The following is a 51,872-nucleotide window of genomic DNA, read 5'->3' as shown; positions in this document are numbered from 1 at the left end:
ATTATTCCTGCAACCGTGGTACATGAATACAATGCACATTTTCAACTCTGTAATTCAAAATTATTATCAAATTATAATTATGAACGATCTAGAATAAGCTTTTCAAACATCTGTCTTAAAATGTTGGTTAAAACTTTAACGATATCGTTAAAAATAATGGATTTTAAAAAACGACACTACCAAAAATCAATCTACTAAGAATATGCTAAGAATTGGAATAGAAATAGTATTACATAGCCTGAGAACTTATTTAATACACCAAGAAAGTCCTCTTCCCATTCCTTATATTGTACAGATTGAAATGTGTTTGCTTCATCGTATGCAAAGAAGTCGTATACCATGTTTGAGGTACCAAAACAAACAGGAAATTTAAATCGCTTTTTTTTGGATTCTTTAGCATACATTATATCCATTTTCTGCCAGTTTTTTTAATTTGTAAGGTATTATTATTTAAATTTTCAAACATTGGGTGGTATTTCTGGTAAGTAACATCATGCTGTGGCTGAAGAACTACTGAGAAGTAGGGAAGATTCATCTCGCACCGCATGTAATGGCTGTAATTCTGCAGCAATTATATTTTGTCGATGGTAAAAATACTGACTTTTTGGGTCTTCATTGTGTCTCAAATCAATATGTCGTATAATTCCGAAGGTATGGTGCTGGGGGTAAATGATTGACACTGTTATCATAGTGAAATCACTCCCGTAGGTCTACATTTCCTTCAAAATCGTCATCTCAACTCAACGCCAGACTCTTCAGCTTCCGCCAGAGGTAGGGAGGGAATTTTTTATTGATTGCCAAGTCATGCTCCTCTAAAACATATTAAAAATAGAGAAAAATATATCAAAATGATGACGTTGAAAATGGAGGGCCTTATTGGCAACGTCCGTTACATAGGACATGTGAAGAATACCCTAGTATATGTCAACGTCCGTTTTATGGGACATCGTATATAAACTAAGATTTGTATTCCAAATATTGTAAAATATGTAAAAATTATGTCAAAATACTATACTTACAATCGTATTTTAACTAATAATATAACATTATAAGCAAAATAGCCAAAATACTTACAGTTATTATCAATTTTATCGGGAGAGTCAAGAGATCCGTTTTTTGCAATTTTCAAATGGTCACCATTCGCGACTGTACTTCGCTTTGGTAAAAAAACCTACATGTACGCGAAGGACATAGCTAGTACCTTCCCAATATACCGATTAGCAAAGCTTAGGTCTGCTATAACAGCGCCAGCATGTGTGTAAATACTATGTCCTTTAAAACTGACGAAATCAATTTAAGGGTTAAAAAAATATATTTATTTTTTCACTTCAAACATGAGATTATGACCTCGTTTCAACGTTTAAAAACTTATTAAAAACTTATTTCAGGTCGACAAAGATGGTTTTCCAAAAGGCTGGTTTTTCGGCAAGTGCGATGGCTGCAGAGTGACAAACATAGGAAATGGACGAGAAAACACTAACACGGTGTATATTAAAACATAACAAATAATATTTAAGTAAAATCTTTTAAGTATTAATATTTATTTTTTTAAATATTCATTAAATACATACTAAATATTTCAATGTTTCATTTGTAAAAAACCTTAATGTTAGTAGATAATTGTTAAATTAATGTTATGTAAAGCTCTACGTCACATAAAATAAAATTTTACAGTTCCACTTTCTTTTATTGTATCATCGCTATCTATAGCTTTGTTTTCAATATATTTTATAAAATGTGTTCAATAATAATTATATTGATTTGCCCTGTCTTGAAATTGGAATGATGAAAACTTATCGTTTTATACTTTAATAACAATAGTCTAGTAATAGCAAGTAATATATAGTAATTTAGATGTAAGCTGCCTATTACTTAAGAAATTAATTAAATTTTAACGTATTACCAATATTAAAAACGGGGAATAATAAAATTAAAAACTGAACTAGGTGCATGCTTTATTCGAGAGTATAAATTATTTTAGTTAAATACGCAGAGTACATGTAGGTACCTAGGAATTTATGAGATACTAAATGTAACAAGTAGAATAATATTGTATGTTATAAAAAATGTAACATTTTAACATAAACTAAAACGTATATACGGTGTTTATGAAAACGGATAAATACAGAATATTTTTATACTACTACCTACCCCTATGGCGCTGAAACCCCGAAGTGGGTCTTGGCCTCTGAGACGTGAATCTCCATCTTCCCCGGTCCTGAGCGGTCTCTTGCTAATTATTATTTGCTCGTAGCACGGGCAGGCGCAGAATATCTTTATAATTATTGTTAAAGCCTAGCCTTTGTTTATACAAATGATTATAACATTTAATCTTTTCTGATTCTAATATAAATCAAGCATGAAGATACATTGCTCATAAATATCGACGGATTGGAAAGCTACATAAATATAATATCCTTTGCATATCAATATATTGTGTAGTGCCCAGATTAGCTAATACGATTCGAACACAAAATGTAGCCGTGTAGTTCAATGTGAATTTAGTTTCCTTGCCGACGACGACGAGCCGCTATTTGATCAAGCCACGTTCACACTGACCGAGCTGCTACGCGCGGAAAATGATTCACGAGACTACTCGATCTGTGTGGACTCGCCTATGATCTTCGCAATTACTTTTCGATGCGGCTCACTCTGTATGAAACCACCTATTGAATTATCATAATTACATACTATGATATCCAAGACGTATACAAAACGCAAGAGCTGCTATTCTTTATATTATAAGTATTTATAAGTATGTACTTCTTAAGAATATGTGACCAAGAAAAATGAGAAAAGGGTTCAAGGATACTTAAAATATAGTTTTTTTGAAATTAAAGACTGGACAGATTTGTTAGAAATTTTTAAAATGAATGAAATGGAATCATCACTACGGGACATTTTTACATTTTATAAGTATGTATGTATAATTCTTCACATCTGTGAATAACCAACGAACAACCAAACAACATCGAATTAATTCGATATACAATAATACAGTCGTAAGGTAAAAGCACCTAATACGGAGGTATTTCACAATATTTGAAAGTAAGTAACAAAAATAAGCATTTGCAAGTCTTTCTGAAGGTGCCAAACCACTTGATCGTTAAAAGTGGAACTTAAATTTTGTATTTCTGTTGAGTCTATGTTTATTTTCATGATATTTCTTATTTTAAAAAAATATTTAAATAGTCAGGTCGATTTTCCCTAATACGGAGGTATGATCTTGGTCAGAGCCTATTACTGCGGTAGACGGCTCCTAAGTCCTAATACGGAGGGTCAGAAATTGTATTAATTGAAGTTCCGTACAAATAATATAAATGTGTTAGTAAAGTAAATTGTAAGTTTTTCTTTGGTTGACCATTGGTTTGATTACTTTGATTCACTTTTATTGTGTTTCAGTTATGCTTTTGGTTTTATCAAAAAAAAAATCACGCATATCAAATAAGAATCTACAAAAAAAAGACACAAAACTTCTTATTTATTTACGCAACCCTAAATCTGGTAATTTTATGTTCTATGAATAGGGCCGTAATAGGAGATCATTTAACCTAATACAGAGTTACCTGGAAATAACTACCACCGTAATAGGAAAACTACTCGTGTTTTTAATAATCCTAATTCTGACCAATCAAAAATTCAATAAACAAGAGAATGTAAATGCTTAATCAAACGATAACAGTTTTTTGGCTCAGATGTGTAAAACTTAAATCAACAGTTATACAAAATAAATGATTTGTGATAAATTAAAATACACCTTCCTATTTTTACCCCTTCTAAGAAACAAACATTTTGTACTCAACCATTTTCATATTTAACTGGATTTCTAATTAATAACACATACCGCAGAATATGGTTTTTAATTTATCAGATTAATAATTATTTCAACTAATCTTGGAACTAATTCAATAAGTAAATAAATTGAAAGTTATAACCGTCGAGCCGCTTTAATGATGGGGCCGCGGGTATTTGTTAGAATTCTTCCGCGACCCCCTCGGCGGCAGCCCATCTTCAGGCCAGGCGCAAGCCAAGAACAGGAAAGGTGGTTTGCCTGCTCTTCCCTCCCGTTGGCGGCATGAGCGGAACACGTCTCAAGTCGCCTCACCGCACCGGACGATGGATTACATTCCCCGTTCCACCGCCCGGCGCCCTTCGTCAAGGAGGCACGTTGCGACCGTGTAAAGCGGCCGCAACACGGCGACGACGCCCAATAAGACGTCTGCGCCGGGTCCGCGTGAGGATCCCTCTCGCGCACCCGCTCTGCCTCCTCTTTCTGCCCTGTATTTTTCCTATTTCGGAGTTATACAACCGTATTAGGATTAATCTATTAAATTCGTATCGTATTACGGCGGTATTTTATTTCTTATTTTTTGGGTTAAAAATGACTTACAAATATGAAACAAGGTATTTAAATAGTGAGTGTAATAGTAGGAAAATGCTATAAACAATACATATACAAACCTGAACGGCTTATTAATACGAAAAACTTAGTTTATAAATACATATTAGTGTACTTACTTTTGTTGTTCCGCGCTTGTATGGAAACACCTCTCACGTCGATGCCGTTACATAGCTTGATTGATATTGTTGTGTTGTCTATGTGCTATACTTGCAAACGTTTTTTTTTAAGTCATGAAGTAATAAATTTGGAATAAATAGTTTACGTTTTGGTGTACTTAGAATTAATAAAACAGGAATAAAACTCGAAAATAGAAATACCACCGTAATAGGAAGCGATTTGGACTAACGCCGTATTAGGAGCTTTTACCTTAGTCGTAATAGTTGAAATTATTATTTTACCCGTCGTTATGGTACGGGAGCTATTAACGTTAAAAAAAAAGTCATTTTAGTATAGTTGGTTTTTTGATATACTGTTCCTCTTGCTATTTCGGTTAGAGTCCGGGCTGTCTGGCTGGTCGCAGTGGTTGCGTTTTTTAGTGCGCATCTTATCTGCACAGGATAATTTCCTTAATTTTAAGTTATTTTTTAACGCGTAATGTTTAATATTTTGCCTTTAGATAAATCCATCAGACATAATTTTTTTATTGCAAGACGTTTTTTTCGTTGTTAAATAGACGCCAGACGCAATGTTTTATTTCGTTTTTATAAAAAATTCAAATTATTTTAGAATGTCTGTAAATTTCATATTATGTTCTTCAAACATAATATAATCTAAAATTAATTAGCCAGACGCTAATTCAATTGTTAAGTATTAAATATGTACAAATAAAAACGTAGTGAAAGTAGGTAAGTATAACAATTTGATGATTGTGTATATGGAGAGATAGTTTAAAGTGCAAGAGAGATAGAAAGGGTCGGCCGCGAAAATTAAATAACAATAAAAAATAACTTTTTTTTTTCGAAAATATACGATGCATAGAAATTGAATTGTTCCTACTCTAGGATTCCCTGTGTTGTGGGAACAAGTACCTTCCATTGGTACATTTTATTCCTTAGGCTAAAAAATAAACTATTAGGGTACATCAACAATCTTCTATACAAAACAATTTTTTTTATAACTAACTAGCGCCCCGCCTGGCCCTGGCTTCGCACGGGTGCAATGCTGATACTAAATACACTACAGAAAAACTGTGAACGTTGAATATAAATATTAAATACATAGCGAAAAAATATATAGCCGGGCGGCCGGCCGGTACCGCCGCAAACGCTACGTCCCGCAATTTTTAAATCTGTAATATCTTCGAAAATATTCACTTAAATCATACGGTGTAAAGGGCCATATAGATCTATATTAAATGAACAATGTATTCAAGGTCTTTAATTGGTTAAGGATTAATGCTGTACCTATTGGTTAAAATCGCTTCGAAAATTAGCCATTATTATTTGTCGTAAAAAGTAAATGTCAAAAAAAAGTTATTGCGGGTTATCCATAAGAGATAGGCATATACTATCACGGACTTTTCTGTAGACCTTTTCAATGTGTACTATTATAGTTAGTACATTATTTTGATAAAACTCGTAGGGTTCAGCCTGCGTTTGCACTGTATGTGGAAAAAATGTAATTATTTACGACATCACATTAGAAACCTCAAAAATAACAGTACTTTTCCACTATTTAATGGGTGTTATTATACATATAAACCTTCCTCTTGAATCACTCTATCTATTAAAAAAACCGCATCAAAATCCGTTGCATAGTTTCAAAGATTTAAAGGGACATAGGGACAGAGAAAGCGACTTTGTTTTATACCATGTAGTGATGATGATAACAATATTAATTCATTAATCTTAATATATATACATAAATCTCGTGTCATAATGTTTGTCCTCAATGGACTCCTAAACCACTTAACCGATTATAATAAGATTCGCACACCATGTGCAGTTCGATCCAACTTGAGAGATAGGATAGTTTAAACATGTAGGTACCACGGGCGAAGCCTGGGCGGACCGCTAGTATACTAGCCAAATAAATTCATGCTAACTACTTTAGTTAAATTCAATACAAACTTAAACATGCGAGTGTATGTGTGTTCACGTGTGTGTGTCGTGTGTGGTGTGGTGTGTGATGATGATGATGATTATGAAGATGGCTTTTTAAGTTTAACAATGTAATTGTTTAACCTTCATTGATATAGATTTTATTCTATTTTCAATGTATGGTAACTTTAATATTTTATTTTTCACTTTTATGGTTTTTTTTTTCATTTTAGCTTTTATTTATAAGAACAAGTGTAAATAATATTGTATTCTTGCAATTATTTCCTGTCGCATAATTAAAATACACTAGCTGATGAACTGCATGCTTCATTACTTTTTTTTATTTATACACATTATTTAATACTTAACAATCGAATTAGCGTCTGGCTAATTAATTTTAGATTATATTATGTTTGAAGAACATAATATGAAATTTACAGACATTCTAAAATAATTTGAATTTTTTATAAAAACGAAATAAAAAATTGCGTCTGGCACCTATTTAACAACGAAAAAAACGTCTTGCAATAAAAAAACTATGTCTGATGGATCTATCTAAAGGCAAAATATTAAAAATTACGCGTTAAAAAATGACTTTAAGTCATTTTTTAACGCGTAATTAAGGAAGGAAATTATCCTGTACAGATAAGATGCGCACTACTAAACGCAACCACTGCGACCAGCCAGACAGCCCGGACTCTAACCGAAATAGCAAGAGGAACAGCATATCAAAGAACCAACTATACTAAAATTCTCACTTGTCAACGTCGGTAGCTCCTATACGATTAGGTGGGATTCTCAAAAACTGAACGTGAACTCCAAACTGTAAATTTCATTTAAACCCCTTCATTAACGTCGCTTTCAGTGTTATCTTCTGTCATGTTTCAGAGATACAGTTAGAAAGACATACAGTAAATGTGGGCCCTTTTCAATTATTTTCTGGTATGCTAGAGGAGGCAACAGAGCAGTCTCACCCACAGTGCCAGAGACAGTATGTTGCCGGCCTTTCAAGTAGGATTATACTCTCTTCTTGAAGGTCCCCAGTTCATAGTCGTTTGGAAATGAGAAAGTTTGTTCCAGATATCTGTTGTACGCGGGAAGAAACATCTTTTAAAGATCGCAGTTGTAGATCGCCAACAGTCAAGGTGAGGGTGGTATTGACTATTGTTGTCGATGTCGTGCTGTCTGATGGTGGAATTTTCTGCTACTTGAGAACTCTCAATAGTTCTCTTAGAACGCAGACTTATGATGTAAAAAATGGGTTTACCCTGTGTGGTTAAAAATATCTCCAAACATATTTAAACGCGAACATTATTAAATTATATTTACGTAATAACAACCAAATATCTAATTGTATTCGGCTATCACAGGAAGAAATTAGTTTTCCTGTAGTGTATATAATAAACTGTACGGGAATTGGTCCTTCATTATGTGCGGCAGACTCGCCTAATTTACTATTAAATTAAAATTATTTTATAAACAAAATCATGAAAATACTTCATATATTAGTGATAACGCTTCTTTTCTGTGTAAGTTTATTTGAAGCAAATCCTATACCAAAGTAAGTAAAAAACTGAGACGGGGAATTCCATAACAATTTTTTATGTTTATTTATTTTATTTTAAACTAGCGACCCGCCCCGGCTTCGCACGAGTGCAATGCTGATACTAAATAGTAAATACTGTATAGCGGCGGCCGGCCGGTACCGCCGCAAACGCTACGCCCCGAGATTTTTAAATCTGTAATATCTTCGAAAATATTCACTTAAATCATACGGTGTAAAGGGCCATATAGATCTATATTAAATGAACAATTTATTCAAGGTATTTAATTGGTTAAGGATTAATGCTGTATTGGTTAAAATAGCTTCGAAAATTAGCCATTATTTGTCGTAAAAAGTAAATGACAAAAAAACAAAAAAAGTAAATGACGTAAAAAGTAAACGAAACGTTGTATTTAGTATCAGCATTGCACCCGTGCGAAGCCGGGGTGGGTCGCTAGTTTCGCAATAAAAAGTAGCCTATGTCCTTTCTCGGGTATCAAAATATCTCCATAACAAATTTCATGCAAATTGGTTCAGTAGTTTAGGCGTGATTGAGTAACAGACAGACAGACATTGTTACTCTCGCATTTATAATATTAGTATGGATATGAAAAATTATTGATAATTTTTGTTTTCTAGGCCCGATGACTCGGAGGCGTTTGAAGTAGTAAGTATTTTTTTTACGAAATAGCAGTTAATTATAACAAAGAGAACAATTGTATAAATAGCAGTTTGAGAATGATCAGTCCCTCATGATATAATTTACTAATTCAATGAAATTGATATTATACTTATGTACCTTATAACAAACGCCATAAAATTATGCATGTATGGTATAAAAACAGACTTACTTACTCACGCAACTTTCTCTGCTTTCGAGCGGAAAGGAGACTATTTTTTGTGGGCCCACCAAGACTCGGTAACGTATAGTAATAAAAAAAAACGTGTAATAATATAAAATTATATTATGAATTTTGAAGCTTCGTTGTTTTACAAACGAAACCGGAATCATGAAATCGAATTAAAAAGCCTTATTTTGATATCATCCCTGCTGTAGTGCTGTCAACAAACCAAGAACAATGGCCAACATAAAAAAAACTGGAACGAAACGTTTTTATCGATAGAATGAAAATAAAACAAAAAAGCGAAAAAAATTGCCTTCAATAAACCACTTTAGAAACTGTTTTTATTCTTATTTATATGGAAGAATATGATTGATAGCGATTTTAAATCCTGTCATTTATCAAATAAAACAATTTTTTTCTACTCAGCTAAAAAAATCCGTGTAACGAAACGTTATATCTATTGGCTGCTTTGATGGAATATGTCAGATTCGGGATTCCTCCTGTCGTAGCCCCCTGCGTCAATTTGCAATGAATGTAAACAATGTTTTTTTTACCTATTTTAAAATGAAATTGCTACAACTTTAATATTACAATTGAACATGAATAATAGAATAGCTGTGCAAATGGATACCTATCCTAATATTATGTACCTACTCCTAGTCATAAAATATCACGTACCTAAATACCTACCTAAATCTAAGCCTACCTAGTTACTTAACTAATAATTTCTTATTGAATCAGTTTTCCCAATCGCTAAAATCGCATCAAGGTCCAGTAATATGAGGTACACCCTGTGGGTACACCCACTTATATCTATTTTCTATAAGTACCTTCGTTGTGTCCGATTTCCGAGCTTGGAATCGTGACAATGTAGGTATATGATGTTTTCTAATATTATTAATTTAATTTAATATAATATTAAGTATATTTATTTATTCATTTATTTAAATATATTGTACCCAATGATTCGGATGGGTCACACAAGACAAATCGCTCATTATCAGTTAGTTTTTATGTAGTAATGAGGTGAATGTTTGCACACGTATTTCCAAAGATTCCGGTTAAATCATGTAAAAGTAATGTCACCACTTTAATCTGGGGACTTCAAGGAACAAATTAACACACATTTCATTAATATACGCTAAGAAATTGAGGTGGGCCTATTCTCCAAACAAAAAAAATTGTCTCCTTTATATCCCCATTTTAGAAACATATATATATATATCATTGATGCACCTCTGCTATATTGACGGAGCTGAATTAAAAATATGGTATAAACTCTAGTCTGTCTCTATATACCTATGTGAAGTCCCATGTACTAGAAGTATTACCTATGCATAGTGCATACCAATAGTTTATTAATCAATTTTCTTCAGAGACAAGTAGGTAATTAGCCTTCAGTGCCTGCACATTTTTTTTCGTCATCATCGGGAATCAAACAAAGAACTCCACGGTTCTGAGCTCACGCGCCACCCACTGTGCCAAAGAGGCGGTCTTATTAAAAAAATATTAAAATATAATGAAAAATTAAATGACATTAGTGTACAAATGTTACTATTAAATTAAATATTCCCCATTGTTTAGTACTTATCTTTAATATAAAAATGAATCGAAATTTTTTATCTTAAAAATGAACCATAAAAAGCATTTAACTGATTATTTAAAAATAATAAATGTATACAATCTTATTTCAGCATGACAAAGATGGTCCTCGTGGCTGGGATGGCTGGATCGACACATGCGATAACTGTTCTGTGACAAACGTAGGAAATGGACAATATAACACTAACACGATCTTTATGAAAATTAAAAAATAATATAATAGTTAAATACATTACATACTAAATATTTTAATGTTTCATTTAAATAATAAACCTTAATGTTAGTAGATATAAATGTTAAATTAAATCTACTCATACGCTGTCGCGCGAGATAATAGGTACGTAGTTAATATGCTCGTGTTTAATTCTTATCTCGTGATAAAAATAACATTTAAACATGGAACAGTGTGAATGTGGTGAATATCAGTATCAGTGCAAAAATATACTTACTTTAGTTATATAAAACATCCTCATTGACTACATTTATCTTTGGTTTTTCTTGTAATGCTGTTGTACAGTGTACATCTATAATAGGGTCAAGCATTAGAATATTCTTACTTTGTATTTATTTTTAAGGAATGATGCTCGATCTGTCGATGTACCCCAATAAATAAATAAATGTTATTAATGTATAGCACTACGTCTGCATCTATACATATAATAAATCTGTAGAAGGGTCAATTCTGTACATTGAAAATATTGAAAAAATAAATAGCAGGGGGTGTTACTGGATCGATACAAAACCCAAATATGTGATTAAAAAATTTTTTGTCTGTCTGTCTGTCTGTCTGTATGTGAAGACATCACGTGAAAACTAACGGTTCGATTTCGATGAAACTTGGTATAATTATACATTATTATCCTGTGCGTAAAATAGGATACTTTTTATTCTGGAAAAATACGTAGCAAAAAAATAATCTTAATTTTTCAGTTTTATCCATAGACGTTGTTCTGTAGAACCGCGAACACACGTTGGGTATTATTATAGGCCTAGCCGTATTTGGGTCCAATAGATATTTATAAGATGTTATTGTCAGAGTTACTCAAAATGGAGAAATAAACCATCCACGCGAAGACCCACATCCGCGCGGACGGAGTCGCGGGCGGAAGCTAGTATAAAATAAAAATTTTCAGTTCCACTTTCTTTTATTAAATTTCATCGCTATCTATAGCTTTGTTTTCAATATATTGTATAAAATGTGTTCACTAATATTTATAGTGATTTGATATTTATCTTGAAAAAGGCCATAAATTAAAAGATTGAAGGAAATTTATCGTTTTATACTTTAATAACATAGTCAGTTATGTTAACTGCCTATTACTTAAGAAGTTTATAAAATTTTAAAGTATTATCAATATTAAAAACTGAACAACATGCTTTATTCGAGAGTATAAATTATTTTAGTACCTAAAATACGCAGAGTACCTACCTACAAGTACCTAGGAGTTTATTATATTATACTAAATGTAACAAGTAGAATAATATTGTATGTTATAAAAAATGTAACATTTTAACATTAACTAAAACGTAGGTAAGTATATAAGGCGTTTATGAAACCTATTTCTACCGGGTACACTTTGGTGAGTGCGCTGCGGAATTGCACGACCTAAATAATATATTTTATAATTCCGCCATCCCCGTTTTTCCATCGTTCGTCGAGGCGCACAGATTATAGGCATCGCCACATGGTTGACGTTCCATGTACCCGGACAAAGCGGTTCGGATCGTCATTCTTTATTCGAACCGCTAGGGACTGGAACATGCTTCCTGAATCTGTGTTCCCCGATGAGTACAATATGGAGGTCTTCAAAAGGAGAGTGAACAGGTACATTCTAGGGCAGCGCGCTCCATCTTAGGCCACATCTCAGCTTACCATCAGGCGAGGTCGTGGCCAAGCGCTCCCCTATTGTACTGTAAAAAAAACCTATAAATACAGAATATTTTTATAGTTATTGTTAAAGTCTAGCCTGGTTTATACAAACGATTACAATATTTAAACTTTTCTGATTCTAATCTAAATCAAGCATATTACTATTATAATACATAATATATTTATTGTATTATAAATGCAAAAGTTTGTGAGGATGTGTGTGTGTGTGTTTGTTACTCTTTCACGCAAATACTACTGAACCGATTATGTACAATGAAATTTAGCACACATATAGAGGGTAACTTGGATTAACACATAGGATATGTTTTATCCCGGAAATCCCACGGGAACGGGAACTATGCGGGTTCTTCTTTGAAAACACGGGCGAAGCCGCGGGCCGAAAGCTCATAAATATCGAAGGATTGGAGAGCTACATAAATATTATATCCTATGCATATCAATATGTGTAGTGCCCAGCTTAGCTAATACGTATGTATACCTTCGAACACAAAATGTAGCCGGAACCACAACCACAAAAAGCACATCATCATCGGTCAGTGTGAACGTATTTTCCTTGCCGACGACGACGAGCCGCTATTTGATCAAGCCACGTTCACACTGACCGAGCTGCTACGCGCGGAAAATGATTCACGAGACTACTCGATCTGTGTGGACTCGCCTACGATCTTCGCAATTACTTTCCGATGCTGCTCACTCTGTATGAAACCATCTATTGAATAATCATAAGTACTATGATATCCAAGACGTATACAAAACGCAAGAGCTGCTATTCTTTATATTATAAGTATTTATAAGTATCTACTTCTTAAGAATATGTGACCAAGAAAAATGAGAAAAGGGTTCAAGGGTACTTAAAATAAAGTTTTTTTGAAATTAAAGACTGGACATATTTGTTAGAAATGTTTAAAATGAAGGAAATGGAATCATCATCACAACTGGAAATTTTTACATTTTATAAGTAGGTATATTTTTTCACATCTGTGAATAACAAACGAGCAAACAACATCGAATTAATTCGATATACAGTCGTAGTCGTAATAGTTGAAATTATTATTTTAGACGAGGAAGCTGTCATAATTAACATCTACTAAAAACGCGAAAATGATACCATTGCATCCAACCTTTATACCCGTCGTTACTCGTTAGCTGGGATTCTCAAAAACTGAACGTGAACTCCAAACTGTCAATTTCATTTAAACCGCTTCATTAACGTCGCTTTCGGTGTGATCTTCTATCATGTTTCAGAGATACGGATAAGAAGACATACAGCAAATGGACTCGCCTTTTCAATTATTTTCTGGTATGCTAGAGGAGGCAACAGAGCAGACGCTTCCCCCACAGTGCCAGAGACAGTATGTTGCCGGCCTTTCAAGTAGGATTATACTCTTCTTCTTGAAGGTCCCCAGTTCATAGTCGTTTGGAAATGAGGAAGTTTGTTCCAGATATCTGTTGTGCGCGGGAAGAAACATCTTTTAAAGGTCGCAGTTGTAGATCGCCAATAGTCAAGGGGAGGGTGGTATTGACTATTGTTGTCGATGTCGTGCTGTCTGGTGGTGGAATTTTCTGTTACTTGAGAACCCTCAATCGTTCTCTCAGAACGCAGACTCATGATGTAAAAAATGGGTTTACCATGTGTTGTTAAAAATATCTACTTAGTACTTACATATTTAAACGCGAACATGATAAAATTATATTTACGTAATAACAACCAAATATCTAATTGTATTTGGCTATCACGGGAAGAAGTACTTTTTCCTGTTGTAGGTATATAATAAACTGTACGGGAATTGGTCCTTCATTATGCGCGGCAGACTCGCCTAATTGAGCATTGAATTAAAATTATTTTATAAACAAAACCATGAAAATACTTCATATATTAGTGATTACGCTTTTTTTCTGTGTAAGTTTATTTGAAGCAAATCCTAAACCAAAGTAAGTAAAAAACCGAGACGGTGAACTCCATAACAATTTTCAGTTTATTTATTTTATCTATACTATCTATACTAATATTATAAAGAGGAAAAGTTTGTAAGTATGTATGTATGTATGTATGTATGGTTTTCACGCAAAAACTACTGGACCGATTTCAAAAATTCTTTCACCATTAGAAAGCTGCATCTTTACTGAGCAACATAGGCTATATTGCATTTTCAAAAAAATTTGAGATCCTTACCAAAAATGCAATAATGTAACCTAAGGTGTAAAAAAATCCTCAATAAAAATTCTGTCATCGCGTGCGCTGCGGAATCTATTGAAGATAGAACAAAAAAATGTTCTACGGTATTATAGAATGGATCAATATCTACAAGAAAGTCCGCGATACCATATGTCCATCTTCAGTAGTTATGTTACTACAACAACTTTTTTACGTTTTCAAAGTAAATAGAAGTGCCGACAGTAATCAAACCATGTTATCCATACACATATATTAATCCTTATCCCATTAAATGATGTTTTATTATAGACTGTTTCAATACCAGCAAAATACTTTTTAAATGAAAAGAATTGGATATTCCATTCAAAAGATATAACGAATTTTTAAGTGTCAATCTACAGAAAATAGTAGGTATACTGTTCGAGCAGGCCGTAGTGCGGGGGTCACGGAGGAATTCTACCAATATGCGTCTTGACGGAACACAGTGGGGTTTTGGTCGGTAGGAATCCGACATAACCCATGGCCCCTCCCCCGGAGGCCGTGGGTATCTATGAAAGATTTCCCCACTAAAACAAAAAAAAAGGCCGTAGTGCGGGACGGGGTAAAGGTGATTTTCATGTGATTAAAAATTAAACCTATAGTCCGACCTATAGTAGACTTTTCACTGTAACGATATCGCTATCTATGCGGGTGAAACCGCAGGGCATTGCTAGTTTTAAATATTTCACTTACACTTTTATTGTTGCTAATTATTTTAATTTTTGTTGTTAACATTTGTAAACATTTGCTAAACGAGACCTATGCCGGGGTGAGTTTGACTTTTACAATAACCGTATTTATTTCAGATTTCTTATTAACTCGAAATCGTCATTTTATACGTGTAAAAAATACCAGTATTTACTATGCAGTTTAATCAAAGTAACAGATGAATAATACAGATAATAAATATTATACGATTGATGTTAATGGCAAGCAATTTATATTTAAAAATATATTTTATTTGGATGTTACAGCACATTTATTTTATAAATTATATAAAAAAAATAATTGATAATTTTTGTTTTCTAGGCCCGATGACTGGGAGGAGTTTGAAGTAAGTATTTTACTATTAAATAGGAGTTAAGTATAACAAATAGAACAATAAATAGCAGTTTAAGAATGATCAGTCCCTCGTAATATAATTTACTAATTCGATGAAAGTGAGGCTGAAATCGACGTTATACTTATGTGCCTTATAATATACGCCAATTCTTCGTCATCATCGGGAATCGAACACAGAACCCCACGGTTCTAAGCTCACGCGTCACCAACAGAGTGCCAAGGATGTGGTCGTATTAAAAAAATATATTTATTTTTTCACTTCAAACATGAGATTATGACCTCGTTTCAACGTTTAAAAACTTATTAAAAACTTATTTCAGGTCGACAAAGATGGTTTTCCAAAAGGCTGGTTTTTCGGCAAGTGCGATGGCTGCAGAGTGACAAACATAGGAAATGGACGAGAAAACACTAACACGGTGTATATTAAAACATAACAAATAATATTTAAGTAAAATCTTTTAAGTATTAATATTTATTTTTTTAAATATTCATTAAATACATACTAAATATTTCAATGTTTCATTTGTAAAAAACCTTAATGTTAGTAGATAATTGTTAAATTAATGTTATGTAAAGCTCTACGTCATATAAAATAAAATTTTACAGTTCCACTTTCTTTTATTGTATCATCGCTATCTATAGCTTTGTTTTCAATATATTTTATAAAATGTGTTCAATAATAATTATATTGATTTGCCCTGTCTTGAAATTGGAATGATGAAAACTTATCGTTTTATACTTTAATAACAATAGTCTAGTAATAGCAAGTAATATATAGTAATTTAGATGTAAGCTGCCTATTACTTAAGAAATTAATTAAATTTTAACGTATTACCAATATTAAAAACGGGGAATAATAAAATTAAAAACTGAACTAGGTGCATGCTTTATTCGAGAGTATAAATTATTTTAGTTAAATACGCAGAGTACATGTAGGTACCTAGGAATTTATGAGATACTAAATGTAACAAGTAGAATAATATTGTATGTTATAAAAAATGTAACATTTTAACATAAACTAAAACGTATATACGGTGTTTATGAAAACGGATAAATACAGAATATTTTTATACTACTACCTACCCCTATGGCGCTGAAACCCCGAAGTGGGTCTTGGCCTCTGAGACGTGAATCTCCATCTTCCCCGGTCCTGAGCGGTCTCTTGCTAATTATTATTTGCTCGTAGCACGGGCAGGCGCAGAATATCTTTATAATTATTGTTAAAGCCTAGCCTTTGTTTATACAAATGATTATAACATTTAATCTTTTCTGATTCTAATATAAATCAAGCATGAAGATACATTGCTCATAAATATCGACGGATTGGAAAGCTACATAAATATAATATCCTTTGCATATCAATATATTGTGTAGTGCCCAGATTAGCTAATACGATTCGAACACAAAATGTAGCCGTGTAGTTCAATGTGAATTTAGTTTCCTTGCCGACGACGACGAGCCGCTATTTGATCAAGCCACGTTCACACTGACCGAGCTGCTACGCGCGGAAAATGATTCACGAGACTACTCGATCTGTGTGGACTCGCCTATGATCTTCGCAATTACTTTTCGATGCGGCTCACTCTGTATGAAACCACCTATTGAATTATCATAATTACATACTATGATATCCAAGACGTATACAAAACGCAAGAGCTGCTATTCTTTATATTATAAGTATTTATAAGTATGTACTTCTTAAGAATATGTGACCAAGAAAAATGAGAAAAGGGTTCAAGGATACTTAAAATATAGTTTTTTTGAAATTAAAGACTGGACAGATTTGTTAGAAATTTTTAAAATGAATGAAATGGAATCATCACTACGGGACATTTTTACATTTTATAAGTATGTATGTATAATTCTTCACATCTGTGAATAACCAACGAACAACCAAACAACATCGAATTAATTCGATATACAATAATACAGTCGTAAGGTAAAAGCACCTAATACGGAGCTATTTCACAATATTTGAAAGTAAGTAACAAAAATAAGCATTTGCAAGTCTTTCTGAAGGTGCCAAACCACTTGATCGTTAAAAGTGGAACTTAAATTTTGTATTTCTGTTGAGTCTATGTTTATTTTCATGATATTTCTTATTTTAAAAAAATATTTAAATAGTCAGGTCGATTTTCCCTAATACGGAGGTATGATCTTGGTCAGAGCCTATTACTGCGGTAGACGGCTCCTAAGTCCTAATACGGAGGGTCAGAAATTGTATTAATTGAAGTTCCGTACAAATAATATAAATGTGTTAGTAAAGTAAATTGTAAGTTTTTCTTTGGTTGACCATTGGTTTGATTACTTTGATTCACTTTTATTGTGTTTCAGTTATGCTTTTGGTTTTATCAAAAAAAAAAATCACGCATATCAAATAAGAATCTACAAAAAAAAGACACAAAACTTCTTATTTATTTACGCAACCCTAAATCTGGTAATTTTATGTTCTATGAATAGGGCCGTAATAGGAGATCATTTAACCTAATACAGAGTTACCTGGAAATAACTACCACCGTAATAGGAAAACTACTCGTGTTTTTAATAATCCTAATTCTGACCAATCAAAAATTCAATAAACAAGAGAATGTAAATGCTTAATCAAACGATAACAGTTTTTTGGCTCAGATGTGTAAAACTTAAATCAACAGTTATACAAAATAAATGATTTGTGATAAATTAAAATACACCTTCCTATTTTTACCCCTTCTAAGAAACAAACATTTTGTACTCAACCATTTTCATATTTAACTGGATTTCTAATTAATAACACATACCGCAGAATATGGTTTCTAATTTATCAGATTAATAATTATTTCAACTAATCTTGGAACTAATTCAATAAGTAAATAAATTGAAAGTTATAACCGTCGAGCCGCTTTAATGATGGGGCCGCGGGTATTTGTTAGAATTCTTCCGCGACCCCCTCGGCGGCAGCCCATCTTCAGGCCAGGCGCAAGCCAAGAACAGGAAAGGTGGTTTGCCTGCTCTTCCCTCCCGTTGGCGGCATGAGCGGAACACGTCTCAAGTCGCCTCACCGCACCGGACGATGGATTACATTCCCCGTTCCACCGCCCGGCGCCCTTCGTCAAGGAGGCACGTTGCGACCGTGTAAAGCGGCCGCAACACGGCGACGACGCCCAATAAGACGTCTGCGCCGGGTCCGCGTGAGGATCCCTCTCGCGCACCCGCTCTGCCTCCTCTTTCTGCCCTGTATTTTTCCTATTTCGGAGTTATACAACCGTATTAGGATTAATCTATTAAATTCGTATCGTATTACGGCGGTATTTTATTTCTTATTTTTTGGGTTAAAAATGACTTACAAATATGAAACAAGGTATTTAAATAGTGAGTGTAATAGTAGGAAAATGCTATAAACAATACATATACAAACCTGAACGGCTTATTAATACGAAAAACTTAGTTTATAAATACATATTAGTGTACTTACTTTTGTTGTTCCGCGCTTGTATGGAAACACCTCTCACGTCGATGCCGTTACATAGCTTGATTGATATTGTTGTGTTGTCTATGTGCTATACTTGCAAACGTTTTTTTTAAGTCATGAAGTAATAAATTTGGAATAAATAGTTTACGTTTTGGTGTACTTAGAATTAATAAAACAGGAATAAAACTCGAAAATAGAAATACCACCGTAATAGGAAGCGATTTGGACTAACGCCGTATTAGGAGCTTTTACCTTAGTCGTAATAGTTGAAATTATTATTTTACCCGTCGTTATGGTACGGGAGCTATTAACGTTAAAAAAAAAGTCATTTTAGTATAGTTGGTTTTTTGATATACTGTTCCTCTTGCTATTTCGGTTAGAGTCCGGGCTGTCTGGCTGGTCGCAGTGGTTGCGATTTTTAGTGCGCATCTTATCTGCACAGGATAATTTCCTTAATTTTAAGTTATTTTTTAACGCGTAATGTTTAATATTTTGCCTTTAGATAAATCCATCAGACATAATTTTTTTATTGCAAGACGTTTTTTTCGTTGTTAAATAGACGCCAGACGCAATGTTTTATTTCGTTTTTATAAAAAATTCAAATTATTTTAGAATGTCTGTAAATTTCATATTATGTTCTTCAAACATAATATAATCTAAAATTAATTAGCCAGACGCTAATTCAATTGTTAAGTATTAAATATGTACAAATAAAAACGTAGTGAAAGTAGGTAAGTATAACAATTTGATGATTGTGTATATGGAGAGATAGTTTAAAGTGCAAGAGAGATAGAAAGGGTCGGCCGCGAAAATTAAATAACAATAAAAAATAACTTTTTTTTTTTTCGAAAATATACGATGCATAGAAATTGAATTGTTCCTACTCTAGGATTCCCTGTGTTGTGGGAACAAGTACCTTCCATTGGTACATTTTATTCCTTAGGCTAAAAAATAAACTATTAGGGTACATCAACAATCTTCTATACAAAACAATTTTTTTTATAACTAACTAGCGCCCCGCCTGGCCCTGGCTTCGCACGGGTGCAATGCTGATACTAAATACACTACAGAAAAACTGTGAACGTTGAATATAAATATTAAATACATAGCGAAAAAATATATAGCCGGGCGGCCGGCCGGTACCGCCGCAAACGCTACGTCCCGCAATTTTTAAATCTGTAATATCTTCGAAAATATTCACTTAAATCATACGGTGTAAAGGGCCATATAGATCTATATTAAATGAACAATGTATTCAAGGTCTTTAATTGGTTAAGGATTAATGCTGTACCTATTGGTTAAAATCGCTTCGAAAATTAGCCATTATTATTTGTCGTAAAAAGTAAATGACAAAAAAAAGTTATTGCGGGTTATCCATAAGAGATAGGCATATACTATCACGGACTTTTCTGTAGACCTTTTCAATGTGTACTATTATAGTTAGTACATTATTTTGATAAAACTCGTAGGGTTCAGCCTGCGTTTGCACTGTATGTGGAAAAAATGTAATTATTTACGACATCACATTAGAAACCTCAAAAATAACAGTACTTTTCCACTATTTAATGGGTGTTATTATACGTATAAACCTTCCTCTTGAATCACTCTATCTATTAAAAAAACCGCATCAAAATCCGTTGCATAGTTTCAAAGATTTAAAGGGACATAGGGACAGAGAAAGCGACTTTGTTTTATACCATGTAGTGATGATGATAACAATATTAATTCATTAATCTTAATATATATACATAAATCTCGTGTCATAATGTTTGTCCTCAATGGACTCCTAAACCACTTAACCGATTATAATAAGATTCGCACACCATGTGCAGTTCGATCCAACTTGAGAGATAGGATAGTTTAAACATGTAGGTACTACGGGCGAAGCCTGGGCGGACCGCTAGTATACTAGCCAAATAAATTCATGCTAACTACTTTAGTTAAATTCAATACAAACTTAAACATGCGAGTGTATGTGTGTTCACGTGTGTGTGTCGTGTGTGGTGTGGTGTGTGATGATGATGATGATTATGAAGATGGCTTTTTAAGTTTAACAATGTAATTGTTTAACCTTCATTGATATAGATTTTATTCTATTTTCAATGTATGGTAACTTTAATATTTTATTTTTCACTTTTATGGTTTTTTTTTTTTTTCATTTTAGCTTTTATTTATAAGAACAAGTGTAAATAATATTGTATTCTTGCAATTATTTCCTGTCGCATAATTAAAATACACTAGCTGATGAACTGCATGCTTCATTACTTTTTTTTATTTATACACATTATTTAATACTTAACAATCGAATTAGCGTCTGGCTGATTAATTTTAGATTATATTATGTTTGAAGAACATAATATGAAATTTACAGACATTCTAAAATAATTTGAATTTTTTATAAAAACGAAATAAAAAATTGCGTCTGGCACCTATTTAACAACGAAAAAAACGTCTTGCAATAAAAAAACTATGTCTGATGGATCTATCTAAAGGCAAAATATTAAAAATTACGCGTTAAAAAATGACTTTAAGTCATTTTTTAACGCGTAATTAAGGAAGGAAATTATCCTGTACAGATAAGATGCGCACTACTAAACGCAACCACTGCGACCAGCCAGACAGCCCGGACTCTAACCGAAATAGCAAGAGGAACAGCATATCAAAGAACCAACTATACTAAAATTCTCACTTGTCAACGTCGGTAGCTCCTATACGATTAGGTGGGATTCTCAAAAACTGAACGTGAACTCCAAACTGTAAATTTCATTTAAACCCCTTCATTAACGTCGCTTTCGGTGTTATCTTCTGTCATGTTTCAGAGATACAGTTAGAAAGACATACAGTAAATGTGGGCCCTTTTCAATTATTTTCTGGTATGCTAGAGGAGGCAACAGAGCAGTCTCACCCACAGTGCCAGAGACAGTATGTTGCCGGCCTTTCAAGTAGGATTATACTCTCTTCTTGAAGGTCCCCAGTTCATAGTCGTTTGGAAATGAGAAAGTTTGTTCCAGATATCTGTTGTACGCGGGAAGAAACATCTTTTAAAAATCGCAGTTGTAGATCGCCAACAGTCAAGGTGAGGGTGGTATTGACTATTGTTGTCGTGCTGTCGGATGGTGGAATTTCTGTTACTTGAGAACTCTCAATAGTTCTCTAAGAATGCAGACTTATGATGTAAAAAATGGGTTTACCCTGTGTGGTTAAAAATATCTCCAAACATATTTAAACGCGAACATTATTAAAGTATATTAAATTATAATTGTATTCGGCTATCACAGGAAGAAATTAGTTTTCCTGTAGTGTATATAATAAACTGTACGGGAATTGGTCCTTCATTATGTGCGGCAGACTCGCCTAATTTACTATTAAATTAAAATTATTTTATAAACAAAATCATGAAAATACTTCATATATTAGTGATAACGCTTCTTTTCTGTGTAAGTTTATTTGAAGCAAATCCTAAACCGAAGTAAGTAAAAAACCGAGACGGTGAATTCCATAACAATTTTTTATGTTTATTTATTTTATTTTAAATTAGCGACCCGCCCCGGCTTCGCACGAGTGCAATGCTGATACTATAGTAGAGCCATTTTAATAGGCAACATTTGACAGTTCAACAAAATTCAACAACGTAACCTAGTAACGACGACATAGAATAACATGATATTTCGTTTTGTTAGAACTGCACATTTGCTTAACTTTTTTCAATTACGATTACATATTTATAATAATAATGACCGATACAAGTAATTTTAAGATTTGATTTTACTGATAAACCATTCTAAACATAATAAACAATTTCTGATTTAAAGAACTGACGTCGCTACAATTTTGTGTCAATAAACCTTTTTTCTTTTTAAATACCAGAGACGTTACTCTAAAAATCGAAATCTGACATCTAGAATCGAATGCATTGATTACTTGGGAATAATTTAAAATTGACATACGTTTCAAGTTCGATTGACAAATGTTTCCAGTCCGTATCGATTAATTCACTTTAATCGATAATTTTAAGCAGGTTACCACCCTACGAAGATAAAATTGATAGACGTCAAATGTTGCCTATTAAATTGGCTCGACTATAAATAGTAAATACTGTATAGCGGCGGCCGGCCGGTACCGCCGCAAACGCTACGCCCCGAGATTTTTAAATCTGTAATATCTTCGAAAATATTCACTTAAATCATACGGTGTAAAGGGCCATATAGATCTATATTAAATGAACAATTTATTCAAGGTATTTAATTGGTTAAGGATTAATGCTGTATTGGTTAAAATAGCTTCGAAAATTAGCCATTATTTGTCGTAAAAAGTAAATGACAAAAAAACAAAAAAAGTAAATGACGTAAAAAGTAAACGAAACGTTGTATTTAGTATCAGCATTGCACCCGTGCGAAGCCGGGGTGGGTCGCTAGTTTCGCAATAAAAAGTAGCCTATGTCCTTTCTCGGGTATCAAAATATCTCCATAACAAATTTCATGCAAATTGGTTCAGTAGTTTAGGCGTGATTGAGTAACAGACAGACAGACATTGTTACTCTCGCATTTATAATATTAGTATGGATATGAAAAATTATTGATAATTTTTGTTTTCTAGGCCCGATGACTCGGAGGCGTTTGAAGTAGTAAGTATTTTTTTTACGAAATAGCAGTTAATTATAACAAAGAGAACAATTGTATAAATAGCAGTTTGAGAATGATCAGTCCCTCATGATATAATTTACTAATTCAATGAAATTGATATTATACTTATGTACCTTATAACAAACGCCATAAAATTATGCATGTATGGTATAAAAACAGACTTACTTACTCACGCAACTTTCTCTGCTTTCGAGCGGAAATTTATATCCCCATTTTAGAAACATATATATATATATCATTGATGCACCTCTGCTATATTGACGGAGCTGAATTAAAAATATGGTATAAACTCTAGTCTGTCTCTATATACCTATGTGAAGTCCCATGTACTAGAAGTATTACCTATGCATAGTGCATACCAATAGTTTATTAATCAATTTTCTTCAGAGACAAGTAGGTAATTAGCCTTCAGTGCCTGCACATTTTTTTTCGTCATCATCGGGAATCAAACAAAGAACTCCACGGTTCTGAGCTCACGCGCCACCCACTGTGCCAAAGAGGCGGTCTTATTAAAAAAATATTAAAATATAATGAAAAATTAAATGACATTAGTGTACAAATGTTACTATTAAATTAAATATTCCCCATTGTTTAGTACTTATCTTTAATATAAAAATGAATCGAAATTTTTTATCTTAAAAATGAACCATAAAAAGCATTTAACTGATTATTTAAAAATAATAAATGTATACAATCTTATTTCAGCATGACAAAGATGGTCCTCGTGGCTGGGATGGCTGGATCGACACATGCGATAACTGTTCTGTGACAAACGTAGGAAATGGACAAGATAACACTAACATCGTGTTTATGGAAATTAAAAAATAGTTAAATACATTACATACTAAATATTTTAATGTTTCATTTAAGTAATAAACCTTAATGTTAGTAGATATAAATGTTAAATTAAATCTACTCATACGCTGTCGCGCGATAATAGGTACGTAGTTAATATGCTCGTGTTTAATTCTTATCTCGTGATAAAAATAACATTTAAACATGGAACAGTGTGAATGTGGTGAATATCAGTATCAGTGCAAAAATATACTTACTTTAGTTATATAAAACATCCTCATTGACTACATTTATCTTTGGTTTTTCTTGTAATGCTGTTGTACAGTGTACATCTATAATAGGGTCAAGCATTAGAATATTCTTACTTTGTATTTATTTTTAAGGAATGATGCTCGATCTATCGATGTACCCCAATAAATAAATAAATGTTATTAATGTATAGCACTACGTCATCTATACATACAGGGTGTACCAAAAAGTAGTGATGAACGGAAGCTGAGAGGTAGAGGACCTAGAGGGCTATCCGAATCACCCCCATGTATGTTATGCGATTTTTCGTATTTTCGGAGTTATGACGATTTTTTCAATTTTTCACCTATCGCCGAGTACGATGATATTTTCACTCATGCTGACGTCAATGATTGCGGAAGATGCTTGATTTTTTTTGTGTGCTAAGCTGAAAGATTCCAATGGCCAATTCAGTATGGTAACATTTACTATCGTTAGATCTTTGAATGGAATAAAAAAAAGAATTAAATGGCAAGAAAGATAAAATTACCCAGTATGTTCACCACTTCAAGGGCCCGTAAAAAAATAAAATCACATCAAAAAAGTTTTCCGTTTGACTTTTAAAAACTTGCTCTATCTATCAGATAGCTACCCTGAAAATTTCATTTTATTATTCAGAAGGCTTCAATCGAAAAATTTAAATCTAAATGTGGTAAGTGCAAAAATTGAATTAACATGATGATCATTAAAATCAATAAATAGGTGTTTAATTACCAGAAATTTTTAAAATAACCCCGCTGTTGCTCAATGCAAGTGCGACATCACCGTAAAAAGTTGTCTTTTAAATGTCTGAATGCCCTTTTATCATTTTAATGGTTTCTTCTACTACTATGAATTTCCGGGTTATTTCGTCCAAATTGTGGCATTCTCTCAAGTAGCCGAGGTCTTTTTAATATTCCCATTGAAACAACTCAATGGGATTTAGGTCGAGGGGCCGTGGAGGCCAGGCTTTAAGGCAGGCTTCACCGGCGCATGCGCAGGCTGCAACGACCAATCCATCTTTCAGGGTATCTTTGCCCTTTAGCCTGGCCTGCACGGTCCCCGGACATAAACCCTATTCATTTTTTTCCGTGGGGATACTACAAAGACGAGAGACTGCCACAATTTGGACGAAATAACCCGGAAATTCATAGTAGCAGAAGAAACCATTAAAAATGATAAAAGGGCATTCAGACATTTAAAAGACAACTTTTTACGGTGATGTCGCACTTGCATTGAGCAACAGCGGGGTTATTTTAAAAATTTCTGGTAATTAAACACCTATTTATTGGTTTTAATGATCATCATGTTAATTCAATTTTTGCACTTACCACATTTAGATTTAAATTTTTCGATTGAAGCCTTCTGAATAATAAAATGAATCTGATAGATAGAGCAAATTTTTAAAAGTCAAACGGAAAACTTTTTTTATGTGATTTTATTTTTTTACGGGCCCTTGAAGTGGTGAACATACTGGATAATTGCACGCCTCATAAGCGAAGCGTTGAGGTGGGTACTACTGTCACTTCGCGCAAAACATCTGATTTTTCAAACTTAAAATGTCTTTATGTATCATACATTGCACTTGTAAGATACTGGTCTATAATTATGTATATTTTGGGGATTTGCAGTTGTCTGTTATCAAACTTATTATATGTATAGGTACCGACCTAGCGCAAATACGTTTACGTTGGTTTATTTTTGGAATTGTGACAAGTGACGTGTGTATTATTGTTGATAATATTAATAATAATTATTCCCGTTTAAACAATTGCTTTACATTCCTATCCTTAGGGCGTTTGTCCACTACAAGGAATTTTACGGTCCGGCATTCCGATTTTTTACGGTCCGGTATGGCACGCAATTAATCTAAATACTAGCTTGTGCACTATACGTAATTTTACTGTCCGATATTTTACTTTTCCCTATTCCGGATGGTTTTTTGAGTTTACGAGTCGCTGTAGGTATAATTGTTTTCGAGTGCCCACTTGCTTGGATTTTACTGTTTTTATTGCATATGCCAATTGAAAGCAAGCTCTTGTTTACTTTCTTTTAGCTGGCAATGAGATTTGAGAAGTCGGTATTGTTATTTTATATACATTGACCAAGCATTGACCTATAATTATTATTATCTAAGTAAGTGTTGGTAAGTTAAAGTTCAAGTGGGAATAGATTTAGCTCCTCGTCACCGATTTAAATAAATAAGTGAAACACGCATTTTAAATCTCTTACGGAACTTTACTTTTTATTATAACGAAGTAATATAATATTTCACCTTCTATATTTTTACTCGTTTCTTGAAAAATGCGAAAACAATCATTTATGATAGCATTATGCCGCCATACTTCCTTGAACTGTACCGCACTGATCCGAGTAAAGACGGACAGGTGCACAAGCAATTCATCGGTTTTTTCATGCCACACCGGACCGTAAAAAATCGGAATGCCGGACAGTAAAATTCCTTGTAGTGCACAAGCGCCTTTATGCTCTACATTCAGTACCTACTAGTTTGATTTGTGAAGTTAAAAATTAAGGCTGCAGTCTAGCAAAATTGCGTTTTCAACAAGTTATTTGACAATTTTTTCCCGGCTAATGAAATGATAAACTGAATTGCACGCCTCATAAGCGAAGCGTTGAGGTGGGTACTACTGTCACTTCGCGCAAAACATCTGATTTTTCAAACTTAAAATGTCTTTATGTATCATACATTGCACTTGTAAGATAATACATACACACACATATTAAGAAAAAACACTATTTTTAACGTTCATGATATTTTTGATGTCATTTTTGTTATTTAAACTAGTTAAAAAACAGTTTAAAAAAGTTCTGTCTTGGACGTCCGTGTGTCTGTATGTGCGGATCCTTTTTCTTGTTAACACGATAGCGACCGAAATACTTTACTAATCGAGTCTTTTTTTTTCTCTTACGCTTGAGTATGCTCAGGAATAGAACCCTTTCATTTTTCAGGGTCTGATTCGATGTGGTTTAATTGTTATTAAATAAACAAAAATAATAATTAATAAATATTTATTAAAAAAAAATTATGAGGCGTGCACTTTTGGATTTTCCAAATTATTTTATCTTTCTTGCCATTTAATTCTTTTTTTTATTCCATTCAAAGATCTAACGATAGTAAATGTTACCATACTGAATTGGCCTATCTTTCAGCTTAGCACACAAAAAAAAATCAAGCATCTTCCGCAATCATTGACGTCAGCATGAGTGAAAATATCATCGTACTCGGCGATAGGTGAAAAATTGAAAAAAACGTCATAACTCCGAAAATACGAAAAATCGCATAACATACATGGGGGTGATTCGGATAGCCCTTTAGGTCCTCTACCTCTCAGCTTCCGTTCATCACTACTTTTTGGTACACCCTGTATAATAAATCTGTAGAAGGGTCAATTCTGTACATTGAAAATATTGAAAAAATAAATAGCAGGGGGTGTTACTGGATCGATACAAAACCCAAATATGTGATTAAAAAATTTTTTGTCTGTCTGTCTGTCTGTCTGTATGTGAAGACATCACGTGAAAACTAACGGTTCGATTTCGATGAAACTTGGTATAATTATACATTATTATCCTGTGCGTAAAATAGGATACTTTTTATTCTGGAAAAATACGTAGCAAAAAAATAATCTTAATTTTTCAGTTTTATCCATAGACGTTGTTCTGTAGAACCGCGAACACACGTTGGGTATTATTATAGGCCTAGCCGTATTTGGGTCCAATAGATATTTATAAGATGTTATTGTCAGAGTTACTCAAAATGGAGAAATAAACCATCCACGCGAAGACCCACATCCGCGCGGACGGAGTCGCGGGCGGAAGCTAGTATAAAATAAAAATTTTCAGTTCCACTTTCTTTTATTAAATTTCATCGCTATCTATAGCTTTGTTTTCAATATATTGTATAAAATGTGTTCACTAATATTTATAGTGATTTGATATTTATCTTGAAAAAGGCCATAAATTAAAAGATTGAAGGAAATTTATCGTTTTATATTTTAATAACATAGTCAATTATGTTAGCTGCCTATTACTTAAGAAGTTTATAAAATTTTAAAGTATTATCAATATTAAAAACTGAACAACATGCTTTATTCGAGAGTATAAATTATTTTAGTACCTAAAATACGCAGAGTACCTACCTACAAGTACCTAGGAGTTTATTATATTATACTAAATGTAACAAGTAGAATAATATTGTATGTTATAAAAAATGTAACATTTTAACATTAACTAAAACGTAGGTAAGTATATAAGGCGTTTATGAAACCTATTTCTACCGGGTACACTTTGGTGAGTGCGCTGCGGAATTGCACGACCTAAATAATATATTTTATAATTCCGCCATCCCCGTTTTTCCATCGTTCGTCGAGGCGCACAGATTATAGGCATCGCCACATGGTTGACGTTCCATGTACCCGGACAAAGCGGTTCGGATCGTCATTCTTTATTCGAACCGCTAGGGACTGGAACATGCTTCCTGAATCTGTGTTCCCCGATGAGTACAATATGGAGGTCTTCAAAAGGAGAGTGAACAGGTACATTCTAGGGCAGCGCGCTCCATCTTAGGCCACATCTCAGCTTACCATCAGGCGAGGTCGTGGCCAAGCGCTCCCCTATTGTACTGTAAAAAAAACCTATAAATACAGAATATTTTTATAGTTATTGTTAAAGTCTAGCCTGGTTTATACAAACGATTACAATATTTAAACTTTTCTGATTCTAATCTAAATCAAGCATATTACTATTATAATACATAATATATTTATTGTATTATAAATGCAAAAGTTTGTGAGGATGTGTGTGTGTGTGTTTGTTACTCTTTCACGCAAATACTACTGAACCGATTATGTACAATGAAATTTAGCACACATATAGAGGGTAACTTGGATTAACACATAGGATATGTTTTATCCCGGAAATCCCACGGGAACGGGAACTATGCGGGTTCTTCTTTGAAAACACGGGCGAAGCCGCGGGCCGAAAGCTCATAAATATCGAAGGATTGGAGAGCTACATAAATATTATATCCTATGCATATCAATATGTGTAGTGCCCAGCTTAGCTAATACGTATACCTTCGAACACAAAATGTAGCCGGAACCACAACCACAAAAAGCACATCATCATCGGTCAGTGTGAACGTATTTTCCTTGCCGACGACGACGAGCCGCTATTTGATCAAGCCACGTTCACACTGACCGAGCTGCTACGCGCGGAAAATGATTCACGAGACTACTCGATCTGTGTGGACTCGCCTACGATCTTCGCAATTACTTTCCGATGCTGCTCACTCTGTATGAAACCATCTATTGAATAATCATAAGTACTATGATATCCAAGACGTATACAAAACGCAAGAGCTGCTATTCTTTATATTATAAGTATTTATAAGTATGTACTTCTTAAGAATATGTGACCAAGAAAAATGAGAAAAGGGTTCAAGGGTACTTAAAATAAAGTTTTTTTGAAATTAAAGACTGGACATATTTGTTAGAAATGTTTAAAATGAAGGAAATGGAATCATCATCACAACTGGAAATTTTTACATTTTATAAGTAGGTATATTTTTTCACATCTGTGAATAACAAACGAGCAAACAACATCGAATTAATTCGATATACCGTCGTAGTCGTAATAGTTGAAATTATTATTTTAGACGAGGAAGCTGTCATAATTAACATCTACTAAAAACGCGAAAATGATACCATTGCATCCAACCTTTATACCCGTCGTTACTCGTTAGCTGGGATTCTCAAAAACTGAACGTGAACTCCAAACTGTCAATTTCATTTAAACCGCTTCATTAACGTCGCTTTCGGTGTGATCTTCTATCATGTTTCAGAGATACGGATAGAAAGACATACAGCAAATGGACTCGCCTTTTCAATTATTTTCTGGTATGCTAGGGGAGGCAACAGAGCAGACGCTTCCCCCACAGTGCCAGAGACAGTATGTTGCCGGCCTTTCAAGTAGGATTATACTCTTCTTCTTGAAGGTCCCCAGTTCATAGTCGTTTGGAAATGAGGAAGTTTGTTCCAGATATCTGTTGTGCGCGGGAAGAAACATCTTTTAAAGGTCGCAGTTGTAGATCGCCAATAGTCAAGGGGAGGGTGGTATTGACTATTGTTGTCGATGTCGTGCTGTCTGGTGGTGGAATTTTCTGTTACTTGAGAACCCTCAATCGTTCTCTCAGAACGCAGACTCATGATGTAAAAAATGGGTTTACCATGTGTTGTTAAAAATATCTACTTAGTACTTACATATTTAAACGCGAACATGATAAAATTATATTTACGTAATAACAACCAAATATCTAATTGTATTTGGCTATCACGGGAAGAAGTACTTTTTCCTGTTGTAGGTATATAATAAACTGTACGGGAATTGGTCCTTCATTATGCGCGGCAGACTCGCCTAATTGAGCATTGAATTAAAATTATTTTATAAACAAAACCATGAAAATACTTCATATATTAGTGATTACGCTTTTTTTCTGTGTAAGTTTATTTGAAGCAAATCCTAAACCAAAGTAAGTAAAAAACCGAGACGGTGAACTCCATAACAATTTTCAGTTTATTTATTTTATCTATACTAATATTATAAAGAGGAAAAGTTTGTAAGTATGTATGTATGTATGTATGTATGTATGGTTTTCACGCAAAAACTACTGGACCGATTTCAAAAATTCTTTTACCATTAGAAAGCTGCATCTTTACTGAGCAACATAGGCTATATTGCATTTTCAAAAAAATTTGAGATCCTTACCAAAAATGCAATAATGTAACCTAAGGTGTAAAAAAAATGTGTGCGTGTACTAGAGTACACACGTAAGAAGTGAAACTTCTTTATGTCCTTATTTTTCAAAAAATAATTTACTATATACAATATTAAAGAAATACGTTAGTCAAACGCTCGTCGCTACCTACTTAAATATTTACACCGGCCGCTGCTGCAACTCGCTCGCTTCGCTCGCTCGGCTCGTGCGGTAGTTCAAAAGTTAACCTAAGATGCTCGTCGCTTCGCTCCTCGCTACCTATTTACATATTTACACCGGCCGCTGCTGCAACTCGCTCGCTTCGCTCGCTCGGCTCGTGCGGTAGTTCAAAAGTTAACCTAAGATGCTCGTCGCTTCGCTCCTCGCTACCTATTTACATATTTACACCGGCTGCTGCTGCAACTCGCTCGCTTCGCTCGCTCGGCTCGTGCGGTAGTTCAAAAGTTAACCTAAGATGCTCGTCGCTTCGCTCCTCGCTACCTATTTGAATATTTACGCCGGCCACTGCCGCGACTCGCTCGCTTCGCTCGCTTGGCTCGTGCGGTAGTTCAAAAGTTAACCTAAGATGCTCGTCGCTTCGCTCCTCGCTACCTATTTACATATTTACACCGGCCACTGCCGCGACTCGCTCGCTTCGCTCGCTTGGCTCGTGCGGTAGTTCAAAAGTTAACCTAAGATGCTCGTCGCTTCGCTCCTCGCTACCTATTTGAATATTTACGCCGGCCACTGAAGTTTTCAGCTTATAAAGGATTTCGACTTAGGCGGATTTTGATTGGACAGAGAGTTTGAGGTTTATTCTTATAAATTTTGAATTCATAAAATTATAATTGAACACCTGACACCAATCAAGCAAACACGTGTTTACGTGAGTCATAGTTTTATTATCGTATACTCCTAAAATGTTTTCTAAGAAACAATTGTGTACTTACATTGTCGGCACGTTCTTAAAGTCGGTAACTTATTTTTGTTCGAACAATAGAGGTAATAAATTCCTAATGATCAAGTTGTAAAGGTTGTAAAATAAAAAATATTCTATATTAAAACGTATATAATATAATATGTGCGTCATTAATTTCTGACTGTTTCGAAATTTGGTGCAAAATAAAATAGTGTGTAAATAAAATTTGTAAAAAATCAATAAAATAAAACAATTGAGTAAAGATCTATAGGCATATTATGTATGTATTTATACAAGATATGTATATATATATTTATACAGGGAACTTCTCAACGTGTTATCTATGAAATTATACTTTTACTCAATTGTTTAATTTTATTTACACACTGTTTTATTTTGCACCAAATCTCGAAACAGTCAGAAATTAATGACGCACATAGTACATAATATATACATATTAAGACAGAGGTTAAGCTTAAATAACTTGAAAAATAAATAACATGATCACGCCCACGTGTTGGTGTTTTAAAAAATTCAATCATAAACTGAGAATAACTGTAAATATTTTAGAATTAGAAAAATAAATATGTACCACAATAACATTCAAGTACATATTAGAAAAAATTTATACATAATTCCACCCACGTGCTAGTGTATCTATACATATTATCTATACATATTATAATAAAATTGAAAAAATTGAAAAATACAATCAAAAAGTGAGGTTAATTTTAAATAACTTAGAAAAATAAATACCATAATTACTCCTAAGTATTAGAAAAAGATATGTAATTACTTACTTTTTTTTTAAATTCACTGGAATTAGAATAATTAAAATAAACACTTTGATTGTGCTGATCACTTTAATATAATATTATCACGTCACCATAGAGCGTTGGAAATAAATACGAGTGCAATAGAAAAACGGTCAAGTAAAGTGGTAGGACGTACGTTAAAACGATACGATATCCCTACTCCGCTGGAGAAAGTATACGTCGAATCACGCGTGGTAGGGATAAGAAAAAAAATGTCACGAGTACGGCGTAACGCAAAAATGTAACGCGCGCGGCGTAACGCAAAAAATGTAACGCGCGCGGCGTAACGCAAAAAATGTCTCACAAAATTTTTGTCCACCCCCGATAAAGAAGTTTCACTTCAAAAATACCAGTATTTACTATGCAGTTTAATCAAAGTAACAGATGAATAATACAGATAATAAATATTATACGATTGATGTTAATGGCAAGCAATTTATATTTAAAAATATATTTTATTTGGATGTTACAGCACATTTATTTTATAAATTATATAAAAAAAATAATTGATAATTTTTGTTTTCTAGGCCCGATGACTGGGAGGAGTTTGAAGTAAGTATTTTACTATTAAATAGGAGTTAAGTATAACAAATAGAACAATAAATAGCAGTTTAAGAATGATCAGTCCCTCGTAATATAATTTACTAATTCGATGAAAGTGAGGCTGAAATCGACGTTATACTTATGTGCCTTATAATATACGCCAATTCTTCGTCATCATCGGGAATCGAACACAGAACCCCACGGTTCTAAGCTCACGCGTCACCAACAGAGTGCCAAGGATGTGGTCGTATTAAAAAAATATATTTATTTTTTCACTTCAAACATGAGATTATGACCTCGTTTCAACGTTTAAAAACTTATTAAAAACTTATTTCAGGTCGACAAAGATGGTTTTCCAAAAGGCTGGTTTTTCGGCAAGTGCGATGGCTGCAGAGTGACAAACATAGGAAATGGACGAGAAAACACTAACACGGTGTATATTAAAACATAACAAATAATATTTAAGTAAAATCTTTTAAGTATTACCTAATATTTATTTTTTTAAATATTCATTAAATACCTACATACTAAATATTTCAATGTTTCATTTATAAAAAACCTTAATGAAGTAGATAATTGTTAAATTAATGTTATGTAAAGCTCTACGTCATATAAAATAAAATTTTACAGTTCCACTTTCTTTTATTGTATCATCGCTATCTATAGCTTTGTTTTCAATATATTTTATAAAATGTGTTCAATAATAATTATATTGATTTGCCCTGTCTTGAAATTGGAATGATGAAAACTTATCGTTTTATACTTTAATAACAATAGTCTAGTAATAGCAAGTAATATACAGGGTGTAATCGTTAAGTGTGCACAGGCGATTTTTCCGTAAGTATTACAGATAACAAAAAACTTTAAACTGATATCGAAAGTACTTAACCTAATGAGTAAAATGGCCGTAATAAATTTTTAAAAATAAATCGAGAAATATCAAAAAAATTATCTTTAAACCCCCATACATTAAGTATGAAATATGAATATCCCGTATACATTTAATATGAAAGATTTTAGCTTTCTTTTTCTTTTTTGGTTTTCTGCTTTAATTACTTCGCAAATTTGAAGTGGCATTTTCCACGCTTTTTCCGGACATTTTCACGCATTTTCCGGATATTTTCCGGGGATTTTCCGAGCATTTTCTCGACTTTTTCCAGGCTTTTTCCGGACATTTCCCTGGCATTTTCCGGTTATTTTCCGGGATTTTCCAGGCATTTTCCGGACATTTTCACGCATTTTCCGGATATTTTCCAGGCATTTTCCAGGGATTTTCCACGGGTTTTCCGGGATTTTCCACGGGTTTTCCGGATATTTTCCTGGCATTTTCCAGGGATTTTCCACGGGTTTTCCGGAAATTTCCACGCATTTTCCGAGCATTTCCCAGACATTTTCCGGGAATTTCCCAGGCTTTTTCCGCGGATTTTCCGAGCATTTACGGGGATTTTCCGGATGTTTTCCAGACATTTTTGGACATTTCCCTGGCATTTTCCGGGGATTTTCCAGACATTTTCCGGGGATTTTCCGAGCATTTCCCGGGGATTTTCCAGACATTTACAGGCTATGTCAGGGAAATGTCCGGAAAATGCCTGGAAAATTCCCGGAAAATATCCGGAAAATATCCGGAAAATATCCGGAAAATATCCGGAAAATGCCTGGAAAATCCCCGGAAAATGCCTGAGAAATGTCCGGAAAATGCCTGGCAGAAAACCAAAAAAGAAAAAGAAAGCTAAAAATCTTTCATATTAAATGTATACGGGATATTCTTATTTCATACTTAATGTATGGGAGGGTTTAAAGATAATTTTTTTGATATTTCTCGATTTATTTTTAAAAATTTATTACGGCCATTTTACTCATTAGGTTAAGTACTTTCGATATCAGTTTAAAGTTTTTGTTATCTGTAATACTTACGGAAAAATCGCCTGTGCACACTTAACGATTACACCCTGTATAGTAATTTAGATGTAAGCTGCCTATTACTTAAGAAATTAATTAAATTTTAACGTATTACCAATATTAAAAACGGGGAATAATAAAATTAAAAACTGAACTAGGTGCATGCTTTATTCGAGAGTATAAATTATTTTAGTTAAATACGCAGAGTACATGTAGATACCTAGGAATTTATGAGATACTAAATGTAACAAGTAGAATAATATTGTATGTTATAAAAAATGTAACATTTTAACATAAACTAAAACGTATATACGGTGTTTATGAAAACGGATAAATACAGAATATTTTTATACTACTACCTACCCCTATGGCGCTGAAACCCCGAAGTGGGTCTTGGCCTCTGAGACGTGAATCTCCATCTTTCCCGGTCCTGAGCGGTCTCCTCGATCTGTGTGGACTCGCCTATGATCTTCGCAATTACTTTTCGATGCGGCTCACTCTGTATGAAACCACCTATTGAATTATCATAATTACATACTATGATATCCAAGACGTATACAAAACGCAAGAGCTGCTATTCTTTATATTATAAGTATTTATAAGTATGTACTTCTTAAGAATATGTGACCAAGAAAAATGAGAAAAGGGTTCAAGGATACTTAAAATATAGTTTTTTTGAAATTAAAGACTGGACAGATTTGTTAGAAATTTTTAAAATGAATGAAATGGAATCATCACTACTGGACATTTTTACATTTTATAAGTATAATTTTTCACATCTGTGAATAACCAACGAACAACCAAACAACATCGAATTAATTCGATATACAATAATACAGTCGTAAGGTAAAAGCACCTAATACGGAGGTATTTCACAATATTTGAAAGTAAGTAACAAAAATAAGCATTTGCAAGTCTTTCTGAAGGTGCCAAACCACTTGATCGTTAAAAGTGGAACTTAAATTTTGTATTTCTATTGAGTCTATGTTTATTTTCATGATATTTCTTATTTTAAAAAGATATTTAAATAGTCAGGTCGATTTTCCCTAATACGGAGGTATGATCTTGGTCAGAGCCTATTACTGCGGTAGACGGCTCCTAAGTCCTAATACGGAGGGTCAGAAATTGTATTAATTGAAGTTCCGTACAAATAATATAAATGTGTTAGTAAAGTAAATTGTAAGTTTTTCTTTGGTTGACCATTGGTTTGATTACTTTGATTCACTTTTATTGTGTTTCAGTTATGCTTTTGGTTTTATCAAAAAAAAAATCACGCATATCAAATAAGAATCTACAAAAAAAAGACACAAAACTTCTTATTTATTTACGCAACCCTAAATCTGGTAATTTTATGTTCTATGAATAGGGCCGTAATAGGAGATCATATAACCTAATACAGAGTTACCTGGAAATAACTACCACCGTAATAGGAAAACTACTCGTGTTTTTAATAATCCTAATTCTGACCAATCAAAAATTCAATAAACAAGAGAATGTAAATGCTTAATCAAACGATAACAGTTTTTTGGCTCAGATGTGTAAAACTTAAATCAACAGTTATACAAAATAAATGATTTGTGATAAATTAAAATACACCTTTCTATTTTTACCCCTTCTAAGAAACAAACATTTTGTACTCAACCATTTTCATATTTAACTGGATTTCTAATTTAATAACACATACCGCAGAATATGGTTTCTAATTTATCAGATTAATAATTATTTCAACTAATCTTGAAACTAATTCAATTAGTAAATAAATTGAAAGTTATAACCGTCGAGCCGCTTTAATGATGGGGCTGCGGGTATTTGTTAGAATTCTTCCGCGACCCCCTCGGCGGCAGCCCATCTTCAGGCCAGGCGCAAGCCAAGAACAGGAAAGGTGGTTTGCCTGCTCTTCCCTCCCGTTGGCGGCATGAGCGGAACACGTCTCAAGTCGCCTCACCGCACCGGACGATGGATTACATTCCCCGTTCCACCGCCCGGCGCCCTTCGTCAAGGAGGCACGTTGCGACCGTGTAAAGCGGCCGCAACACGGCGACGACGCCCAATAAGACGTCTGCGCCGGATCGGGTCCGCGTGAGGATCCCTCTCGCGCACCCGCTCTGCCTCCTCTTTCTGCCCTGTATTTTTCCTATTTCGGAGTTATACAACCGTATTAGGATTAATCTATTAAATTCGTATCGTATTACGGCGGTATTTTATTTCTTATTTTTTGGGTTAAAAATGACTTACAAATATGAAACAAGGTATTTAAATAGTGAGTGTAATAGTAGGAAAATGCTATAAACAATACATATACAAACCTGAACGGCTTATTAATACGAAAAACTTAGTTTATAAATACATATTAGTGTACTTACTTTTGTTGTTCCGCGCTTGTATGGAAACACCTCTCACGTCGATGCCGTTACATAGCTTGATTGATATTGTTGTGTTGTCTATGTGCTATACTTGCAAACGTTTTTTTAAGTCATGAAGTAATAAATTTGGAATAAATAGTTTACGTTTTGGTGTAAGTACTTAGAATTAATAAAACAGGAATAAAACTCGAAAATAGAAATACCACCGTAATAGGAAGCGATTTGGACTAACGCCGTATTAGCAGCTTTTACCTTAGTCGTAATAGTTGAAATTATTATTTTAGACGAGTAAGCTACCATAATTAACATCTATGAAAAACGCGAAAATGATACCATTGCACCCAACTTTTATATCCGTCGTTAGGTGGGATTCTCAAAAACTGAACGTGAACTCCAAACTGTAAATTTCATTTAAACCCCTTCATTAACGTCGCTTTCGGTGTTATCTTCTGGCATGTTTCTGAGATACAGTTAGAAAGACATACAGTAAATGTGGGCCCTTTTCAATTATTTTCTGGTATGCTAGAGGAGGCAACAGAGCAGACGTCTCACCCACAGTGCCAGAGACAGTATGTTGCCGGCCTTTCAAGTAGGATTATACTCTCTTCTTGAAGGTCCCCAGTTCATAGTCGTTTGGAAATGAGAAAGTTTGTTCCAGATATCTGTTGTACGCGGGAAGAAACATCTTTTAAAGATCGCAGTTGTAGATCGCCAACAGTCAAGGTGAGAGTGGTATTGACTATTGTAATTGTCGATGTCGTGCTGTCTGATGGTGGAATTTTCTGCTACTTGAGAACTCTCAATAGTTCTCTTAGAACGCAGACTTATGATGTAAAAAATGGGTTTACCCTGTGTGGTTAAAAATATCTCCAAACATATTTAAACGCGAACATTATTAAATTATATTTACGTAATAACAACCAAATATCTAATTGTATTCGGCTATCACAGGAAGAAATTAGTTTTCCTGTAGTGTATATAATAAACTGTACGGGAATTGGTCCTTCATTATGTGCGGCAGACTCGCCTAATTAACCATTAAATTAAAATTATTTTATAAACAAAATCATGAAAATACTTCATATATTAGTGATAACGCTTCTTTTCTGTGTAAGTTTATTTGAAGCAAATCCTATACCAAAGTAAGTAAAAAACCGAGACGGGGAATTCCATAACAATTTTTTATGTTTATTTATTTTATTTTAAACTAGCGACCCGCCCCGGCTTCGCACGAGTGCAATGCTGATACTAAATACACTACAGAAAAGCTGTGAACGTTGTATATAAAAACATAGCGGCGGCAGGCCGGTACCGCCGCAAACGCTACGCCCCGAGATTTTTAAATCTGTAATATCTTCCCTTTGTACGCTTAAATCTTTGAAACTACGCAACGGATTTTGATGCGGTTTTTTTTAATAAATAGAGTGATTCAAGAGGAAGGTTTATATGCATAATAAAATCCAATAAATAGTGGAGAAGTACTGTTATTTTTGAGGTTTCTAATGTGATGTCGTAAAAAATTACATTTTTTCCGCTTACATTGCAAACGCAGGCCCCTACGAGCTTTATCAAAATAATGTACTAAGTATTATACACATTGAAAAAGTCTACAGAAAAGTCCGCGGTGGTATATGTCTATCTCTTATGGATAACCCACAATTACTTTTTTTTGTCATTTACTTTTTACGACTAATAATGGCTAATTTTCGAAGCGATTTTAACCAATACAGCATTAATCCTTAACCAATTAAATACGTTGAATACATTCTTCATTTAATATAGATCTATATGGCTCTTTACACCGTATGATTTAAGTGAATATTTTCGAAGATATTACAGATTTAAAAATTGCGGGACGTAGCGTTAGCGGCGGTACCGGCCGGCCGCCCGGTGCGGTTCGCTATGTTTTTATATACAACGTTCACAGTTTTTCTGTAGTGTATTTAGTATCAGCATTGCACCCGTGTGAAGCCGGGGTGGGTCGCTAGTTTCGCAATAAAAAGTAGCCTATGTCCTTTCTCGGGTATCAAAATATCTCTATTTTTATTTTTTTTTATTTTTGTTCATTTTTACGTATTTATATCATGTACTGTAATAAATGTGTATATATTTTATTGTGTTCTCTTATTATTTCTACCCTATTCTAAAAATATGTTTTTATTTTGTCCGACAACTTTTTGCGCTTCTTTGCCTTTCTCCCCGTGGTTGCCTGGCAGAGATCACTGCATAGTGATTAGGCCGCCCTTTGTGCTTTCTAATCTTATTTTTGTAACCTTTATGTATATTTTGTTTTTTGCACAATAAAGTGTTAAATAAATAAATAAATAAATATCTCCATAACAAATTTCATGCAAATTGGTTCAGTAGTTTAGGCGTGATTGAGTAACAGACAGACAGACATAGTTACTTTCGCATTTATAATATTAGTATGGATATGAAAAATTATTGATAATTTTTGTTTTCTAGGCCCGATGACTCGGAGGAGTTTGAAGTAGTAAGTATTTTTTTTACGAAATAGCAGTTAATTATATAACAAATAGAACAATTGTATAAATAGCAGTTTAAGAATGATCAGTCCCTCATGATATAATTTACTAATTCAATGAAATTGATATTATACTTATGTACCTTATAACAAACGCCATAAAATTATGCATGTATGGTATAAAAACAGACTTACTTACTCACGTAACTTTCTCTGCTTTCGAGCGGAAATTTATATCCCCATTTTAGAAACATATATATATCATTGATGCACCTCTGCTATATTGACGGAGCTGAATTAAAAATATGGTATAAACTCTAGTCTGTCTCTATATATACCTACGTGAAGTCTCATGTACCCTAGTCGAGTGCTAGAAGTATTAGTTACCTATGCATAGTGCATACCAATAGTTTATTAATCAATTTTCTTCAGAGACAAGTAGGTAATTAGCCTTCAGTGCCTGCACATTTGTTTTCGTCATCATCGGGAATCAAACAAAGAACTCCACGGTTCTGAGCTCACGCGCCACCCACTGTGCCAAGGAGGCGGTCTTATTAAAAAAATATTAAAATATAATGAAAAATTAAATGACATTAGTGTACAAATGTTACTATTAAATTAAATATTCCCCATTATTTAGTACTTATCTTTAATATAAAAATGAATCGAAATTTTTTATCTTAAAAATGAACCATAAAAAGCATTTAACTGATTATTTAAAAATAATAAATGTATACAATCTTATTTCAGCTTGACAAAGATGGTTCTCGTGGCTGGGGTGGCTGGATCACCAGATGCTATGACTGTTCTGTGACAAACGTAGGACAAGATAACCCTAACACGGTGATTGACTAATTGAAAAATAATATAATAGTTAAATACATTACATACTAAATATTTTAATGTTTCATTTAAGTAATAAACCTTAATGTTAGTAGATATAAATGTTAAATCAAATCTACTCATACGCTGTCGCGCGAGATAATAGGTACGTAGTTAATATGCTCGTGTTTAATTCTTATCTCGTGATAAAAATAACATTTAAACATGGAACAGTGTGAATGTGGTGAATATCAGTATCAGTGCAAAAATATACTTACTTTAGTTATATAAAACATCCTCATTGACTACATTTATCTTTGGTTTTTCTTGTAATGCTGTTGTACGGTGTACATCTATAATAGGGTCAAGCATTAGAATATTCTTACTTTGTATTTATTTTTAAGGAATGATGCTCGATCTGTCGATGTACCCAAATAAATAAATAAATGTTATTAATGTATAGCACTTACGTCATATAAAATAAAAATTTTCAGTTCCACTTTCTTTTATTAAATTTCATCGCTAGACGCTATCTATAGCTTTGTTTTCAATATATTGTATACTAGCAATGCCCTGCGGTTTCACCCGCATAGATAGCGATATCGTTACAGTGAAGTCTACTATAGGTCGGACTATAGGTTTAATTTTTTAATCACATGAAAATCACCTTTACCCCGTCCCGCACTACGGCCTTTTTTTTTTGTTTTAGTGGGGAAATCTTTCATAGATACCCACGGCCTCCGGGGGAGGGGCCGTGGGTTATGTCGGATTCCTACCGACCAAAACCCCACTGTGTTCCGTCAAGACGCATATTGGTAGAATTCCTCCGTGACCCCCGCACTACGGCCTGCTCGAACAGCATACCTACTATTTTCTGTAGATTGACACTTTTAAAAATTCGTTATATCTTTTGAATGGAATATCCAATTCTTTTCATTTAAAAAGTATTTTGCTGGTATTGAAACAGTCTATAATAAAACATCATTTAATGGGATAAGGATTAATAATGTGTATTGATAACATGGTTTGATTACTGTCGGCACTTCTATTTACTTTGAAAACGTAAAAAAGTTGTTGTAGTAACATAACTACTGAAGATGGACATATGGTATCGCGGACTTTCTTGTAGATATTGATCCATTCTATAATACCGTAGAACATTTTTTTGTTCTATCTTCAATAGATTCCGCAGCGCACGCGATGACAGAAGTTTTATTGAGGATTTTTTTACACCTTGGGTTACATTATTGCATTTTTGGTAAGGATCTCTAATTTTTTTGAAAATGCAATATAGCCTATGTTGCTCAGTAAAGATGCAGCTTTCTAATGGTGAAAGAATTTTTGAAATCGGTCCAGTAGTTTATGCGTGAAAACCATACATACATACATACTTACAAACTTTTCCTCTTTATAATATTAGTATAGACTAGTATAGATTAGTATAGAAAATGTGTTCACTAATATTTATAGTGATTTGATATTTATCTTGAAAAAGGCCATAAATTAAAAGATTGAAGGAAATTTATCGTTTTATATTTTAATAACATAGTCAATTATGTTAGCTGCCTATTACTTAAGAAGTTTATAAAATTTTAAAGTATTATCAATATTAAAAACTGAACAACATGCTTTATTCGAGAGTATAAATTATTTTAGTACCTAAAATACGCAGAGTACCTACAAGTACCTAGGAGTTTATTATATTATACTAAATGTAACAAGTAGAATAATATTGTATGTTATAAAAAATGTAACATTTTAACATTAACTAAAACGTAGGTAAGTATATAAGGCGTTTATATCGAAGGATTGGAGAGCTACATAAATATTATATCCTATGCATATCAATATGTGTAGTGCCCAGCTTAGCTAATACGTATACCTTCGAACACAAAATGTAGCCGGAACCACAACCACAAAAAGCACATCATCATCGGTCAGTGTGAACGTATTTTCCTTGCCGACGACGACGAGCCGCTATTTGATCAAGCCACGTTCACACGAGCTGCTACGCGCGGAAAATGATTCACGAGACTACTCGATCTGTGTGGACTCGCCTACGATCTTCGCAATTACTCCGATGCTGCTCACTCTGTATGAAACCATCTATTGAATAATCATAATTACTATGATATCCAAGACGTATACAAAACGCAAGAGCTGCTATTCTTTATATTATAAGTATTTATAAGTATGTACTTCCTAAGAATATGTGACCAAGAAAAATGAGAAAAGGGTTCAAGGATACTTAAAATATAGTTTTTTTTTAAATTAAAGACTGGACAGATTTGTTAGAAATTTTTAAAATGAATGAAATGGAATCATCACTACTGGAAATTTTTACATTTTATAAGTATAATTTTTCACATCTGTGAATAACCAACGAACAATCAAACAACATCGAATTAATTCGATATACAGTCGTAAGGTAAAGGGTCTCAGCACACATATGGGATCGGAAAGGGATCGTAACCGTAACGCCTTTCGCCTCGCTGTCAACCAGGCGTCAACCTACCGTATGCACATAACGAAAGCGTATCAGCAGCGCCTGTACGTCAACTCGGCTACGGCTAGGCGACACCGCGCTTACGCCTCGCCGGCCCCTGGCTGACCTGGTTGGCACCAGATCAGTTTGAATCCAAACGTTAAGTGTAGCGCACGGTTATGTCTTGGTTTACAATACGTGAGTTGGCTATCATAGCCATAGCACTTGATGAAGAGGAAAAAGAAAATAGCAAGAAAAAAAGAAAAAGATATTGGGTACACAGTATGAATAAAGCAAGGAGTACTGAAGGGGAATTTCGGACTATAAAAAAACATTTGATGGATGATGAAGAGAAATTTTATATTTATTTTCATATGCCGAAATATCTCTTTTATAACATATTGCAGTCTATAGATGAATGTATAAGGAAGAAGAATACAACATTCAGAGAAACAATATCGCCCGAAGAAAAACTAGCTGTAACGTTAAGGTGAGAAATTGCATTTGATTTTGGAATTTTTAATCTGGTCTACATAAATATTTGTACTATAATTTTAATGTTTGTATTATCTCTATTGTTCTTTTTTTTAAGTGTACAAAAAAAATACTCGGTTCCGAAACTACAAGATAGATTAATTTTTATCCTCTGTCGATAAAAAATATTTCTTTTGGAACGCAACCCTCATTTGCGATCAGGTGTGCACAGGGGATGTACGTTTTATGTCTGGTGTATGTGTGTATATATTTTGTGTGATTGCGTAAAGTATTTTAGTAAATGCAACTTTTTTGTAGTTTAGGTAAAAAAAAATACCCATAAATCACATATTTTTTTATTATACAAAACTATATTATTAAATCCAAAAATTATGGCAATTAAACAAAAATAGCGCCACAACAAAAATACAATCATTGTATAAATTAAAGATTGTTTGAAGTATCAAGATCGTCAGCATTTGACGCGCCATTTTCTTCTAAGTTTGAAATATTAAAATCATGAATGTTTGAAGCGCCAGATGTTGATTGTATCTCGTGGCTAATGTTATTTAGAGTGGTATAACCTCGAGGCATGTCATCTTCTCTTTGGGGAATGTAAGGGTTGCGATAACTATAATAGCTTTGTTTCTCTGCGATTTCTTTTAACTCCATTTCCGAAACTGCATTATATATTTTACTTTTCATAACAGCTTGGTTATATTCTGAAAATTTTTTAACCGTTGCCGCAATGCTCTTAAAAAATGTATCTATCTCATCTTCTTTTTTGGTTTCGTTGTGATTTAATAAATATTTCATTAAAGTTTGTGACGCTGAATTTTTTTCAATATTAAGTTTTTTTTTTTTTGAAATTTTGGATGCAACTGAAGATGCAGAAGACTCAGGACGCGGCGAAAGTGGAGTAGTTTCCGCTTGTAAGTTTTCTGGAGACTGAATTATGTTTATTGAGTTCTGTGAATCATCATTACCCAAGAAACTGCTAATATCTGAACCGTCATCATCATCAACCGAAGAGATCGTATTTCTTTCTTTGTAATGAGGTACTAAAAAACTCATTTCATCTTCAAAGGTCCACTTTTTCGTCGTCGGGGCTGCCTGACCACTTTTAGTTTTACGCTTCTTCATAGCTCGTCGGTGAGACTCTCTAAGATTTAACCAAGTTTTCTTGCACTCAGATTCTGAAATAAAATAAATCATGGTTAACTATATCAAGCGCATGTAGTTACACATGTATGTGTGAAAGGGAGTACGTACACACACATTCACATAAACATATACACGTATTATAAAACGTATATTAAATATACATTTATTGTTGCAGGTACTTTATAACTGGATCTACATTTACTAATTTATCATCGAGCTTCCGTTTAGGAGAATCAACTATTCGTTTGATAGTAATAGATGTGTGCAATGCAATAATAAATAAATTAATGCCAATTCATATACCTCAACCAACTACAGCCACATGGCAAGGAATCGAAGAAGGATTTAAAAATAAATGGAACTTTCCGAATTGCATAGGCGCCATTGACGGCAAACATGTAAATATAATTGCACCTCCCAATAGTGGATCGTTGTTTTTTAACTATAAAAAAACATTTTCTATTGTTTTGTTAGCTATAGTTGATCCTGAATACAGATTCATAGCGGTTGATGTAGGAGCCTATGGAAAAAACAGCGATGGCGGAATCTATTCATCATCTACATTTGGAAAGGCACTTGAAAGAAACACATTCAATATTCCATGTGACAAACCATTACCAGGAACTAATCATGCAATGCCACATGTATTTGTGGGAGACGAGGCATTTCCATTGAAGACATATTTATTAAGACCATATCCTCGCTCAAATACACGGAGACTATCAGATCCTGAACGGCAATATAATTACCGCTTATCACGAGCTAGAAGGGTAGTTGAAAACGCTTTTGGAATTTTATATCAAAAATTTGCGATTTACAACAAAAATATTAAATTGCATCCAAAGTTTGTAGATAAAGTGGTATTAACAACTTGCATTTTACACAATATGATGAGGACATATAACATTGAGATGAATTTACAGGAACCGAACAGAACAGAACAGGACATTACAGTTGAATTCGGCGAAGACCGATTGTTAAGTCAATTACCAAGTATTAGTGGTGCCCATATGGCTACCGCTTTTAATGTACGTGAAAAGTTCAAAACATATTTTCAAACTTCTACCGGACGAGTTCCATGGCAGTAGCTTTTAGCTTTAAATATTAATGTTAATTCTTAATGGATATTCCAGTTAAATTTTTCATTATAATTATATTAATCACAACTGTTTTATTTCCCATACATACCTACATACGCGAAAAACATTAAATAAATAATTAAATAGGAGTAGGTACTTACCAGATTGCTTTAAAGTAATACTTATTTGTTTCCAAGCCTCGTCCTTTTTTATAGTATTGCTGTATTTAGCATCACTTAAGTCATATAAATATGGATATTTTCTCACTTCTTCAATAAGTTTCTCCCTTTGCATCGTTATTTTGTGTTTGAATCGAACTTAAAATTTTAAATAAAACATACGCGCAACACGAATGAAATACTCCTTGCGAATGGCGGCGTCTTTAGCAGGCAAGTCGCGGGAGGGGAAAGGGGAAAGGGTGGACAAAGAGATGTGAGCTCGGGTACGGAGAGACGTAAGCGCGGGGACGGAGAAACGTAAGCGCGGGGACGATGAGCCGTAAGCGCGGGAATTCAAGTTCGGAGCCTGTTCCGAGGCGAGGCGATTACGTTATTATTCCGATTAGTGTGCGTTGCAGTAGGGAGTTTAATACAAACCATTCTGAACGGCTCGAGGCGATACGGTGACGATCCCTTTCCGATCCCATATGTGTGCTGAGACCCAAAAGCACCTAATACGGAGGTATCACAATATTTGAACGTAAGTAACAAAAATAAGCATTTGTAAGTCTTTCTGAAGGTGCCAAACCACTTGATCGTTAAAAGTAGAACTTAAATTTTGTATTTCTGTTGAGTCTATGTTTATTTTCATGATATTTCTTATTTAAAAAAAAAATATTTAAATAGTCAGGTCGATTTTCCCTAATACGGAGGTATGATCTTGGTCAGAGCCTATTACTGCGGTAGACGGCTCCTAATACGGAGGGTCAGAAATTAAATAATATTTATTAAATAATATAAATGTGTTAGTAAAGTAAATTGTAAGTTTTTCTTTGGTTGACCATTGGTTTGATTACTTTGATTCACTTTTATTGTGTTTCAGTTATGCTTTTGGTTTTATCAAAAAAAAAAAAATCACGCATATCAAATAAGAATCCACAAAAAAAAGACACAAAACTTCTTATTTATTTACGCAACCCTAAATCTGGTAATTTTATGTTCTATGAATAGAGCCGTAATAGGAGATCATATAACCTAATACAGAGTTACCTGGAAATAACTACCACCGTAATAGGAAAACTACTCGTGTTTTTAATAATCCTAATTCTGACCCATCAAAAATTCAATAAACAAGAGAATGTAAATGCTTAATCAAACGATAACAGTTTTTTGGCTCACGGCATAGGAAAAAAATATGGGTCAATTGAACCACCAGGGGACATATCTAGAACGATAGAAGAGCATAAAATAATAAGATTCATCACTATGCCGTCACTTGTAAGCTGTCCAACTGAGTGCAGATGAGAATTCAAAAGTACAGGTAGACTCGGTAAATTTTGGTCATATATTTTTGTACGGCATTCTTAACCATCGATAGATCCATTAAAAATAATAAGAAACCGCTCAGTGCCGTACAAAAATGGTGGTCCACAAAGTCGGAATTTTTATTTAATTTCCGAGAGTTACCGGGGGTAAATTTGGTCATTTGACCATGTACGGCATCTGTGTCATACTAATTCTATACTGCTTTTAATCCATTATTCCGCAACGCCGTACAAAAATCATGGGGACAAGGGGAAAAAAATCGAGAGTTGCAATCCCCTCTCTTTCACCACTCCAGGGGGTCATTTGACACAACACGAAATAAATTTATTTTTAAAGTATTTTATGCATAGATAATATTTTTTCATGTGCCGTACATTTTCGTTGGTTCAAAGGGGAAAAATCTGAAAAAGATAAAAATCCATATAACGAAATGTTTGCTTTATATTTTGATAATAAAATATAAATATACATTAATATTAAGAAGCTCGAGGTGGTTAATTATCACCTTGGAAAGTCGGAGTCAGGTGGAATGGACTCCGTTAAATTGATGAACTAATAAAGAAGCTATGAACGAAATGATGTGAATTATATGCAATTAGCCCATGAATACAGGTAAAGTCACAAGCAAATGCTAGTAATATATACATATTAAAAATGTACAAGTAAAGCGCTTTCAAATGATACCAAACACGGCATATTTATCTTAACTTCATTTTTTTACTCTGTATGTTTTGTCCGCTAGAAGGCGCCACATTAGATTTTGTGAAACCCCATATAGCTTTTAGCTAGCTGGTTATCCAGTGAACAATTCAGACGCTTCTAATGATATATCATTTGTCGAATTCTGATAAGTAGTTAGAAGTTACGAGGGAATAGATGAACATACATACATGACCTGTCAAAATCATAACCCTCCTTTTGCTTTGCCGTAGTCGGGTAAAAATATGTTAATGCCGTACTGTATCAGATGGCCATAAACACCCTTAAAATTGTAGCTTTCGTCGCTTTCATCAGCCTAAAAGATGTGGTCTGCACAAAAATGTACGGCATCGTTTTTTCCTAATTTATCTATGTTTATACTATTTAAAACAACGAATAAAGTGTAGAAAACTATTATATTTCATTAATCTACGATGTTTAAACTTTTACAAAATTTCAGTTTTTGCATTTCTCTATAACTTTTTTAGAACGGTTTCTTTTGAACGGCAATACTATACAACAATTGAATTTTACAATATCATGTTAAAAAAAAAGTTCCCGTACAGGGTAAAATGACCTTACAGCTCTTTATATCAAGAATTCGATGAAATTAAGATGATTGTGGGTATACTTACATTTAAAAGAACAATTATTTTTTGACGGCATTGCTTCTAATAGTAGTTTTGAGTGCTAGATAATGTTTTGGAAGCGAAGCCGTACTTAGTCAAATGACCCCCTGGAGTGGGGAAAGAGAGGGGATTGCAACTCTCGATTTTTTCCCCTTGTCCCCGTGATTTTTGTACGGCGTTGCGGAATAATGGATTAAAATTTAAAAGCAGTATAGAAATAGTATGACACAGATGCCGTACATGGTCAAATGACCAAATTTAGCCCCGGTAACTCTCGGAAATTAAATAAAAATTCCGACTTTGTGGACCACCATTTTTGTACGGCACTGAGCGGTTTCTTATTATTTTTAATGGATCTATCGATGGTTAAGAATGCCATACAAAAATATATGACCAAAATTTACCGAGTCTACCTGTACTTTTGAATTCTCATCTGCACTCAGTTGGACAGCTTACAAGTGACGGCATAGTGATGAATCTTGTTATTTTATGCTCTTCTATCGTTCTAGATATTATGTCCCCTGGTGGTTCATTTGACCCATATTGCACGCCTCATAAGCGAAGCGTTGAGGTGGGTACTACTGTCACTTCGCGCAAAACATCTGATTTTTCAAACTTAAAATGTCTTTATGTATCATACATTGCACTTGTAAGATAATACATACACACACATATTAAGAAAAAACACTATTTTTAACGTTCATGATATTTTTGATGTCATTTTTGTTATTTAAACTAGTTAAAAAACAGTTTAAAAAAGTTCTGTCTTGGACGTCCGTGTGTCTGTATGTGCGGATCCTTTTTCTTGTTAACACGATAGCGACCGAAATACTTTACTAATCGAGTCTTTTTTTGCACGCCTCATAAGCGAAGCGTTGAGGTGGGTACTACTGTCACTTCACGCAAAACATCTGATTTTTCAAACTTAAAATGTCTTTATGTATCATACATTGCACTTGTAAGATAATACATACACACACATATTAAGAAAAAACACTATTTTTAACGTTCATGATATTTTTGATGTCATTTTTGTTATTTAAACTAGTTAAAAAACAGTTTAAAAAAGTTCTGTCTTGGACGTCCGTGTGTCTGTATGTGCGGATCCTTTTTCTTGTTAACACGATAACGACCGAAATACTTTACTAATCGAGTCTTTTTTTAGGGTTCCGTAGCCAAAATGGCAAAAACGGAACCCTTATAGTTTCGTCATGTCCGTCTGTCCGTCTGTCCGTCTGTCCGTCTGTCACAGCCGATTTACTCGGAAACTATAAGTACTACAGTGATGAAATTTGATGGGAATATGTGTTGTATGAACCGCTACAAAAATATGACACTAAATAGTAAAAAAAAGAATTGGGGGTGGGGCCCCCCATACATGTAACTGAGGGATGAAATTTTTTTTTTCGATGTACATACCCGTGTGGGGTATCAATGGAAAGGTCTTTTAAAATGATATAAAGTTTTCTAAAAAACATTTTTCTTAAAGTGAACGGTTTTTGAGATATCAGCTCTCAAAGTCGTAAAAAGTATGTCCCCCCCCCCTCTATTTTTATAACTACGGGGTATAAAATTCTAAAAAAAATAGAGGTGATGCATGCTAATTAACTCTTTCAACGATTTTTGGTTTGATCAAAGTATCTCTTATAGTTTTTGAGATAGGTTGATTTAACTGTAATTTATTATATTTGCTGCTACGGAACCCTTTGTGCGCGAGCCCGACTCGCACTTGGCCGGTTTTATTTTCTCTTACGCTTGAGTATGCTCAGGAATAGAACCCTTTCATTTTTCAGGGTCTGATTCGATGTGGTTTAATTGTTATTTAAATAAACAAAAATAATAATTAAGTAAATATTTATTAAAAAAAATTATGAGGCGTGCACTTTTGGATTTTCCAAATTATTTTCTCTTACGCTTGAGTATGCTCAGGAATAGAACCCTTTCATTTTTCAGGGTCTGATTCGATGTGGTTTTATTGTTATTAAATAAACAAAAATAATAATTAATAAATATTTATTAAAAAAAAATTATGAGGCGTGCACTTTTGGATTTTCCAAATTATTTTTTTCCTATGCCGGCTTGTAGTCTATACGCCTACAGATGTGTAAAACTCAAATCAACAGTTATACAAAATAAATGATTTGTGATAAATTAAAATACACCTTCTTATTTTTACCCCTTCTATAAGAAACAAACATTTTGTACTCAACCATTTTCATATTTAACTGGATTTCTAATTAATAACACATACCGCAGAATATGGTTTCTAATTTATCAGATTAATAATTATTTCAATTAATCTAGGAACTAATTCAATAAGTAAATAAATTGAAAGTTATAAACAATTAAACATGCCCTGTATTTTTCCTATTTCGGAGTTATACAACCGTATTAGGATTAATCTATTAAATTCGTATCGTATTACGGCGGTATTTTATTTCTTATTTTTTGGGTTAAAAATGACTTACAAATATGAAACAAGGTATTTAAATAGTGAGTGTAATAG

The 51,872-nt window shown here is 33.7% G+C and overlaps 1 protein-coding gene and 3 long non-coding RNA genes across 9 annotated transcripts; 3 read left to right on the top strand and 1 right to left on the bottom strand.

Moving 5' to 3' along the window:
* The first annotated feature begins 7,885 nt into the window (after positions 1–7,885).
* On the top strand, positions 7,886–10,677 carry LOC149482303 (uncharacterized). The gene is made up of 3 exons (XR_016316749.1): positions 7,886–8,002; positions 8,624–8,651; positions 10,524–10,677. It is a non-coding gene; the product is annotated as an uncharacterized LOC149482303 (long non-coding RNA).
* A 3,445-nt stretch (positions 10,678–14,122) lies between these two features.
* Positions 14,123–16,087, top strand: LOC149482302 (uncharacterized). Of its 2 annotated transcripts, none has more exons than XR_016316713.1 (3): positions 14,123–14,254; positions 15,546–15,570; positions 15,899–16,087. It is a non-coding gene; the product is annotated as an uncharacterized LOC149482302 (long non-coding RNA). The 2 variants fall into 2 exon arrangements; XR_016316714.1 differs by lacking the exon at positions 14,123–14,254 and adding an exon at positions 15,212–15,285.
* Positions 16,088–22,368: 6,281 nt separating this feature from the next.
* LOC149482301 (uncharacterized) lies at positions 22,369–41,427 on the top strand. Of its 5 annotated transcripts, none has more exons than XR_016316720.1 (3): positions 22,369–22,495; positions 23,623–23,650; positions 24,375–24,508. It is a non-coding gene; the product is annotated as an uncharacterized LOC149482301 (long non-coding RNA). The 5 variants fall into 5 exon arrangements; XR_016316724.1 differs by lacking the exons at positions 23,623–23,650; positions 24,375–24,508 and adding exons at positions 40,512–40,539; positions 41,281–41,427 and having other exon boundaries at positions 22,378–22,495; XR_016316723.1 differs by lacking the exons at positions 22,369–22,495; positions 23,623–23,650; positions 24,375–24,508 and adding exons at positions 31,122–31,281; positions 40,512–40,539; positions 41,281–41,427.
* A 3,226-nt stretch (positions 41,428–44,653) lies between these two features.
* LOC149482300 (uncharacterized) lies at positions 44,654–47,211 on the bottom strand. The gene is made up of 2 exons (XM_089703805.1): positions 46,716–47,211; positions 44,654–45,507 (listed from the first exon to the last, which is right to left on the bottom strand). Exons 1-2 carry the CDS (start codon positions 46,846–46,848, stop codon positions 44,756–44,758), a joined length of 885 nt encoding a protein of 294 aa, XP_089559931.1. The 5' UTR covers positions 46,849–47,211; the 3' UTR covers positions 44,654–44,755.
* Positions 47,212–51,872: the final 4,661 nt, after the last annotated feature.

Source organism: Colias philodice, chromosome 15, assembly GCF_061535455.1.
Source record: "Colias philodice isolate Cphi_HAF_F1 chromosome 15, ilColPhil1 Martin Lab GWU primary, whole genome shotgun sequence".
Taxonomy (NCBI): Eukaryota; Metazoa; Arthropoda; class Insecta; order Lepidoptera; family Pieridae; genus Colias; species Colias philodice.
This window is presented reverse-complemented; position numbering and strand designations above follow the sequence as displayed.

Excerpts from the sequence above, each read along its gene's own strand:
- LOC149482300 (XM_089703805.1), bottom strand. The coding sequence starts at position 46,848 with ATGCAAAGGGAGAAACTTATTGAAGAAGTGAGAAAATATCCATATTTA. Across the intron at positions 45,508-46,715 it reads TATTACTTTAAAGCAATCTG|AATCTGAGTGCAAGAAAACT; the intron begins GTAAGTACCTAC and ends ATTTTATTTCAG.